The sequence below is a fragment of the Equus asinus genome, chromosome 4 (assembly GCF_041296235.1).
Source record: "Equus asinus isolate D_3611 breed Donkey chromosome 4, EquAss-T2T_v2, whole genome shotgun sequence".
NCBI classification, from domain to species: domain Eukaryota; kingdom Metazoa; phylum Chordata; class Mammalia; order Perissodactyla; family Equidae; genus Equus; species Equus asinus.
In genome coordinates this window covers 97,536,033-97,608,121 of record NC_091793.1, presented here as the reverse complement: position 1 = coordinate 97,608,121, position 72,089 = coordinate 97,536,033, and the positions used below count along the sequence as shown (strand labels likewise).

Below are 72,089 nucleotides of genomic sequence, written 5' to 3'. Positions count from 1 at the left end.
CAGCTAGCTCCTTCTGGTCATTCAAGACCTGGCTCAAATATCAGTTCTTCAGAGAGGCACTCCCACAGCATCCAAATGCAGAATCATCACGAAGCTCTCAGCATCTCACATGTCTCTTCTTTATTTAACCATTATTATTTCTTCCCCCAACTCCCTAGAATGTAAACTCTAAAAGAGCAGAGATTGTATCTGTTTTGTACACCACTATAATCTTAATTTGTAGAAAAATGTCTGGCACATATTAGGTGATTGATAAACTTAACAAATGAATGGATGATATAAGCAGGAGAAAAGATGGTGCTGCCCTTCAAGGAGAGGAGAAACAGCATTGGTGGGGGAGGGGAGATGATGAATCCTATCTTGACTGTGGGACATCCAAGTGGAAATGTCCACTGAGTCTGAACTCAGGGAAGAGGTCTGGTTGGCAATGTTAATTTGGGAATCACTGAAATCAGGGATATGGATGAACGTGGTGGTGCAGAGTATCTACAATGAGAAGACAGTGAACTACAGACAGTTTCTAAGACCTCCAATATCAAGGGGAAGAACTTGCAAAGCGACCCATACAGAGTAGTGCAAAAGCAGAACAAAGCATCATAGTAGCCTAATGAAAGCTCAGTTTCACAAAGGAGGGAATGAGCAGAATCACAGAAATTTCAAGTAATAAGGTCCCATTGATTTGCCAGTCAGAAGGACACCAACAATCACAACAAGAACTGATTCATCTAAGGTGAAACCCAAATTTCCAGCAGTTGTGGAGTGAATAGAAGGTGAAGAAGTAGAAAAACAATGTATAAAATACACTTTCAGGAAGCACGGCTTGAAAGAATGGAGCAAGTGAGCAAGTAGCTAGAGGGGAGTGCAGGGTAAAGGAATAGTTTTGGTTTTCAATCTTGCTTGCTTTTGTGATGGGAGAATCTTGAGCTTTCTTGTAAATATTTAAAACGCAGGTGAACATGGGGAAATTTGATAGAGTAAGATACATGAAAGGAACAGGGATCCAGAGTATTGGGGAAAGCACCAACTTTGGACACCTCTACCTCTAAGATGGTAGTTGATGGAATTGATGGATTCAGACACAGAGAAGATTTGAAGAGGCAAGCAAAATATTAACAGTTGACATGATATCTCTGTTTTCTCAGTATAATAGGATGCCAGAACACTGTGAACCCATATTCTCTTCTTCCTGGGCTCCCAGTCAGACTACATTTGCCCATCTCCCCTTGCTGGTAAGTGTGACTGTGCACCTGATTCCTGGCCAATGGTATGTGAGTGGAACTGCTACATTCATTTTGAGACTAAGCGTTTAGAAAGTGGAGGTACTTCTTCTCTTTCACCTTCCACTAGCTGGATGCCGTTGAAAACAGGTGAAAGCCCTAAGGGATGAGAGAGTCACGAATGAGAGGTTACAGGGTACCTGAATCATCAAGAGGAGGAAAGCCATCCATCAACCAAGAATATGACATGATCAAGAAATAAGCATCTGTTGTGTTTGTGCTTTTATCTATTTCCAGATCCTTCTGTTATAACAGTTTAGTCTGCTCTAACCACTAACAATCATCTTCTGATAAAACAAATGCTCTGGTGGGATACAAGTTTCAAAGAAAAGGTTTGGAAAAACTATGGTAAGAAACGGGAAAAGGTGCTGTCAAGAAACAGGCAAAAGAACTGCCCCACCGCTAGAGCAGAGAACACAGATTTGTATGTACCTCCAATTTGCATGATTGTGTTCATTTTCCCAATAGCATTCTCAAACACAGGTGTACGAGTGGAAAAGCAGACTGATACCAAGTTGCAGGTTGTTTCCACATCCATTAAGCCTAAAAAGGATTTTAACAATGTCATGTGTTCCCAGAAGTCAAATCACAAGGAATATTGCTGTAGCCAGATAGATCGTGCTATGCATTCAATGTTTGAACAAGTTTAGCATCATTGGTGGAACTCTGAGCCGCAGAGTCAAGTGTTAGGAATTGGAAGTGTTAAAAAGCAAATTGACATGAGTCGAGCAGTGGCATCCAAAGCAGCAAAAAGCAGGAAATATATTACAGAAATGCGAGGAGGATTCTCTCTTGATTCTTTCTTTTTTTTTAAAGATTGGCACCTGAGCTAACATCTGTTGCCTATCTTTCTTTTTCCCTTCTTCTTCTCCCCAAAGCCCCCCAGTAAGTAGTTGTATATTCTAATAGGTCCCTCTGGTTGTGTTATGTGAGATGCTGCCTCAGCACAGCCTGATGAGCAGTGCCATGTCCGCGCCCAGGATCCCAGCCGGCAAAACCCTGGGCTGCTGAAGCGGAGCACGCAAATTCAACCACTCAGCCACTGGCTGGCCCCTTGATTCTATTTCTTTACACAGTTTTTAAGAGAGTTTCTTTCATACCAGAAAATAACTATGTGGCTTAGAGTGAGTCACTTAGTTCTCTGGAACTTTGTTTCCTCAATGATATCCCAGGATTCACTGTTGACACATGAGACAATGTCCACAAAGTGCTTAACCCAGTGCCTAGAAAATGGTGATTGCTCATTAAAAGATACTTATCATTACTACTTATTATTAATAATAAAAAGATGGGCTTGGGTTAGATCTCTAACCCCTTTCCTATTTTAAAATTCTGTAAATCTGTATTTTTTTAGACCAATATCCCAGCTACTTAACCGTGGGCTAGGATGGGAGAAAGGAGGTAATACTAGAAAACCTAAGGAAAGAAAGAAGTGGAAACACACTTGTTCTGACAAATCCCTAGAAGCATATGCCAGGAGGGAGATGCGAGGAATGCAGCATCCTCCAGATGTGAATGCTATATGTGGAGAGGGTGAGAAAAAGGAAATCCCAGAGGAAAAGTTAGGCCAGGGTCCACCGTGAACAGAACCCACTGGCCAAGACGGGCTTCCCCTCAGGCAGGACAAGAACAATAAAACGCCGCGTATTTTTTATGGGCTTTAAATTCGTGCATTCCGGCCACATCATTTTACAGACAAAGAAACTGAAAGGTGCAGAGACTGACCAAAGCCACACTTAAGTGGCTACGTGACTTCAGGGATGCGCACAACTAAGCAATGCTCCCCAAAAGCTCCTTCTTCCTAGCCTACGTAAATGGTCCCCAAGATTTTATCCCCTTACAATCCAGAGACCTTTGAAAAGGTGACGAGTTAATTTTATCGATCATCTTGTTATGAATTAATTTTCTGGGTTCTTTCTTAAGAGATTGGATTAGGCGGGCAGGTGGAAGAGAAGGGAGTAATTACCGAAGAGAAGGGGGCCCCAAAAGCCCTGACAAAGGTGGCTGACCCCTGCGTGGATATCCAGTGACGTCCTCATTTGTAGACTCCTACACTGATTTTCTTCAGTGATTGCCTTTATAACCTTGGTTCAACTGCAGTAATTCCCTTCCCTCTTCCTAAATATCCTTTAAATATAAAGACTGACACATGTGTAGGAATATAGCGGAGGCCTGAATAAGATAAAATCCCCAGTTTCACTAATTACCTGAAATGCATCTGCCTGTATGTTATCTGCTATCTTATCACACCCAACGCATTCCTATCTCTTATTTCTTGAGTAATTAAGGGATGAGTGAATTATGAGTCAGCCAGCTATTTACCAGGTGTCCCCCACATGCAAGTCACTTACGTTGGCATGTGAGGTCTATAAAATTGTGTAAGATCCAGCCCTTGCTCTGCATGATCTTCTGCAGGAAAGGAAATGATGCATGTTTTCACATAATTATCATAAACAGAGTAAATGAGAGACTTATGAGTAACAGAAAAAGAGTAGTTGAAGGGTTTAGGAAATGTACAAAACACTTCTGACTGGGGCAATGAGGAAAAGCCCCATGAAACTGGTAGCCAGTGGTCAGGACATTCACGGATAGGAAGGATTTCAAAAAGGTGAAAAAGAAGGAAGAGGGTTAGCATAGGGGCAGCAGTAGGAATAAGATAGTTTTAGGGAATTCCAAGTAGTCCCATTTGGCTGGATCAGGGAAGATAAGGGCAGAAGCTTAACACTGGGGCAAGACTGGAGAAGCCTGGATTCCAAGACAAATATTTGGAATTTGATCCAATAGGACAAGGTACCCAAGGAAGGGTGGAGCAGAGAGCAATACGATCAAAGCCGCTTGACATTACCGCGATGAAGCGAAACATCCTTTCTCTATTCAATTTAAATAAAAGAAAAACGACTTTTGAGAACCTAGTACTCTGAGTTGTATTATTTTCATCACTTTTCAAATGTATTTAGAAGTTTATTGTGTTTTATTGAAATAATAATGGCACATAAAATCTTAACCAAAATTTTCCTAAAATGTTTACCTTGAACATAAATTTTTGTTCCTCTTGTACATAACCAACTGAACTTTAGTGGACACTGATGAATATAAGATATGTAATAAAGCTTTCTAAGCATATGCCACCAAGTCATACTCGGAGGCCACCTCATTTGACAGTAGCAACTTCTAGAAATCGTATTTTCAGAGACAAGCTTCGCTGTTATAGTATGTGGGGTTTGTTTTCCCTTCTATATTAAAACCTTTTATAGTAGGATATAGGTGGGTAATCAAATATGAGATCTCACGGAAGCCATATTACTTTTAAAGAATATGAGGCTTGAAAACTAAATAAAATAGTCATTGTTTGAAACGTACCCACGTTTTAACAGTTTCTCACTATTAAAAAATATTAAAGTACATCAGTAATAATTTCATTTTGCCCGAAAAATTAAAGATGTCCTCCAAAAATGTTTTAAAGTTTTTTTAATACATATACCAGAGTAAATTTTTAGTTAGAAGGGAAACATTTTCTATTAACTAATTTTTTCCTACTAATTTTAATGAACAAATAGAACCAAAGCTTGAGCTAATTAAAATCACGAACCATGTTTGTCTGTTACATAAATCAGAAATCTGATTTTGAAAGAGCCAACAGAAACTTTTCAACTGAAAAATGGGAAACAAGAGCACAGATATGATACAGGAATAAATATTTAACCTAAAGAACCAGTAAGCACCTCCAAAAAAAGATGAAAATCTTGGAAAACAGAAAAAAAAAAAAGAAAAAAACATGGTCACATTCATGCCAGGACACAAAATTAGAGTTCCCCACAAACTCTGACCACAATCATTAACGAAACATCCTCAGGTATTCAAACCATAATCTCCTTGCACTTCCTTTTCCTTAAATATTGCTGAGATCAATCCCTGGTCAGATAATACAGGAAGAGGTCCCATCTAAAGTTGTTAGAGGGCCTGGCTTGCAGCCACCTTAGCCCTGTCTTTCTCACTTGGAGTTGAATCTGCTCATCTTTCCCTCTTACATTTCTTTCCCCTAACATGTCAACAATTCTAAAACAAGGAAATGTACAATATGCCTTCTTAGTTTCTTCTTTCCTGATGACACAACTTCCAAGTTTTCTCCTTATTTCAAAGATGATCAGTTCTTCCAGAATTCAAATTTTCTTCTTATTTCAAAGATGATGAGTCCTGGTGGAATTATCTAAGTATTTTGATGACCATCTAAAATCACTTTAACAATACCTTCTCAGTTTAGTTCCATTCAGTCCTTCTCTATCTCCCAAAATAAGAATCCTGAAATTAGCCAGTTGTGGAGGTCCCAAACCTAATGACTAGTAATTTTCCCCTGAAATTTCAGATGAAAAATATATCCCATTGCACACAACTGGATAGAGTAACAGGCAGACCATTTGACACATTTTATGCAAGTATGTTAAAAGTGGCAAGAATGAAGAGTTGTAATTTTTAACTCTAATCCTGGGCTTTAAAACTTCAGAAACATAGTGAAAAGTGTTATTTAGCACACACACAGAATTTTACCGTAGGTTTTCTAACATACTTTTCCAAAGAAAGTTCACTTTTGAAAGTCATTGGGCTGGCTTTTTAATACACTGAAGTACAAAATGGCAAACATTCTTGAAACAAAGATGATCTTCTCCTGCTGTAATCTTCAGGAAATGTTAAGTCTCTCAGTTGCTGAAGTGACAGTCTCTTCACCACAAAATTGTCTCCACTACTTGAGCCCACATTCACATCTCCCTTCCACAACCACAACAGTGAAAGTCGACATTCTACCACTGGGTATATGACTATGCAAGATCTTATGTTGGTCCCTAATTGTTTTATATCTATATGTTTTACCTTGTTAAACAAACTCTAACCTTCTCAAAAGCAAGATAACCACACTTTTTCTTTTCTTTTTTTTTTTTTTGAGCAAGATTAGCCATGAGCTAACATCTGTTGCCAATCTTCCTCTTTTTGCTGAGGAAGATTGGCCCTGAGCTAACCTCTGTGCCCATCTTCCTCCACTTTATATGTGGGACGCCTGGCACAGCATGGCTTGACAAGTAGTGCATAGGTCCACACCTGGGATCCGAATCCACAAACCCCGGGCGGCCACAGCTGAACACGTGAACTTAACCACACACTTAACCGCTGTGCCACTGGCCTGACCCCAAGATAACCATACTTTTTCTTTACCTAACACTTGTTACTACTTAACGCCACACAAACCTACAGAAAGCTTCATTTAAGTAGACAAGTGTTACATATATTTGATTTCTAAAGCTCTTTCTGAAGTGTTGTTTCTGTGCTTAGGACAACCTAGTGAATCCGGATGTTGACAAGCAGACAGAATCAAATTTTGGAAAACCTAAGCAGAAACATCATCACATGAAAAAAAATAAAGAAGAGAAGTTAGATAATGATCTGGAAATTGCTTCCCTTCTCTAATAACCACAGCTGCCACGAACCACCTTCCCCCTCAATCACACACACCAAATTAAAGGGGAGAAAACCTGGATAATTCACACACAATATGCAAGAGCTAAATTATCTAGCTGACTATATTCTTTGCCCAAATCTTCCCTTTTTGAATACAAAAAGAAAAAATATAAGAAGGAAGAAAGCTAACATTTTGAAGTCTCCTACCTGACAGGTATGTCACTAGTGGTTTTACATGTGCTATATCATATATTATTACCCACATTTTGCCGATCAAACAATTGAGGCTCAGGGAGTTTGAATAGGCTGCCTAAGGCCAAAGTCTCTGTTCTCTTTCCCTCACCACACTCAGCTAGAGTTTATCCCACAGTTCATTCATTGAGAAAAACATTTATTGGGGGTTATTACAAGTTAGTCACCACTCTAGGCACCAGAAATACGAAAGTGTGTAAGGCTGACCAAGCCCTCTTACAGAACTGACATTCTAGTGATAAAAGAAAACAACCAAACTGGGTAATTTCAGAGATATAATAGTTTACTAATGTGATTTATGTACAATAACAGTCAAATCTTGTAAAATCTCTCTAATGAGATTAAATAGTTAGAAAAACTAAACTGGGGGGGGCGTAAAATCCACTGACAATTGGTAACACTGTGGCCCTCTTGTCAAGTACTGAGCCACCGCCATTGCATCTTTTAATAAATCAGAGAGAGGGAAAAAGAAGCAGACCTTTAATCCTGCTCAGAATTTCTTTATAAAATAAAGTGATTATGTGAGATGTAGTCCAATAATGTTGGTTCTCAAACCCCAAATGGACAGCTCCAACAATGCTGGTTTTCAAACCCAAAATTCCATCTTTTATCTATTATTCACTAAGCCACTACTGCATTATTTGAAGAGTTGATTTGTGAAAATCAAGGAAGTGTTGTAACTTGACACATGCCCCTATAAGACACACAGAGGGGTTTCAACATCCACATCACAAGGAGTCCAGGCTGCGCATGGTTTCCACTGGGCAATGGCATCCAGCTCTCAAGTGGATTGCCAGCAAGAACTGTAGGACTCAGAGACCGGAGAAGTCAGTAGCTACCAGGAAGTGCCTGGCCCCAGTGTGGCAGTTGCCATTACTCTGCACACTCAAAAAAGAAACTTCACATCTCAAACTTGGAACATATGCAAAATTCTAACAGTTTTGTTTTAAGCAATAAACACTCCATGTAATTTACTCTTCCTTCCCTCACCTATTTATACGAGTATAAGTTGACCAAATTAGCTGTTAGCTATTTCTATAGCTGCCTCTCATGATATTTATAATTCGTTGTGTAATTTGGGTTGGCCCATGTCACTAAGACTTCGTGAGCATTTGTGTTTGTAAACTACTTGTAACTCCTAAGGAAGGCTCTTCCCGAGTGAATGCTCCTCTGCACAAGGCAGTCTAAAGACCAACGGCGAAGAGCAGCGCTTCATTCACAGGACTACACCGTTCTGCTAAAGCACTCTGCAAATCTATTTTTGCTCGTATAAATCACTATGCGGGGAGTGGAGGCGGTTTTAAGTTAATCAGTGTACATCTTCCATTTCCTCCTAGAACTGTCACACTCCAGCAGCTAAGATCCTCAGAGAAGCCTCAGCCCCCTTCTAGAATCTTTCCCTCCCTCGCTTCAGAGGAAGCAACAATCCTTAGGAGCAACATCCACAAGCCAAAAGTTTGCAGTAAAACTTTCAAATAGACACCAACCCTTGCCCAAAAGTCCTGCCACTTAACTAAGGGGGCAAATGTATTACACCCACCGCCCTCCAAAATGTAAACAGCTAAACCCTAGATAAGAATAAATCCACCTTCTGATGTTGGGGAGAAATTCTTTCCCCCAATTCCCGCCACCGCCCACCCCAACACTGGAGTCCTAGAGGACTCGTCGGAGTCAGAAAGGGACCACTCCCCCTACAATCCCAGGGGCGAGGGAAGAGGGTCTCCCAGGAAGCACACACCTGAGATTGATCCTCCCGCGAGAGGAGAGAGAGCAGAAGCACCTAGTTCCTCCGGCCGGGGCGGAGTCTCTGCCTCCCCCTGAATCAGAGCCTCGGCCCTGGTCCTCACGGCGAGGCGCGCGTAGATGTCACTCCGGGGCAGGCTGAGCCCTTGTAACCCAACCCGCCCGGCGTCGCCGCGCCCCCGCCTCCCTGGCGACTTCCTCCTCCCGCCCCTGCTCCTCCTCCCTCCCCGAAGGCTGGCCCGGTGGCGCCGCTGCCACATCCAGCCCGGATACCCCGGGCCCAGGCTCCTCCGGCCCAGCAGGGAAACGCGGAAGTGCAGGCGGGAGACCCGGGCGGGGGAAAGCGTGGCGAACCAGCGGGCGGCGACGGAGGTCTCTGCCGCCCAATGAACGTGACCAGACGGGGACACGGGGACGCAGGTCCCGCCGGGTGGGGCCGCGGCGCAGCGGATGCCATGGCCCTCGCCCCAGGCTGCCGTTCCCGCCCTGCGCCCTCGCGGTCCCGCGCTTCAGACCCTCCGCCTCGCCTTGCCAGCCCGGTGGCAGGCAGGGAAGCATTGGCCGCGCTAGGCCGGGGGCAGATGGGGGAGGTGTCCGATTTCCTCTGCCTTCCCCCCTGCGGGTGCCCTAGCCACCTGCCCGGGAGAGAGAAGACACTCGCCCGCCTGCACGCTGGCGGCGGTGGCTTACCTGATTTCTCGTCACCCGCCCGCTAATCTGGCTTCCCCTACTCGGCAGGCAGGCTTCCCTAGGCCTAGAAACGCGTCCAGGAGGCGGGCGGACCCCTGGGATCCCGCCGTCAGAACCCAAAGCCCTACGCCCGGGCTCCCCCCGCGTGCGCTGGAGGCGCGCCACCCTCCTGACCCCCGCCTGAATGTCAGCGCGGGGACCCGCAGGGAACACCAAGCCCGGGCACTGGGGGATGGGATGCTGAGCACAGGCTCCTCAGGCCCAGCTTCTTACAGGTGGGGGGAGGCGGAGAGCCCCGGCCGCAGAGCAGCAGGCTCCCAGTTGCCCCATCAAAAACCGACCCTGCCCACTGAGCATGCCCAGCTCACTTGTTGGACCTACGAGTGTTAGGCGAGCCCGAGTGGACCCAAGGAGGACGCAGATGGGATTCAAGTGGACCCCATTTCTTTAAGACCTTTCCTCCAAAGACCTCTGGAAGCTTTACAAATAATGCTTCTACCCTGGTGTTGGAAAATACCCAGGGGAGGGTTAGAAAGGCCTTCCAAAAGGAAGGCAGCCAAGTTAGTTTGAACCAAAATCGCAGTGGTGGGTTTTTTCAGGCAGTTATTTATTGTCACTTACTAATTTCTTTAAACACCCCAGAATTATTATAATTGACCCAGAGGAATGTGTGGAGTTTTTGGGCCCCCAACTCATAGTTACTTCAGGAAACCAGCCTATCCATTGGATAGTCTATCCAATGGAACAGTGGTTATGAGCCTCAGATACACGTTAGAACTGGGGAAGGGGGTGGGTGGATATAAAATGATCAAGGCCAGGTTCTCATCCCCACACCAGTTGAATCAGTCTGTGGATGGAACCTGGAAATGCTTATATTTTAAATCTGTAGCTCTCAAAGGTAGCCAGTAGCCCTCAGCACCACCTGAGAACTTGATAGAAATGCAAATTCTCTGGCTTCACTCTCGACTACCTAATCGCTAATCTCTGGGGCTGGGTCTAGCTATCTGATTTAACAAACCCTTCTCAAGCACGCTAAAGGTTGAGAACTACGGTTTAAAACCTCCCCCAGGTGATTCCAATGACAAATAAAAATGACAAGCAATAGGATATATTGGAGAATATGAGGAAGCCATTTGGTATAAACCTAATTCAGCCTGACCTTGTCTTTCCAAAAGGGCCTGACCGAGGCCGTTGAGCATGCATTGTATATCTGCTTTAGATATTCCCTATGGCAAGAGCAAAGGCCCTTGAGATAAAGGTGCAACTTCCCTCCCCCTCCCAACGTTGGCATTCCCTTAAGGATTAAGCATCTTTCCTTAGGCTAGGAACTGATTGCTGTGCTCACCTGTGACCACCCAGCTCAAGACAATAGGCTTGCCTCCTGCTACACCCTCTGAAATAACAGACCCACTACCTGCTGTGTCCATCAAGCGCTGTGCAGACAGGGCAATCTTGTGACTATTGTGGGAGGGACATTTCAATCATATGTGAAACGGCCTGTATGGGGGTATATAACCGCTCTGTATACCTCACTTCTTTGGTGCCCTTTCTTCCTTCGGGAAGAAAGGCCCTGGGCCATGGTCCTCAGATTTCAGCTCAGAATAAACTCACCCAAATTTTCATTTATAGATTAGTTATGGATTATTTTCGTTGACACTAATAATCAGCCAGGGTTGAGAGCCCCTATAATAGACCAATGCTTTCACACTTTTTCAAATCCCATTTATCTAGAAGAGCAACATGTTACACAGAAAACGAATAATCTGGTTGAATCGAGGTGCCAGTCCTGGATTTCTTTCCCACTAATTCTTCCAGAACAGTTCAGTGCTTGGAAAATGGACACCATCTGTTATTTGCTTTTGCACTCTGGGGCCTAGCACGGTGCCTGTAATATAATAGATGTTTGGTAAGTGTTTATTGATTTGAGATGAATGCTTAGGTGAACGATTTGTTCCAGACCCTAATATGCCTACTATTTATTTTCCCACAAGTCCTGGTCACCTTGCTAGCTAACGAGCCAGCAGGGATTCAGTTCTCATCAATAACTTATTACCATCTGTGATGGTCTAACCCAAGTCAGCCACTGATGGAATAGGACATGGGAGCCGGTAGAGAATTTTGAGGAGGTGAGAACAGTCAGAAGCATTGGACATGATTTTGGTTGCTCAAAGCAACCAAAGAAAAGCAGAGAGAAGCTAGGCATCAGTAGAATTCAGAAAGGGCACCAAAAGAAAAAGGTGTGTATGGGAGGGGTTAAGGGGAAAGAGGCAAGGAAGCTTAACATGATCAACCTCCAGCTTACTCTGGATCTTCTTTTTCTAAACAACCCACCTCCACCCTCCACTTCCCCATCCTCCATTGCTGTTGTTAGGCACCCCTTCAAGTCAGCTCTGACTCCTGATGACCCTATGAATGAGTGATGTCCACAATGTCCTGTCTTCCCATCTCATATTTGGTCTTCGTCTTTTCCTGCTGCCTTCTACTTTTCCCAGCACAATTGTCTTTTCCAAAGAATCCTGCCTTCTCATGATGTGCCCAAATTAGGACAGCTACCCTGCATACACACATCTGATCTCAACTACAGCCTTGAAACAAATTTTAAAAATCGGCAATTGTTGTAAAATAGTTACTTCCATTTACTGGATAAAAACATTGCTGACTTGTAATTATTCTGCATAAAGTAGGCATCTACTTTTGTTCAAGGCAAAAGTGGTAAAGTTACTAGTTTTTAAAGATAAACATTAGATAATTTCAAAATGCAAAGGTTTATGATACTTCTGCTTTTAAGACCCACAGAAACGTACAAAATCAAAAATCAGTCCAATTTACTCCATCAGTATTTTCTAGAAGGAATAAAATATAAAAATAATTTTTTCCTTTCAGCCTTATTCGTAATGCTTTCACACATGGAATACTGTTTATGAGTACCTAAAGTCGCTTTCTGCCTCTCTCTCTCTGCCCCTGTGTCTTGCTTATTATGAAAAGAATTCCAGAGTTCGGTTGCTAATGGAGGTATCTAACAGGAGCATAATTTCCCACAGGCCTCAGCAATGACTTTTCATTATTGAGATAATTCTGTGGGAAGGAGGGGAACTACTCTTCAGAATGAAGTGTTACACTAGATCCACAAACAATGTTCAAAACCTTCCCTACACACAAGTACGCTTGCTACAGCTTCTTTTTGCTCAGGGAATTAAAACAAAACCAAATAAACAGGTGGAGGGCTACAAAGGGGGGAAGATGAGCGAGGGTAGAGGAAGGGAATCACTTACCATAACCAAATCTAGAAACGTGAAGTAATTATTTCGGCAAAAGGCAATCTACTGAAGACCAAGACCTCAGGGTAGTTAGTCTTAAGTGTTTCTCCTTGTCCTCCTAAGCATGACTCAGCATTTGGAATGAAACTATGTTTACTGTCTTTCAGATTGAGAGTGTCAAATAACTTTAGTGCCACTAACTCTCTTCTCATGTGCCTAGGAAAACTTCAGGACAGTTGTGGGTTTTCAGGCTCACAAGGCTACCAGCGTCTGAAAAGCTTTCCCCTTTTCATTCGTTCCTGTCTTACTAAAGCGTCAGCTGGCCACCATTAATTTATCTTGCTTTTGCAGTGTTGTCAGGTGAATTTAGGTTATTTTCTACATTCTAGTATAACAAATGAGCAAGAAGGTCTTCCCTTCCCAAGCCTGGAGAGTAGGCTAAGACTTTTTAAACCCAACTGCTGGGGGTGAAATTTCCCCAACATACAGGAAGCTTCCATTGGGGATTCTACCACACACCTTTTATGACCATCCACCACATGCCTAGAGCCAACTGTTTTAGTCCCTGCCCTTTTCCAGAGAGAAACAAATTTTCCCCAGTTGTTCATTATGAGTCACCAAAGCTCATAGTAAAATTTATGGGATATAAGGATTGAAAGTGTTCATAAATGTTATTAACTCCCACACTTTGTTTTACAAATGATGAAACCAAGGCCTGAAGGGATTAAGTAACTTACCTAAGGTTACACTTAGCTAAACAGAGAGCTAAGAAAGACTAAAATGAGAAACTGTTTGGTATAGAGAACAGTATGTAGGCTTCAGATCCATCCTCTTTAACCAGGTTCTTTAACCTTGACCTGGTTCTCTAGCCTCCCAGAACCTCAGTTTCCTCATCCGTGAGGATGTTAATAGTGAACATTCACACAATGTTTACTCTGTGCCAGGCACAGGCTTAACAAGGTCCATGTAATCTTTAACCTTCAGAATAACTCTATGAGTTTTTGGTTTTGCTTTGCTTTTACAAATGGGAAAATTGCCTTTCAAAATTGTTAAGTGACGTGCCTAAGATAACACAGCTAGCAGACTAGAATTGAATGGATAATATACATAAATGCCTGGCATATAAAAGTTGTCAATAACAGTATCACCGATGTCAGTTCCCTTCCTTAAACCCCAGGCCTTTTGACTCGTGGTCCCATCTTGGCCAGGACACCTTTGTTCTGAGCTCTGATTACTGTGTATGCTCACATGTTTCTTATAGTACATTATTTTAGTAGTTTATATAATTTAGGCAGTACTGTATGCATCTATAATCTTATCCATTGTTAACAACAGTTACAGACACAAGGAAGATAACCAAAAATTAAACAAAGACCACAAGTTGACCACTTACAAAGAAAAAAGCTAATATAGAGTTCCTAAAAGATTAACAATGCTGTCCAGGAAAACCTTAAAACAAATCCCTGAGCAGGACTGGACCAGTGACTTTGGTGCTTTGAGATTAGAACAGCCCATTTAGCTGGCCTCCACCTACTGTCACTTGAATTCTTAAAAGTGGAACTAGAGACAACTGAAAATAGACGACAGAAAATCTTCCCACATCAGTGATTCTCTGAGTTAGGATCAAGAATGAGGTGAAAATATATGATCCTTGAAAAGAGGAAATAAAAATACTAAATATATTTTTAAATGGGTACTTTAAGTTTTATTTCTGCTTTATAAGAATCTGGGAAAGCATTTTTAAAATAAATTTTTAAAGCACCAATATAAAGTGGCACCAGGAAACCTGCTTAGATTTAAAGGTCTTGAGGGTAAAGGAAATGTGAATTCCCTCCTTAAGCAGCATCCACCCTGTTCCTAGGACAAGGCAGCCTGAAAAGAAGCTTTTGCAAATGTTGATGATGTAAATTGAATAATGTCTCTGGAACACAGCCTCCTGTTTAATAGCAGGAGGAAGGTTGTGGGTAAGCAGAAATGTCCCAAGAAACTCATGCAGAGAACGTGAATAAGTATTAGGCTCTGATGTGGAAGCTGAAACCAAATGGAGAATTGGGTTCTTCAGAGTAAATCTGGTCATGATTCAGTGAACGAGGCGCCTGAGCTGAGGGTAAACAACCCAAGAAAATGAAGACTTGTTCATTTCCACATCTGAATACCTGTCGTATAGCCTGGAGATGGCTTAAATTTCAGCAGTAAATGCTTAAAACAAACTTGACTGCTGTGTGCAATGTTATAATGTGATTTTTTTAAATGAACGAATCTGAACAGCAAAAATAGAACAAGAATAGCAATGGACAGGGTTTATGTCTGTGCATGATTAGCTTTAAAATTAGAATATTATGTCTTAATTCAGCAGCCTCGAAACACGTAGGCATTGACCTAGTTTCTGCTGAGCCAAGAGGAAGACAGTTTACACACAGCTCGTATAAGCTAGAGAGTAACAGGTGCTGTTCCCTCAGCAAATACCCTGGCCTCAGAAGCGAATCTCCTTCATTCCTCCTCCGTCAGCAAAAGCATCATGCAAAGCCGAAAAGTGAATGATAGGAAAGTAGAGAATCTTTATTCTGTTATCTTTGGATTATATATTGAAGTTTGTTTGTTTTGTTTGTTTGTCTTGGTGAGGAAGATTAGCCCTGAGGTAACATCTGTGCCTATCTTCCTCCACTTTGTACGTGGGTCACTGCCACAGCATGGCTGGCAAGTAGTGTACGTTCACGCCTGGGATCAGAACCCATGAACCATGAACTGCCAAAGCAGAGTGCACAAACTTAACCATTACACCACCAGGATAACCCCTAAAGTTTGTTTCTGAAATGGCTCCTTCAGGGCGTGAAAAACAGAAGGAGAGAACGGTTCAGTATGACCTCCATCAAGGAGAAATTTGACAATTTAATGGAGAGCCTATTATTTTAAAATTCTCTGGGCCTCACTGTAAACAGATAACCCTTCCCTTCCTACCTAACTCTTAACCCTGGCCAAGTTTCTGAGACCTGAGACAACTTGACATGCAATAAGAAGCTAGAAAGTCATGTCAGGGCACCTAAGAAAATTTTTTTTCCTAATAAGTTTAGAGTATTGTGTGTTCTAAAATATTTCTCAATGGTCAAATGTGGAGGAAGACAATTTTTCCTGAGTATGTGCTCTTCACTATCAACCAGGTCCTCTTGTGGTTTTGAAATAGAGCAAAAGTCCTGTCCTCACAAAGATGGCCTTCCTAAAGAGGGTGGCAGGTGAAATTCTAGCTTTTCCATCATGATGCTCACCCTAGGCACAATTTATGTTCCTGCTCTCGGGTTAGGTGAAAAGAAAATTGACCCCAGGCTTATGGAGCTAAAGCAAAGACTTAAAACCTATCCTGTGCTAGGCTGAATATGGCCTCCATGGAAGCTGAGAATGTTACCTTAGGGAGAGAGGGGGTTAATATTTGCAGAGATGATTTCATGTAGGATCTTGAGATGGAGAGGTTATCCTGAATTATCAGAGTAGACCCCAAATGCAATCACACATCTCTTTATAAGAGAGAAGTAATAGGGAGGTTTCACACAGACAGAAGAGTAGAAGACAATGTGACCATGGATGCAGGGATTGGAAGAATGCAGACAAAAGCCAAGAAATGCCAGCAGCCACCAGAAGCTGGAAGAATCAAGGAATAGATTCTCCCCTCGATCCTCTGGAGGAAGTGAGGTCCTGCCGTCCCATGATTTCGGCCCAGTGATACTGATTTTGGACTCCTGGCCTCCAGAACTGTGGACGAATATATTTCTGTTGTATTTCTATTGTTTTAACCACGAAGTTTGTGGTAATTTGTTACAGCAGCAACAGGAAACTGATGCAGCTTCCTCCATTTATTTCCCTTTGGCACCAATGCTGACCTGTCTTTGTAGAGCTAGCCCTTAGTACATCATTGACATTTGTATGGTACTTTTCATTCAAGATGCCAAAGCAATTTACAATCATGTAAATAGGCTCACTTTTCTACCCTGTGGGATATTCAAGCAATACCAGAGCCTTCTAAAATTTTGAGATGTCTGGACAATTTTATTTTATATTTCTTGCACTTTCTAATAAGTAAAGAAATGCCAAAACATGACTGAAAAAATTATACTATAATTCAAATATTACTATTAGCCAACTAATGCTTAGCAGAAGGAATACTTAGTAACTGTCCATATAGGTTCACTTAGAGATCAGAGAAAAGTTTTAAATTTGGGCCTGTGGTAGACAGATTGCTGCATCACACGGATTGTCCTTCAAGCAGAACTTATTTCACCAGCTCCTGGAAGCATCTTCAGCAGGTGGCATCCAGCTGCCAGCTCTTTCAGAATTTGCCTCTACTGCACAGCTACCTCATTCAAGGTCATTCCTTTCCCAAACTAGTCCTTACCCCGGGATTGACTAAAGCAGGGGTCTAAAGGCTCAGCTGGATAATTGGGAGAGAAAACTGACAGGTTGTGTATGCTCCAGAACTCCCTGTGTGGGTAACTGAGGTTTTGTTGGGCTTGCATCACAATTCTACTTCTCCCTCTGCCCCATCCGGCTTTTAATTTCACAAGAATCCCTAAGAATAACCTGCATGTCATACTCTGTCTTAGTGTCTGCTTCCTGAGACCCAACCTGTGTCAGGACCCCTCACAAATGTGAGGCTCGGGTAACCAACAGTCTTGAGTTCCACAGAATTTTAAATTCATTCTTTTTCCTTGCTCTGATTTCTCCACTGGGAGTGTACATTTCTTATCAGTTCAAATAAGGAACCATTCCTAGGGCCAGGAACCTCTGCAATCTGTTCTACATATCTAGGCATCCATGGCTTCTCTGAAGGACATATGGTTCAGGAACATGAGTTGCTGAATTTTTCCTCATACCCTACTTCCTTGCAGGTTTTCGAACTTAGGTGTTTCTACCTTGGTGGATCAATGGATGCTTGTTGAACACCACCTCTGCACCAGGCACTATTCTGTTGTTCGAGAGATATAGCTGTGTATGCTCCTATCACACAGCCTAGATTGTAGCTTGTGATATGCTTTAGATTGACATTTACCTATGCCTCCCAGGCAAGATAAAATGAGCTAATTAGGCTAGATATAAGATAAATAAGGAGTGGTGGGGTCTGTGGTAAATTGGAGAGAGCATACTACATCCAAAGAGATTAGCTCACTACCTTAACCCAGTGATCAAACTTTGTATTACCAACTAGGACAACATGTGCCTCCTTACGTGATGTAACATGAAGTCCACATCACGGCCTCTGAAGCATTTTTGCCCTGTATGTTTAACCTGAATTAATCAATCCTTTTGATCTGAATTCTAGTCCACGAGACAACTGACCCTTTCAACAAGACAATGTTACAAAAGAAAAGGAAAGGGGAATCATCAGAGAGAGCATGATTTAGTGTGAAAGTGACTTATGTGACATAACCAAATGCGATGCATGTCTTTTAATTGGACCTTGGCTTGAAAAGAAAATGAGTGTAGGAGCCAGCCCCATGGCCATGTGGTTAAGTTCGCGCACTGGACTTCGGCTGCCCAGGGTTTCACCGGTTCGGATCCTGGGCACAGACATGGCTCCACTCACCAGGCCATACTGAGGCGGAATCACACATGCCACAACTAGAAGGACCCACAACTAAAAAATATACAGCTATGTACTGGGAGGATTGGGGGAGAAAAAGCAGGAAAAATTAAAAAAGAAGATTGACAACAGTTGTTAGCTCAGGTGTCCATCTTTAAAAAAATAAAGAGGGGTTGGCCCCATGGCCAAGTGGTTGGGTTCACGTGCTCTGCTTTGGTGGCCCAGGGTTTTGCCGGTTCAGATCCTGGGTGCGGACATGGCACCGCTAATCAGGCCAAGCTGAGGCGGTGTCCCACATGCCACAACTAGAAGGACCCACAACTAAAAAATATACAACTATATAGCAGGGGGCTTTGGGGAGAAAAAGGAAAAAAACAAAAGAAAAAGAAAATGAGTGTAAGTCATTTTGGGGACAATATGCAAATTTGAATATGGACTGAATAAAGATGATATAGGGAATTATAATTAATTTTTATTCAATGGGATAATAAAATTGCAGTTGTGTAGGAAACTGACCTAATTTTTAGAGATGCACGCTACAGTATTTAAAGATAAAGTAATATATCTACTTTAAGATGATTCAGCAAAAATATAAATGTATAGATACAGATATTCAATTTTATAATAAATATGGCAAAATATTAACAGTTGTTGAATGTAGAGGTAAGTGAATAGATATTTTTCTTTCTACTTTTCTGATTCTCGAATCAAAATCTTTAGAAAAAATAGAAAGAGCAGGCTTTACGTAGCTCTTGCCCATTATTGTCCTGTGGGAATTAGGCCCAGAGTTAATAGATACTCTGAATTTTCAAAAAAGGTGAAATCTGAAATTTTTATATAAAATGCTTTTTCCACTTATGAAAATATTAGCAACCAAATCTGAAACCAAACAAAAAGCAACAAAACCTCTGTGTAGGTCTGATACAGTGCGTCTGGATGCTGAAGCTGACCTCTGGGCATCTAATTTACCATCTCTGTCTGATCCTTTGCACCCTAACCGTTTTCCTTACACCTCAGCTCTCTGACCCTCTGTCCCTGGTTTTCTTTTTTCTCCACGTGATATCTGGCTAACTTTGTCCTTTTCTCACTCTTGCTCTTCTTTTTTCCCAACTGGCCTCTGCCACTTTGCAGTTTCATTGAGCAGTTGGTGGATAACTTGAGAATTAATCAGGCTATGGATTTCTCTGGAGTATCAGATGATTTAGCAAACTAAGAATTGTTTAATAATTATCCTGGGGCACTAAACATTATCTTGATGATCTAAAATAGTTATTAAACCTTCCCACTTAAGATTATTAAGTTGCAACATCTGTCTTCAGGAAACATTTCTATTGCATGTAATATTTGCGAAATATTTACAACTGCTTTTAGTTATATCTCAGACCCTATGATAGGTTTATAGTTTTTTCCTTACTTAATGGCTGAAAACACTAGGCATGGAGACCTAAAGGTAACTTGAGTCCTCTGTATGAGGAGGTATTAGACCTAGGCAGGCTTCCTGGATGACAGGCTGCTGCTTATCCAACTGCGCCATGTTCTCTCCAGCCCTTGTTTGCTTTATTAGCTAATTACCAAGCTGCATATTCAACCCAGGTTCCAACTATATTAAGGGCTATTTACTAGCTAAAATCAATACCCTTTTGATTAGACACCTGGCGAGGCTTTTGGTAACTAAGCATTATTTGGGCTTCACTGCTTCTACTCCATCGGGGAGATGGGAAAGTGCTTTGTTTTGATTTTTTACACTTAGTGGCTCCTGCTCTTAGCAGTAGGAGATAAAGGGCAGCGGAGACTCGCTCTGTCACGGCAGAGACTAGGAGCAAACACATAATATTTACTGCTCAAGGAAAGGGGCAAAGGAAAACACAATGGTGAACAGGGATTTTACTATTTTAAGGTTATTTTTTAATTAGATAATGCTCTTTGGATATATTTCTGGTGCCCCAAGCACCATATTAACCCTAAAAATACAAAAATGAATAAAGTATATTCTCTAGCTTGGTCAAGTTGGAAAGACCAACATTGAAAAAATAATCACTACAAAAGAGTGAAAAGAGCAAAAAGTAGATGTGGAACTGGATTTTGACAAAACATAGGAAAGGGAATGATTCCTTCTTTCCAGGTAGAAAAATGCCAGAAAGACCTTTTTGCTGGGGATAGTGGTGAAACCAACCAAAAAGGCCCTTTTTAACGTAGGTATTTTATTACAGAAATAATCCATGTTCATTTTGGAAACATGAAAATATAGAGACAAAAAAGAGAAAACGTCCCTCTCATCTCAGCACTTAGATCACAATTCACTACTGTTACTAGCTTGCTATAAACATTTTAAGAATGTTTTCTATGATATATATGCACAACTTTTTAAAATAATAAAAAACCAAAAAATATGTGAAGTCATGGGCTTTGAACCAGATGGTTCAAAACCAGGTCTTACCATTTATTACCTCCCTGACTTCAAGCAATCTGTCTAATCTCTCTGAGCATCAGTTTTCTCATCTATAATATGTGGGTAATGATACCTACCTTATGAACTGTTGTAAAGATAAATGATTTGATAGAAGTACAATTCTTAGAACAGTCCCTGGGGCATAAAAAGCACTCAACAAGCTCATTTATCCAACAAATGTTTATTAACAGCTCTCTGTTCTAAGCACTTAGACCACATCAGTGAACTAAATATGGTATTTATTTTAAATATTATCATTATTATGAATATAATGTTCTGTAAATTCTCTTTCACTTAACAAAATATCCAGAACATCTTTCTATGACAATAAACATGGGTCTATATCATCATTTTTACTGGCTGCAGAGCATTTCAGGAAGATAGAGTGTAGTTGGTTCAGCCAATCGCCTATTCAAAGGACCTGCAAAGACAGCTTCCAATCTGTATTATAGTAACATTGCTTTGCATATCTTTGTATCCTTGTCCAATTGTCTTTTGACATTCTATCCTTTAAGTGGAATTATTGAGTCAAAGACGATGAACATTTTAAGAACTTTTTAACACCTTTACTAGCTTGCCCAAGGAAAGCTTTCAGTTGGAAGGGATACCAGAGCTGGGTATTGAAGGATAAAGAGAAGCGAGGTTAGAATAAAAGTGAAGGAAGACATCAATAGGAGGGAGTTGATTATTTTCAAATTGTTCCGAGGTCATACTCTTAAGCAAGGCATATTTTGGGCTAAATAGATTATAAGGACCAGTAGCTTTAAAAGAGAACTTTGTGGGTGACCTAAGTTAAAGGATATAAAAGACAAGAGTTGGATTTTTTTCTTTCAACTCTCAAGCATACTCTAAGGAGTTGGAACACCTTCTGCAATGCGAACATGCACATTTTCATGATCCACACCACCAGACAGAATTTTAAAGGAGGGCAAACCCCTGTTACCTCTTAGCCCACTCTTCCAGTGCCTCCTCAGCACTCTCTCTGTTCCCAGGAAAAGTACAGACCTATAGGCTGCTTGATGCAAGGTTGTTGGGTTTTTTTTTAACTTAATGTATGCAAAAATAACCTGGAGCATTTATTTTAAAATGCTTGTTCCTAGGAGTAAAGGGTACCTAGATAGATTTTTGTCTCTGTAAAAACAGGTTGGGGACTAAGGATCTGCATTCTAACGAGCACCCCCAGCTGATGTGGATGTCGGTAGTTCTCAAACTACAGCATGTTGAACAACTCTGCTGCAGACCCTTGCTACTCAAAGGGCGTTTCCTATATAAGCAGCAAAAGCCTTATCTGGATGCTTGTTAGAAATGCAGAGCCTCAGACCTCACCCCATACCTACTATACAGAATCTGCTCTTTAACAAGTTTCCTGGACTATTTGTATGCACATTAAATTTTGATAAACCGTGTTCTATAGGTTAACTGTCAGTAAATAATCTGTGAGTAGACGCAACACAGAAAAAAATTTCCTGTGAAAAGTAGAAGTCCCATCCCTTTGGTTTTCCAGGGCACCTAGAATCTAGATAATACTGGATCCTGGGACTATGCAGCAAGAAGCCCTGTATTTTAAATTCTTTCCAGCATCACCTGAATAATCTGGGGGAAAAAAATTCTCGGAAGGATAAACCTGTGGTATGTAAGATTCCTTCACTAACATTCTAGGAAATGCGATCAGGAAAAATGAGATCTAAATCATCTATTAGTAGTTCTCTAGTTATCCCCTTTTGTTTATGTATCAATTTCTAACTCTTTTCTAGGTATAAGTGAGTTTATGGGAGGTCGCAGCAAGAAAGATTTAAACAGCTCAAAGTATGATTAATCGATGCTGAATGAAATAAAATTGTTTTTGGTTTTATTTTTCTTGTCAGTTTCTATTGACCAACCTTTTAAGTTGTAAAATTATGCATCTGAAACTAAAAGCAAATAGGGGAAATGATGGAGCTTTTATTTAGTGTTACTAGTTGATATTTTAAGAGGTGCAAAATTGGTAGAAATACATCTTATTGAGTTACAAATTTCATTGTGTTGGTCTCTTAAGGAAATCTAGTTGGAAGTAATCATCTTGTAATCAAATCTGAACATTTGTTAGGACGTCAAAAGTTTTATTAAATAGTTCCATAATTATTTCAGATATGTATGGTGGGATTTGGAATAAGCACGAAGGGAAAAATATATATTGGATCAAGGAACAATTTTGTATCTTACAATTTCTTGTTTCGACTACACATATGGAAAAGTTTCAAAGTTTGTTAGACCTTAAAAATGCAATGTAACTTTACTTGTTTTCATCCTCTAAGTTTTATTTTAAATAAGGCAATGGTTGGTTTTGATTAACCAAAAAGAAAAGACACAGAATTAACCATAGAGCACTTATAAGTTTTTGATTATTACTCAAAATTACATGTCTTGATGCTCATTTCACTATAAACATACTTATGTAAAATTTAAGGAGATGGTAGGAGACCAATCTCCCTTTCTCGTAATGCAAATTTAACCACCATCTGTCTCTTCAAACTTGTTCTTGTTGATGATAGGGAGGATAATGATGATTTAAAAAGACAAAAGAGGTCAAGAAAAAAAGAAAAGTGGGAAAATATGGGGAGTGGAAGAGATCCAGATGAGACTGATCAGTAACGAGGCCTTATGTCACTCAGATGTATAAATTTAAAGCCAACTCTAACAAAAAGAAAAAGAGCTGGAATGCTGATCCTTTTCTCCTTAACACTGGAAAGAAATGCTATTTCTTCCTGTATCTAAGCTTCATTATCAGCTATGATACTTCATGGTCCATTTGGCTGGTCAGAGAGGATGAGTCTCTGTGGAAATCTCATGATTGCCACTTTATGATTCATGGTATATTTCTCAAACTTAGTATTTCTATGTGTCCCTCACTATTTTTGCTTTCTTTGTTAACGTTTCTCTTCAAATTCATAGAAATGAATTTCTATGAATTACACATTAATATAAACAAATTAAAATAAATAAAAAATTTTAAACGTGTCCAGATGCACCTAAAAGCATCTCATCGTCAATGCAAAATAACCAATAACCATTCTATAAATAAGAGAGATAAGGGGAGTTTTAGTTGAGCCAGAGAGAGGACTACACCCTGGGAAGGCAGTTTCCACAAAGGAAGAAAGCGTTCTAGAGAAGCATGGTTTTCAGTACAGTCTTATATACCTTTTTAGAACAAAGAATATACATTAAACGTGCCCAGGATACATATTTAAAAAGGCTTAAAAGAGGTATGCAGTTGCAAATTAGCACGTCAACATAACCCTGGTGTCCTGGAAAGGGAAGCTATCTTCAAGAGTACTAATGCTGGTGTTACCAAGAGGGCATTATGGATACTGGCATTGTAGGAGGGGGATTATGTGTTCTTATCCTAAGACAGTGCATTCTTTACTTCAATGGTTGAAGCAGATGGACAATGTATGTTTGATAGGCTATAAGTTAAGCTGCTTTAGTTCAAGCTGAATCTGTTTTGAATCAGAATAGCCACCCCATATACCCCAATATGTGAAAATCTCTTGTCGTTGTGAACCAACAGCATTTAGAAAATCCTAACATAATACGTGCTCAATAAATACTTGGTAAATTAAAGAATAAATCTTAACATTTTTAGTAGCTTGCTTAGGAACTTGATTACACAAGAGGCAAATGGAAAGTCATCGCCTATTTGTTGAGACTTTGCCTCAAATCATCAGATCAGCCATAATTTTCATATTCTGGCATATGTTTTACACAACCAAAGTCTCAGAGTTCGGTTAATTACTGGTATTAATCAATACCAGTAATTGGCTAATTACCAGTATTAATCAGTAATATTTTGTAACTTTTCAGTGATCTTTTTATTGATGATTCACCTTGCAAAGAATGAGATCAAGCAGAAAACAGAAAGTGGTCCAAAACCAGATTTTTCCAACTAAAATTAATTCATCCTTCAATGAACACCTACTATGTGTGAGGCATTGTGCTAGTTTCTGAAAATGCAAAGATAAATAAGACTTAATCTTGAACTCAAGTTGCTTAATATTTTGTGAGGAAAGCAGGCAGGTGAGCAGATAAATGAAATTCAGTGGGACAAACGTTACCAGAGAGGTTTGTGTCAGGGCTACAGGAGTACAAAGGAATGTGACCAACAGTATCTGAGGACAGCCAAGGTGAAGTTTCAGTGGAGTCAGGTAGTAGCTGAGCTCCAGGATCTGGCACCCTAGTAGGCACTCAAGAATCATTTATAAAACACATGAATAAGTGAAAGAATAGAGTTAGATGTTAACCACTTGGGTAAACAAGGAAAAATCAACCCAGATCTAAACTGTCCAGTATGCTAGGCAAATGAGTTTGAATTTTAGGATAAAGTGATATAAAACGTGGAGACTTTGAAGTATTCTCATTTAGTTTTAAACCATGAGTCCTGACATATTCGTTTAAGCAATATTTTTCATTTTCCAATGTGATTTCAAAGGATGAGTTATTTCAGCTCTTACACAACTCTTATTATTGGGAAAAGTATAAAGTGGGGGAAAGGAAGACCTGTGAGCTGATGCCAGCACTACCAGTGACAGCCTACCTGTTCTTAGCCTCTCTGGGCCTGAATTTTTCTCGGCTTTGGAAGCATCTGACTTTGGGTTTCTTCTAGCTGCAAAACATATTCAGAGTCTAATTACTTCTTACCGTTGTCACTGCCTCGGTCATCTTTTGCATGGATTATTGAAATATCCTCTTAACTTCACTCACTGCTTCCTTTCTTGCCCCCTCTTTACTCTGTTCTCAACTCAGCACCCAGACAACTCCTGTTAAGTAAAATCAGGCCATTCCTCTGCTTAAAATCTTCCAGTGGCTTCCCATATTGTTTAGAGCAAAAGCCAAATTCCATAAGGTGGCCACCACTTACCCAGCTAACTCTCCAATCTCATCTCCCATCACTTTCACTCTCCTTCATTCCATTCCAACCACAGGAGCTCCTTGCCATTTTGTTAAATCAAGCTCCTTCCGCCTCAGGGACTTTGGACTTGGACTTTGCATTTGATATTCTCCCTGCAAGACTGCTCTGCCCCTTCATAGGTCTTGGCTCCACGTCACTTCCTCAGTGAGGCCTTCCCTCACCACACTATTTCCAATTTCAGTCCCTCACCAACATTTTCCAACCCCTTTCCTTAGTTTATTTTTCTCCACAGCACTTATCACCATTTAGAGAACTACACTTTTATCTCATTTATCGTGACTTTTGTTGATCTCCCCTTATTAGAATGTTAGTGGCGCAAGGGCGGGGATTTTTGTGTCTTATTCATGGAGGTATCCTCAGTGACCTGAAAAGCCTCTGGCACATAAAAGCCTCAAAAAAGTATTTAATGACTGACTAAAATAATTAATGAAAAATAAAGACTTTAGATTAGACTTCCTTCTTGTTCCATTCTTGCGCAGCTGAATAATAGCACATGTGGTCATCATACCGTCTAAAAGAAAGACGAAATAGGAGCACATCAACTCATCATCATCATAATCTAATTTCTGAATCTAGTTAGATATTATGAAATGCCTTTATGTTCTTATTTAACAACAGAAATTAAGGACTATTGATCCCTTCTGGGACTATCATTGTTATTTAGAACATATACAGAATAATTGATGACATTCCCCATTTTTTAAAATATAAACGGCATTGAAATCATAATTACTTAAGAAGTAAGTACTCATTAAAGTAATGCTAGTACTAAATAACCTTTGAAAAAGTTTTTAGATCTCATACACTTTGATGCAAAACGTTGATTTCTTTATTAATAAAGTTTGCCAACAATAAGATGCTGCTAAAGTCATTGAAATGTCACAGAGCTACAGAGCTAGAACATAACTTGAAATCATTTAGTTGACACCTTTTCTGTAAAGCATGTGAATATCTAAGCTGTTCAAGGCCCACATATTTCTTAGGATAGAAACACATTCAGATATACCTATAAGAAGCATTATGAATACTTTCAGATAATAAACCTATTCTTTACATTTGAATGTGAATTTCTTTTTTAAACTTTTCTTTTTTTTGGCCCTGAGCTAACATTTATTGCCAATCTTTTTTTTCCTTCTTCTTCTTCTCCCCAAAGCCCCTCAGTACATAGTTGTATATTCTAGTTGTAGATCCTTCTAGTTCTGCTGTGTGGGACGCTGCCTCAGCATGGCTTGATGAGCAACGCTAGGTCTGCGCCCAGGATCTGAACCAGCGAAACACTGGGCCACTGAAGTGGAGTGCATGAACTTAACCACTCAGCCATGGGGCTGGCCTCTAATGTGAATGTTTGACCCCACATTGATTCTCTCTTCTTGTGCTTCAGCCTCAATTATACAGAACTATTGGGTTTAAATTTCAGTTTATATAAAATTTGAAGAATAAGAAAGATAGGCAAGTAGTAAGTTGTATGTCATGTATGTTCAACAACTATTCGTCTGCTTTAAAATTTCAATTGTGAAAGCAGTTTCACTTAGAACACTAAAACAATAGATTCATGTTATATGTTCTCTGTATTTGTATAACAATTTTTAAATTTAAGTAACAGCAAGAAAGATATTAAGACTCTATCCTTCAGTCATAAGGAAAATCAAGCTTTGTCTCCAAATGATTTGTGCTTTTGCCTCAAAACTTTTAAATGTAGTATTGCAAATTATTTAAGCAGAAAGTGACTGAATTTTTGAGGCAAACTAAATCTAACTGAATACTTTTGGCTGATTCAATAATTGTGTTAAGTATATAAATCACTTTATCTACATTCTCCACACTCCCAAGGAAGAAAATTCAGAAATTTAGAATGAATGAAACTCTGTATTTGAGCACCAATTCTGCCTCTCTAAAATAGTAGCTTTATTTTTCTAACCCTCAGTTTTTTGCACTAGTAAACAAGGAACTGTGACCTATCATACAGAGTTGTTGCAAACCAAAATGCCTGTGAAAGCACTTCATGACCATAAGTACACTACAAATATAAAGGGCCATTATGATTATTAATTTTGGCATCACCTCTACCAAGAAAGCCCCAAAAAGTATAAGCAAAGATTATGAAATATGTCACTTTTGCTAAGTCAGCAAAAAGAAATTTTGGCTACTTCGTAGTTTCTTCTCTCAGTTTTATATTTAATTGTCCTTATAATGATATTGCTTATCTTTATACTGATTATGAGCAGGTTTTACAATAGTGGTTTTCACTTATGATATTAATAGCTAACATTTATTGATCTAAGTTTATTACATGCCAGACCCTGTGGAAGAACTTTATGTGCATTAGTCCATTTAGTTCTCATGACAACCTTATGAGATGAGTATAGTTGTATGCCCTGTTTACCGAGGAAGACATTGAGACAGAGCGGGAAATGCCTTGCCTAGGTTCACAGAGCTAGAGATGGAGATGGATTTAAGCCTGGTAGCCTGACCAAATCTTGTACTTTTAACTATTATACTCTGCCTCAAGCGTTTCCTACAGTTGTCTGCACGTACTTTCTAAGGCTGACTGATAAAGCCTACCTCTTTATTACTCAACACTGCTTCTAGAAGCTTTGGATGGTTACCAGTGTTCTCAACTGACTTGGGCAAGCACTTTCATCCAGGAGGGTAAATGGAGCCAAGGAAGCTACTTAGTATCTTAGTGGGCCTGGCTCTTCTGGCGAGGCATAGCATTCCATAAGCCCATGAAAGATTCTATAGGAAGAATTTTTATCAATGATTCAAACATTTTAAGTCCTATTTTTATACTATGTATTGGTTCTATAATGTAGGATTATGGAGTCAGAATATAACAATTATATTTGGAATTCCTTTTCCTTCTGAGGAACAACTTCAGGTTTAATGACCCTTAAGGTCATAGTAGAAGACATCTTATTAGTTTGATGTCTTCCAGCTACTTGATGCTAAAGGAAAAACTGCTAGATGTGTCCGTTGCTGTGTTGTTTACTATACAGAATGTAGCATAGTTGAAAGCTGTACAAATCAAATAGAGTAAACCTGTTATGGGTGTGTTATAGACCAGTTGTCAAGAACATAAACCTTGGCGTCAGAATCCCAATTCTCCGCTTACTTGTTGAAGGATCTTAAGCAAGTTACATAAGCCCCAGTTTTCTCATATGTTAACCAGAAGTGGTCTAGTTTACAGTAATTATTTTGCTGTTAGTTCAAACTAAACAAAGACTGGTTTCTTTAAAATACTATATGTAGTTTTACTTATCTTCACCAATCCTATTATTTCTCTTCCACTATATAGAATTAGTCTTGGAAGTGGAAAAAAAAATCACATTAAGTTGGAAATAATTTATCTGTGTTAGACGCACAGTTAATTTACCAAATGGAATATTCTTTCCACAAGTGCAATATCCTTTTTGGGTAAATATTGTACATATATAATAGAGGAAAGGGGAAGAATGCAGAGGTCTCCAAGTAACTAATAGCAGTATTAACCTTTTAAGCATAAACTCAAGATAAGATGACCATGAATGCTAAGAAGCAAAACAAAGTCAAATGGTATATGACTTTGCAATACAGCCCCTTGCAGTAAATGAGTGCAAATAAAAAAGAAAGACAAATGTGTTAATGATTCTTAGTGCTCGACCAAAGTTAAATCAGTAAGTTTCTATTAAGACGTCTTACTCGCTTCCACATTTTCACTGCTAGGATGACTCAGTCCTGGATGGAATAAGCTCAAGGCATTTACAAACAACTCAAAAACTGGATTTGTCCATTATAATAGCACATACTTACGGAAAACTAAATCTGTGCAAAATGCTGAAGGGGCACAAAGTTGTTTAAAACCTTATATTGGCCCTATTCTCTAGGCCCGTGGCATCCTGTCTGGGGCCAAAGGAACTGAGCCAAACTCAGCCTAGGGAGCACTGGGTTACAGGAGATAAATGCCCAAAAGAGGGAGTACCAGGAAGCAAGGAAGTTGAGAATCATTTCCAAGAGCAAGTCTGGGGGCACAGGGAAGAGGAAAAAACGAATACACACCAGAAAAATCAGAACTTGGGAGCAGAGACTCTGTTGAATGCCAGCACTAGCAGGGTTGGCACAGGGTGGGCTGGTTTGAACAGAGGGAAATTAGATCTTTCTATGACTAATATCATACCATAGCGTACTATAATTTATCGTGAATACTCTCTAGCTGTAAATAAACAGAGAGGTTTGGAAGAGAATTCACCCCTGGTCAGAGAGGTTTGGCTTGCCCCTTTGTATATTCTAGATGCAACCTAGAAACAACAGTCTGACCATCCAATGAATTTTAATAATAAAGGAAGATGTGTTATAGTCAGCGAAAACAATCTCCTAAGCAAGAAGCAGGAGAGCTAGAATCAGCTGTAACTTTGTCAATGCTATTAAGGTATCAAAAGAAAAAACTGTGATTCTGGGAATGAGTTGGGGATACTTGGCTTGGAATAGAGAGGCACTCTTGAGCTAGGTGCAACTCATCAAAAGATGAGAAGGGCCCATGGACCCTATTCAATTTCTGTGACAGGGTTATACACCCATTGTGAAGATGGAAACATTCAGTATTTCATAAACTGATGCCATTAAACATTCAAATTTTCAATGAATTCCCCCTGCTCTAACTCCATGTTTACCAATGTCCATCAAATTACAGCCTAACTTCTCTTAAACTTTGACCATAAGAAGAAAAATGTTCCGGTCATGTATTAATAATGCTGATCGAGGAGAACAGGGTAGTTTGAATTGTCCGCTTTGTTTAATGTGCATCTGACTCAGAGGGATGATTTTATTCTGATATACCAACAGATGAAGTTGTTGATGTTGCAAAATTGAGAACTAGATCTTAAGCTGTGAAAAAGTAACCCAGGAAAATGCTACAGGGTGAACATTCTTGGAAAATATCTTTGACGTTGACTTTGATCTTAAGACCTGCTTCCATCAAACTTCAAACTAATGACTGATAATCACACACTGAATTAAAGATATTCAGAAAAAAAATTAAAAAGGTATTCAGATAATTGTTTTAAAAAATAATTTGTATTGTTTTTATTTATTACAAAAGTAATGTGTAGAATTTTTTTAAATATGGATAAGCAAAAACTCAAAATTAAAAATTGCCTGTAGTAATAATTAAGAATTACTGGGTCTTTACTATATTCCAAGAACTGTTCTAAGTGCTTGAATATATTAACTCATTTATTTCTCAAAACAACCCAGTGAGGTGGGAACTACTGTTATCCCTATTTAAGTGATTTTAACACTAAGGCAGAATGGTTAAGTAACCCGCTTAAGTTCACACAAGTGGTACATGGTAGTGTGAATTCATCCTCACACTATAGTGGTCCATAATCCCTTCTATCATATGGTCCTCTCTCTACGATTAGATATATTATTTTCCTTGCAAAAATGTGATTAGACTACACATACTTTTTCATAGTGAGCCTTTCTCCCCACCTCTACAACACCACGCTACATCACGAAGCTCTTTAGAGACCAAACCACACAGTGTGCTCATGGATCCTAGGGTACCATTACTTTCATGCCCTTTCAGTTGACAAAGCTAAGGAAAAGCATTTCTTTTAATGATGATTTTTTTAAAGGGATCATCTCCAGATTGAATTTGGCAGCACAGAGTTCTTCCACATATTTCTCCAATCTGTATTTTTATCTCCCTCTCCAAAGTGAGAAACTTAGTACCACAAAACATCTTTATATTACTCATTTGTGCTATCCTACAATATACATAAAATAGTTTCAGAATCAATACATCAATACCACTATTAATGGCACATCTACCGTGTAAAGTTCAAGATTTCTTTGTAATTTTTTCCCGAGAATATGTTACTAAGTATGTATAGTCAAAGTACTGTGTTCAATGTTACTTGAGTTAATTCTTTCATATATGTGCGGTTATGTTTTATACACAGCTAGGCTCCTTGGTTTCACTTGCATTCAAATTTTAGGGTTTGCTTTCTCCATCATTTTTTATTAAATATTATTATTTAAATATGTTTAAATGGTTTAAAATACAAAGCTATATAAAAACGTGTACTCCAAGGATGTCTTACTTTCATTTGTCTTATTCTTACACATTTCCCATAGGTTTCTCCCATATATATTTCCTTTTGGGAAAAAAAGGTAAATGCATGTGTGTGTGTGTGCGCGTACATGTGTATGTGTGAGTGTGTGTGTGCACAGCTGATGAGGAATGTGGAAACTTGGTTCAGTCATAAAGGAACACAGTACATTTAAGGGCAAATGAGAAAATTCAAACAGCTAGGATGATTAATATGCGAAGCATTTGACAAAGCAAATATATAGATTCTGCAATGACATTTACATGATCAAAAGTGAAAATAAAAATATTTTATTCCCTCTCTAAAATTTTGTGCTCTCCTTATTTAGTGTTATGCCTATCTCTGCCACCCTTCATGACCATGAATTATACTTAAATCTTCTAACCCTTAAAATAATCATGGAAATAGAATTATAAATATTTAGATTAGGGATTATTCTAAAAACTTGTCCAAAGCAAAAAGCTCTTTTAAAAAAAGTAATCATCAATCATTTTATCATCTGTGAGCCTTCCTAAAGAAGCTAAACTATAATTTATTTAGGGAATTAGTATGTTCTTAAATTATTTAAATATTTTTGCTAAGCTTTTTTAAATTAAATCTCTGGTCACTAGGATGTTACTTTTGGAGCAGAGTTTATTTGTGGAGTTCAATCCTCTCTCCTTACTATTCATGTTGAATAGTTTCTCGAATTTCTGGTATCAGATTACTATTCGGTGTAGCTTTGTGTTGCTTTTTTTTTTTCAGGAAGATTAGCCCTGAGCTAACTACTGCCAATCCTCCTCTTTTTTGCCGAGGAAGACTGGCCCTGAGCTAACATCCGTGCCCGTCTTCCTCTACTTTATACATGAGATGCCTACCACAGCATGGCTTTTGCCAAGCGGTGCCACGTCCGCACCCGGGATCCAGACCAGTGAACCCCGGGCTGCCAAGAAGTGGAATGTGCGAACTTAACCACTGTGCCACCGGGCTGGCCCCTTTGTGTTGCTTTAATTGCAGGAACTTATTAAGGCAAAAAATACATGTTAAGAATGAAGTTAATGTTGATGTCCACTCAGACAGGGGAAACAAAAGAAAAAATAAACAAGTGGGACTTCATCATACTAAAGAGCTTCTGCAAGGCAAAAGAAACCAAGATCAAAATGAAAAAACAACCCAACAACTGGGAGAAAATATTTGCTAATCATAAATCCAATAAAGGGTTAATCTCCACTATACATAAACAACTAACACAATTGAACTACAAAAGAATAAACAACCCAATCAAAAAGTGGGCAGAGGATATGAACAGACATTTTTCCAAAGAAGATATACAAATGGCTATAGGCACATGAAAAGATCACTAATCATCAGGGGATGCAAATCAAAACTACACTTAGATATCACCATACACCCATTTAGAATGGCTATAATCATCAAGACAAAAAACAATAAATGTTGGAGAGGTTGTGAAGAAAAGAGAACCCTCATCCACTGCTGGTGAGAATGCAAACTGGTGCAGCCACTGTGGAAAACAGTATGGAGATTTCTCAAAAAATTAAAAGCAGAATTACCATATGACCCAGCTATCCCACTACTGGGTATTTATCCAAAGAACTTGAAATCACTAATACAAAGAGACTTATGTACCCCTATGTTCATTGCAGCATTATTCACAATAGCCAAGATGTGGCAGCAACCCAAGTGCCCAGTGGGTAAAGAAGATGTGGTGTGTGTATATATATACAATGGAATACTACTCAGCCATAAGAAAAGACATAATTGTCCCATTCACAGCCACATGGATGGACCTTGAGGGCATCATGTCAAGCAAAATAAGCCAGATAGAGAAAGACAAACACCGTATGATTTCACTCACATGTGGGATATAAACAACCTTCAGACAAAGAGAACAATTTAGTGGTTACCAGAGGAAAGGAGGGGGAAGGTGGGCACAAGGAGTGCAGGGGCACACTTATATGGTGTTTGACAAATATTAATGTATTGCTGAAATTTCACAATGTTATAAACTATTTAGACCACAATAAAAAATTTTTTTGAAAAAAGACTGAAATTAATGTTATTAATAAACAAACATAATGGGTTCTCCCAAGTCAAAAATTTAAGACTGCTGAGTTATTTATTCTATCTGCTGAGTTTCTACTTCTTGACTACCTGGTATTTTAGTCTGTAGGACTGCGACAAGAAAGTACCACAAACTGTGTGGCTTAAACAACAGCTATTTGTTGTATCACAGCTCTGGGGTTAGAAGTCCAAGATCAGGGTGTTGGCAGCCTGGTTCTCTTGACAGCTGTGAGGGAGCCTTTGTTCCACGCCTCTCTCCTAGCTCCTGGTGGTTTGCTGGCAGTCTTTGGCGTTCCTTGGTTTGTAGAAGCATCAGTCCAATCTCTGCCTTCATCTTCACATGGCGTTCTCCCAGTGTGTGTGTGTGTGTGTTTCTGTGTCCAAATCTCCCCATTTTATAAACACACAGTCCTATTGGATTAGGGCCCACCCGATGACTTCATCTTAATCATCTCTGAAGACCCTGTTTCAAAAAGAAAAGTCACGTTCACAGGTGCTAGGGGTTAGGACTACAACACATGAATTTTGGGGGACACAAGTCAACCCATAACACCTCATAAATAAATTAGACCAAAAGTCACAGGGTTTCTATTACAATTTTGGGTTAATTTTGCAATGTTTGTGTATGGTATGCGGAGTGCTATCATTCCAGGGTATGAGAAGGAAAGACCGAGAGAGAGAGGAAAGGTGAGAGAGAGAAAGAGATTGTTTTTAAATATTTCCAAACTTCAGTTGGAGTTTTCCTCCTAAAAAAAATATTGATTATTATTAATATATATAGATGAGTATTGATAGGTTGCTTTGCATATGCAATTCCCAATATCAATCAGAATATCTGAATACTGACATTGTATCCATATTGTGTTAGGGACTGCTGCAAAGCAATCACCCAAACAGAACAATTACATAAAGGTTTATCTGACCATATGTACAATGTATTAGGGAGATATGAGTAACAGTAAAAAATACAAATATCTCAGAGCTAGATTTTGACAGGGACCAGAAATATTGCAGGAGTCCAGAAAAGGAAAATACAAATGAGTTTTGTTAATAAACAAATACTCTGAAAAATCGGTAAGAAAATGAGCAACAGTCTAGTAAACAGGGTCCATCAATGAGGAATTGATTAGATTATGTGATGTCTCCACCACAGTGGACTCTGTCCTTATTACAGCGAGGGCAGATCTGCCTGCGCTGACGTGGATATACACAGAGAGAGGCTAAACAAGAAGTCATTAAAGGCTAAAAACTTTAAGAACTGAGTCCAGGAAATGCAGAAGGATGCTTGAATGGGGAAGAAATTTCGTTTTGATTCTGTACCTTTCTGTGCCGTTTGCATTTTTATAATGCGGATGCTTTACTTTCGACTTTTCATCACTTTTTGAGTTGGGGAGCTCATTTGTCTAGAGTTGAATTGATCATACGTCTCTGTTCAAGACACATTATTATCATTAGGTCACACCTCTTGGTTGCTTTGTTCTTAAATTTATTCACTTTTATCCCCATATCCTATTCCATTTCCTTTGCCTCCCCATAAGCCATAATTATACTGTGCTTAACATACATCTTTCTGTTTATATGTGACCTTATAAAACATATATTATTTTGAGTGCATAATTTTAAACTTAGGTAAATTATATTGTCATATCTCATTTTCTACCTTACATTATTCACCAGGTACCATTTTTTGAGACCATCCCTATTGCTCTGTGATACATCTAACCCACTCTTTCTACATGCTGTGTACAAGTCATGGTGTGCATCATTGCCACTCACCTGCCCACACTCCCAGAGGACACTTGGGTTGCTTCCACAAATAACACTGCAATGAACATTGTGGTACAAGTCCTTCCACTGACCTACATAGGAACTTATTTGCAGTAAACACCCAAGTGAAAATACTACTTTATGGTTGACATGTAAACCTAATTTGCCCAGGTAGTGCCAGTTGCTGTCCCAAATGGCTGCACCCATCCACATGCCTACCAGGGTCACATGTCCCTGTGTGCCTGCCCACACTCAGCATTCTGCAGCTTTATAATATTGTCTAGTCTAGTAGTTATAAACAATATCTCCTTTTTGAACTTGAATTTCTTTGATAACTTTAAAAAAATGTAATGAGAAAATTTCTTCTCTGTTCAAACCCACTGCTCTGTCGTCTCTTACCCTTTCACCCTGCTATGACGTCTCTGAGAGTCCAACTGTGTTTTCACTTAGTGAAATGCATGTTTTCTCTACAACCTCAAACTCATCATCTTTCAAAGCAATATAAAAAGTTCACAGATTATTAGTGCTGAGAAGAATCTTGGTGATCTAGAACAATATCCTCATTTTGCACCTAGGGAAAATAAGGCCTAGAGAAAAGAAATGACTCATCTAGTGGTAACTGGATTTGAGGGGCAGAACCAGAACTCATAAGCAGAAATGGGCAGGTGGAAAGGGCAGAACTTTGGAGTCAGACAGGAAAAGGAAAACACACAATGGTCGAAATAACTGAATAAGGCTTCCCAGGTGGAGATAAAGCTGAAAACTACCCTTTGAAAGATGCACAGAGAAGAAGGGGAAATGTTCTGGATGGAGAAAGCAACCTGGACAAAGCCATCATCATGAGGGATGCGTATGCTGTGTTTTGTGCATGACAGAGAGCAGCAAGAATGTAGACTGCAAAAGGTAAACGGGCCCAGGATTTGGGGAGTCTAAAGAATGTAGCTAGGACAGGCTACATCATTTTTACGGTCCAGTGCCAGATGAAAACGCAGGGCTCCTTGTTCAAAAATTAACAATTACAACATGGTCACAGCAGAGCATTAAACCAAATGTGAGGCTCTGTACAACTGCACAGGTTGCACATCCGTGAAGCTTACCCAGAATCTAGCAGGGTTTTGAAAATGTGGTTGGAACTAGGATCCCCTGAGGTTTGTGAGCAAAGGAATACTATAACTAGAACAAGGTTTAAAAAAATAAAGACCTCTCCAGAGAGTATTTCCACAATATGTATCAAAATTTAAAATGCACTCACCAACTTGCTTAGCAGTTGGACTTCTAGGAAGTTACCCTGCAGATATTTTCATACAGGAGCAAAATGGCATTTGTTCCAGGATAGTCACTGCATTGTTGTTCCTACCAGCAAAGGTCAGAAACAGCCTAAATATTCTCTGCTAAGGAACTGGTTCAGGTGATTATGGTACCTTCACGCAATGGACACTCTCATCACCTTCATGCATCTTAGTATTACAGCTAGGTTCTTCATTTCCATGCCTTGAGTCTAAATCCTTAGGAAACTTAGGGCACTATCTGTGATTATGAGATGGAATAAATAATGTTTTAATTCCTAGCCGGTAAAGGACAGTTAAAAAATCAACATAAGACCATTAAAAAGAAAGCAGTAGCTCTCATATACTTACAAAAACATTTTCTGAGATCTATTTTTCTGAAAAAGAAGAAAGAAATGACAATGAGCACAGCAGTGTGTGTAGGGTATGTACCCTTTGAGCATAAACATAAAATGCAATATTTGTATCTACACAGAATATCTGCAGAGGGAAACACAAAAAACTGATAATGGTGGTTGCCTCTAGGAAGGGAAACCCAGGAACTGGGATAGGTGGGATGAAGTCATACTTTTTAACATGTACTCTCATATCTTTCGAATTTTGTGTATATGCATGGGTTACTTATAAAAATATATATATTTTAAAAGACCAAATGACTTGGGAGGAAGACAAGAGTGCCCTTGGGAAGGGAAGATGAAGCCATTTCTGCCATTAGGTGGTGGGAGGCCATGAGCTACAGCTCAAGAGTATCTGAATAAATGCCGCACCCATACATGGACATCAAGAGAAGAATAAAGAATTCACATTTCCTCCACCCTGAAGACTCTGTAGGGATCTGAAATTAATTCAGTTTTTGAACAAGCAATAAAGGAATAATAGAGTTCTCGAAACTTAAGGAAATAAGAAAAGGAAGGAGGAAAGAGGGGAGGGAAGTAGTAAGAGAGGGAGGGAGAAAATTCAACTGGTAGCACCATGCAGGGTGGCAAAGGAAACCAGGGCTTTCCCGATCACTCAGGGAGTGAGCTGATTAGGGTCTGCACTAGGTGGACGCGATGGGCATGAGGAGGAAAAGCAAGATTCAATGCCATTTTAAAAGGGGAAAATCAGACTTGTTGACTAATTGGACATGCTGGAGGACTAGGAATGAGCATATCATGAACGACATGATTTTGCAGTGACAGCTTTCCAGGAAAAATCGCTGCATTCTCAACATCTGCATGCATCTGAGAGTTACACCTGGATTCTTCATTTCCATGCTTTGATTTTAATCCTTAAGAAAGTAGGCCTTGGGGTACTACTTGTGATTCTAAAATGGAATAAGTAATGACTTAATTCCCAGCCAGTAAAGGGCAATCCAAATGACTGGCTCCACCATTTCCCCAGGGCTAGTTTGTAACCTGGGACAGAAATAAGCTGTGTGTATTAAATCAATACAATCACTCACAAGTTAAAAAAAAAAAAAAGTCATCGCTTTGGTGGCTATGTATTATATGAACTATTTCTGTTTCTTAATGGTTTGCTTTCCTCAGACCATATAAGCCTGGTCACATTTCCATGATGAGCCAAAACCAGTGAGGGACTAGGTGCCTTGGGCAAGTGTTTGAAGGTGCTTTCATGCAAATTGCAAGCCCCTGCCTGCCCCATGGGGCTGTCTCAATGAAGAGGTATCCCAAGGGAGATGACTGTGTAACATTTCAGGGTATTGGCTGCTTTATTCCTCTCTCCCAACCTCAGTGGGGGCTGCTCATCAGAGTATGGGAGCACAGCAGACCAGGGAAAGTGTCAGTGTGTGCCACCTTGAAGGCACCATTGACCATCTTGTGATCTTCCCATGCTGGATCACACCAATATTGAAATCACTGCCTGCCACGGCATCTCTGATGTAAAACAGGATTAATACAGAGTATATCTATGAAACGCAATACATAATACATGTGTTTGCCATGATGTGTTGCCCAGAAATAGCAAAAGGGCGGATTCTGCCTGCCTGAGTATGCTGTATCTCCACAGATTCCATGACACCCCAGTCCCCTGCTTCTCTCCCTTTGGCTCCCCCACTCCTGCCACTCCCTAAAATAGACTTTCCCAAGGCTCTGCTCTCAGCTCTCTTCTCTCTCTGGGATTTCCTCCACTTCTACATTCTTACCTTTCACTTCTGTGCAGTTGACTCCCGACTCCACTTTCTAGCCTTGGTTTCTCCCGATCTAGATGTCAGCTGCCCAGTAGGCATCTCCCCCTACTTACCTCAAATAGAATTGCCAAAAGTGAACATTTTGCTCCGCACTTTTCCTTCCAGTCCTTTCTCCTCCTAACTTCCTGACATTATACCACTATTCTCCCAGTTATTTAAGCTAGATTCCTAGATTCATTTTCCTTCCTCCTTCTGTCTTGCCATGAACCTCATGCTAGAGCCTTCACTCTAGTTCAGGACCTCATTGCCTCTCCGCTCCCATTATAACCACCTCCTGGGTGACCTTCCCTACTTTTGGTTTCTCTTACTTTGACTTCTCTGACACACCATTGCCAGATCTTCCCTTCAAATGCTCTGATCCTTCCCCCGCTCAAAAAGTCTTCAGCAGCTTCTCCTGCTACAGAGTTAACATAATTCCGGCGAACTAGGGAGGTGTCCTTCAAACTTTTCTCTTTGTAATTCTACCACTGATGAATTTCTTTAAACTTTTGTATTTTCAGCCTATATCACATTCTGGGTAAGGAGTTCTCTAAATTTACTGTTTTGGGTAAAATAGTTTCTCAGTCTGTGTTGTTCAGGTGTGAGCAATATAAATACTACTCAAAGTAACCAAAAAGAAAATAACTTACTGTTGAATGACAATTTACTGACTCACATAAAGACAAAACATAGAATTTGTTCTAGTCAGGCATGGCTGTTTCTAGGAGCTCAATATCATACTAGAGACATGTTTGTCTCTTTCTCCTTTGGACAAGCAAGATGGCACCAGCAACCCCAGCTATGCGATTAACCTGTTTGCCCACCCCAGCTGAAAGATAGTTTTTACTTATAGCTCTGTCAAGAAAGTTCTGGTCAGGACTCTGATTGTCCCTGGTATGGTGACATATCCATGCCTAAATTAAACACAGTGGTCAGGGAAAATATTTGGCTAGACTTGTTTCACATACCTGCCCTTGCAACAGAGAAACAGAGACAAAGTGGCGAGTTAGCCTCACCCAAATATCAAGGTATGGATTCTCCACAAAACAGAAGACTTGCCCCAGCCTTGTATCAAAGTGTGTGAACTGCTGGACACACACACTCACACTGCATACTTTTGGATGCATGTAACAAAATGCCTAACTCAATGGGACTTAATAAAAATTTTTAATGTCTTACTAACCGACAGTCTGCATGAAGACAATCCCGGCATGGTGCAGTGTCTCTTTCTTTCTTTCTGCTCAGTCATCCTCAGTCTCCCTTCAAATCACCAGATGGCTGAGGCAGCTCCAACATTGTACCTCATACAGCAGTGTTACAGGCAGGAAAGAAAGGGCAAAAGAGATCTTCCATACCATCTTTCCCAGAAGCCCCTGGCTGACTATACTTCCCTCTCATTGGCAGGAACTGTCAAAAAGCCCATCTCAGATCAATCCCTGAAAAGGAAAATGGAATAAGTGACTTAGTGTACCACATTTGTCCCCAGAGCTAGGGAGACTCATCTTGACTTTTAGTAAGAAAGAAAGTAAAATGGCCTTTGGTAGGCCATAATAATGTCTGCCATTGGACTGTAACTCTTATTTGATTTCTTCCACCCGTTTTACATTTCTGGTGGCATTTCTCATGCTGAGGGGTTTTTTAGATTTTTTTTTTTTATTTTGAATCATAACATTTCGTAGTTCAAAGGAACTTAGGTCATTTAGTTCAGGGCTTTTCAAAGTTTTTTATTTCAGACTTGTAACCCACCAAACAAATGCAAATAAATAGGAGAGTTTAAAAATGAGCCAGGGAAAGTGAGAAGGCTGGGCAAAGAAGGTGAGGCGTCACTAGCCAACGGGCTTGGGGCCCTTCTGGAAAGCTAGAGCCCTTCAGAATGCCCCTCATCCACTGCTGGTGGGAATGCAAACTGGTGCAGCCCCTATGGAAAACAGTATGGAGATTCCTCAAAAAATTGACTAGAACTACCATTTGATCCAGGTATTCCACTCTTGGGTATTTATCCAAAGAACACAAAACTGCTAAATCAAAAAGATATTTGCACCCCTATGTTCATTGCAGTATTATTCACAATAGCCAAGACTTGGAAACAACCTAAGTACCCATCAATGGATGAATGGATAAAGAAGATGTGGTATATATACACAACGGAATACTGCTCAGCCATAAAAAGATGAAATCTTGCCATTTGTGACAACATGGATGGAACTTTAGTGTATTATGCTAGGTGAAATAAGTCAGATAGAGAAAGTCAAATACTGTACAATCTCACTCATAAGTAGAAGATAAAAACAACAACAACGAACAAACACATAGATACAGAGATTAGGTTGGTGGTTACCAGAGGGGAAGTGGGAAAGGGGTAATAGGGCACATGTGTATGATGACGGATGGTAATTAGTCTTTAAGTAGTGAACATGATGCAGTCCACGCGGAAATCTAAATAAAATGATGTACACCTGAATTTATATAATGTTATAAACCAATGTGACCTCATAAACAAATAAACAACAACAACAACAAAAACCCCATGTCTCTCCTCCAGTCCTCTCATTTTAAAGGACTGAAGTTTGGAAAGGTAAAATGATTTGACCTTGTTCTGCCACAGGTTACCTAGGACTATAGTCAATGTTCCTGTTTGCAGATTATTTAGGATTATAGTCTAGAGTTCCTGTTTCCTCATCTCTTCATGTCTTTTATGTCTTTATAATTCTGTAATGTATTTTGTCCTCAAACTTTGTTCTACATCCACACAATAAGAAGTCCTTAAAAATAAATCTTAACGCAGAATTCTTTACATTATTTCAGTAGCCGTTATGATTTTTCTCTGACTCCACTCTACGGTTCTTGATACACACTGTCCTGAGCTACATGCAGTATTTCTGGTGCAAGTACACAGAGATTTATTCTGTTGTAGGCAGAACAGGGTGGTGGCTAGGCATCCAAGGCATTAAACATGGCACTACGTGCTTTCCAATCTTGCCTCTAGGAGCCTCAGTTACCTTATTTGTTAAGTTGGGGAAATTATAATACCCAACTCACTGAGTTGAAGTCCATGTGTAGCATACTTACATAGCCCAGCATATAGTAACTGCTATCTGTTTAACGTTACTTTTTCTCCAAAATCCTCCTTGGCCATCAAAGATCCTGCAGATTGTTGGGAATTTCCCTCCCAGAGGTAAAGGGCCAATGATGCCTAAATCCAGAGCCTTCTCTTATATTTAGATTCATTTCCATAAGTGCATCTCCTTCACTTCACTTTCTCCTCATATATCTTTTTGTATGGTTTGCAATTTACTGTCCATGGAAACTAAGGGCCAATGACCAGACTCATACTATTAGAGTTGAAAGACACCTTTCAAAGGCATCTCAGGATCAAGTCATTCGCTGTGAAGGAAGGGGCACGTTCCAGAATGTAGTTCACTTGGCTGGAATCACCAATGCTTCGAAGTTCTGTATTCAGATCACGCAGTTCCAACTAACCTTTATAATTTGGATCAAGGTCCCATTTCCCCTTTGCTGCTCCCTCACCCCTACTCCCAATCCCTGACAAATATTATCGTGTGTTTGTCTGAAGAGCTAAGATAATAAAAGAAAAAAGGAAAGGGTTGTTATAAATTATCTAAATGTCTGAAGACACAGCCGGGCAATTTCGTAATCCTGTACCGACATAAAATTTTCATTTGCCTCTGTCACCAAGGACAGCTTCAGAAGAAAGCATCTCTTCATGAAGTTCAACCGAAGTTAATAAGATTTTTTGGTAAATATTAACGTTTTCCCAATATTTTATGATAATTATTTAATTAAAAATTCCACCGTTTTCTCTAATAGTGAATACATAAATACACAATTACTAACAGAAAAGAATTATTGCTCACATGGAACTATATCTTCTAGTAAGGTACGGGAAAAGTGCTCTCCCGTAAGCATTGGTGGTTCAGTGGTAGAATTCTCGCCTGCCACGCGGGAGGCCCGGGTTCGATTCCCGGCCAATGCAGCGCTCGGTTTTACTTTCCCTTTTAAAAACCTCCGTATCTCAGGTCCCCAAAACAAATTCAATAAAAACATCGAATCATTGGCTTTCTGCAAACGAAGAAGGAAGAATCAAAGCTAGTTTGCAGTTTCAATTTTATTTTCAGCAATCGAAACGGCTGTTTCCCTAAACTTCGCTGTTACATTCGGCCTCTCTTTTCTATTAGTTATGGGAGCCCAAGAGTGTGTGAGCAAAACGTATATACAGGCAATAGAATATACAGTTTCTAGGATGTGGCTGAGAAAAAGCGACGGCAGCTGGATGGAGATGCCGGGGATTGAACCCGGGACCTCACACATGCGAAGCGCGCGCTCTACCACTGAGCTACATCCCCCAGCCAGCGATCCTATTTCTGGTATAGGTATTCATTCAGCTTATTTAGCAAAAGTCAACTTACTATAGCAAAATTTCAAGAGTTTATGTTGGTTGATGTGTCTGGAGCATGTTTCTGCCCTTCCCACTCCCGTCTTAAGCTGCTTCCATGATACATCGGGACGCCGTGCAGCCGCATCGAGGAACAGCTCCCGAGCACTTCTGCCGGGTGCCTGGAGCTAGGGGAAGGAGGGATCGGGCGCCCAGCCCCTCCGGGAGGGCGGGACGTCAGCGCTCGGCCTGCCGGCGGGTGCCGAACTCCTCTGCATGTTTACCGCGCAGGCGCGGAGAGCGGGAACTCGCGGTGCGTCCAGCCGGCGGCTGAGCGGTGGAATCGAACCCCGCCTCCGACTCCGACCGAGGGCTTGGCCCGCGGGACGCGCCGGCCCAGGAGACCTGCTCCCGGAGCAGAGCGGTGGCGACCTTCTGTGCACGCCCGAAAACCTGATAGATTTAGCTGTACAACGCCCCCTCCCCATGAAATAAACCCACATCCTAGGAAAATGACGTGTTCACACCAAATTCCTATAAACTGGGTTTTGTAGGAGTTACAGTCAACTGGGAGACGAAAATGATTTTGCAACATGCTCTTCTTTTGAGGGGCCCAAACTGAAAGAAAGAAAATGACATCGCTGCCCTCTTTGTAGCTGAATCATATAAATTATGATAAAGTCAGGACAGGGGACCTGCTCAAGATGGATTTTTCTCTCTGATATTTACACCATGAACCCATCTGACTGATACGTTATGATAGTAATGTAAGTCACTGAACACCTCCTTTAATGTCCTCTGAACCCTCCCTAACCACTAATCGCACTCCCAGCCCCAAATGGAGAAATGTACTGAGTCCTGTTTTCTCGGAAATTGCCTCTCTCCAGGTGCTTGAGTGCTAGGTAATAGATGAGTTAACGTGTATTATAGTGCAATGATGTGTGTTTGACCCTTCCCGGTGCAGTTTAAACTGATAACCCCTCCAGGCAAGCGAAGACCGGGTGGTAGAGGCCTTTCACACCCTGATGGGAGGGAGCAGGGGAGAGATTTGGTGTCGGGGAGCTGGGTTACCATCACTTCCAGCCGACCTGTAAGGCTGACCTCAGCAGGTACCCTCGATAGTGAGGGCCTAGAATTTCCACCGCCTTCTGTTGCAGCAGAGCATCCCTCATAAATGAAACAGTCAGCAGGCCAAAAGCCAGAGCAGAAAGCAGACGTTTCAAAATAACTCTGGGTAAACCACAAGCTTCACAATCAACTCCTAGATTAAAAATATAAATAAATCCAGCGTTTGCTTAGGGCAATTTAGACAAATAATGGCTCATAATCTGATTTTGTTTTTAACTAGAACAAGCCACATACTGATCTAATACAACTACAATACAGAATGTCCAAAAAAACACAGCTGCGTCAGTGGACAGTCAGTAAGCGGCTCTGCTCCAAGCCAGAACATTTCCAAGCCAACCCCTGCATCCCGGCCTGCGGTGCTAGAACAAGAACGTCTTCAGTTGACGCTGAAACGGGAAACAGGTCCAGCGCCCTTCCTCCATCCCAAGGTTTACACCAGGGCAAATACAGCAGTAGTATTTAGTTAACGGAAAGGAAGCACATTTGCCTCTGGTGACTTCACCTTAACCTCCTCTTTAGGATCCCTTCCTCGTGTTATGGCTTATTTCTCCACCACCTGAGGCACTCCCTTTCTGGGACTTCTTTCTCAGACAATTCTTAAATTTCAGAGCTAAGTGCAGAGAAGCCTCCTTTTAAATGCTCAGTCCTCCTATTTCACCAGTCCAAGGCCTAACTTGGTGCGTTGGATAAGGAAAATAAAGCCAAGCTCTAAAGCCGACAGAGCATGCGAAGTTGATTTATTGGCCTGGGTTAACCCAAAGGAAAGGCCCTAACACCGTGGGCTTTTTCAGCCACTATCGTTGGTGGGAAAGGTGAACCAGGAGGCACACTTTTGGATTAGGGAGTCTTTTCAGGAAAACTTCTTGGATCTCCTCTATTCTGTATGTAAGCGAACTGCCCCAGCTCTGTGCGCAGATGAAGAAAGATTGGCCAAATGTCCAAATTTATGGAGCATAAGATAATTCAGTTCTGTCTTCAATCCTCCCCACATGTCTCATGCTTGGGGACAAAAATCTCCTATTCTCAGTCTCTTTCAATGTCACTCACATCAAACACGCACACCCCATTCATAAGGATTGACCCTAGGCCCCCACTTTGAGGCAGATGACGTTTACCTCTGGCACTGTTTCCACTGTCCTTTTCACACTCTTGCTTCAGCTCTTGGCGCTCCGTCCAGCAGGTATAGAGTGTCTTTCCCTCAGAGCTGGCTATGAGCTGAAAGATGTTTATTCCCAGTCCAGGCAGCTCTTACTCCTGACTGCACGTTAGAGCTACTGGCAGAATCTTTGAAAAATGCTGGTGCTTGCTTGAGCCCAACTCCAAACCAATTAAATCTGAATATCCATGAGTAGGTCCAGGCATCAGTAGCTTTTTTTCTTCTGGTGAGGAAGATTGGCCCTGAGCTAACATCTGTGCCACTCTTCCTCTATTTTGTACATAGGATGCCACCACTGCATGGCTTAATGAGTGGTGTGTAGGTCTGCCCCAGGAAGAGCACAAACTTAACCATTATGCCGCCACCAGCTGGCCCCATCATCAGTAGCTTTTTAAACTCTCAGGTGGTTCCAATGTGCAGCTAAGCCTGAGGACAGCTGCTAGAGTGCTATTTGCAAGTCAACAAGGGATGTCTAGTGAAGGTTTTTAACTAAACTTATTGTCTTAATTATTTTGCAATATGTATGTGTATCAAATCATTATATTGAACACCTTAAACTAATACAATGTTATATGTCAATTATATCTCAATAACATTGGGGAAAAAACTGCAACAAACGATATCTATTATTAGCCCAGTGTTTCTCAACCTTGGCTGCATATTGGAAATAACTGGCAAGCTTTAAAAAAAATTCTGGGGGCTGACCCATGGTTGAGTTGTTAAAGTGCCATGCACTCTGCTTTGGTGGCCTGGGGTTTGCAGGTTTGGATCCTGAGTGTGGACCAACTCCATTCATCAGCCATGCTGTGGAGGTGTCCCACATACGAAAAATAGAGGAAGATTGGCACAGATGTTAGCTCAGGGCAAATCTTCCTCACCAAAAAAAGAAAAATTCTGATGCTTGAATCCCATCCCCAAATATACTGATTTAATCAGTCTGAGGATGGTCTAGACATGCAATTTTTAAAATGCTTCCCAGGTGACTCTAATATGCAGCCAAGGTAGAGAACCACAGATTCGAGTGCATACTTTCTGAAGTTCTTCCCCTAGTTGTATGAGAAGCCAAACCTGCCATCATTCTGAGAGCGGACGACTCCTTGCCCAGAGCCCCCCTCCACCCGCCCGCCTTGGGAATTGGCATTGCTAGAGGATGAAAGAAGCTGATTCAGTCCAATTTCTCATCCCTATTTTCCTTCATATAAAATAAAACTGGTGGAGGCAGGTGTTCAAGTGCTAAAAACAAGCATTTCTGAACTTCACATATTCTGTCTCCTCTACCCTACCCCCATGTTACGTGAATGCATCCCTCAAGTGAAATGTCCCTGTTGATTGACTGGCCATTAGAATGGCTCAAGAAGGGGCGGGAGGAGAGTGGCCTGCACTTGGCATCTGGGAATGCCCAATGCTGTGGTTTCCTGCGTAGAAAAAGACTAGATTGCTTTACTCAACACCTAAAGGAACAGGCGGCTCTTTGAAGTACAATATTTTGCTCCTCAGGGTCATGACTATTAGTAATTCTTTATCACCACAGTTAATTATCATTAATAACAACCCGAGGACCAAAAAAGCTACTAGTTACTTTTAACTCAGAGAAAGTTAATAAACATTACTCTTTTCAATACGTAGCCCAAAGTGAAAAATTACAATGATGATGATAATTTGCATTTAGAATTAGAAGTATTTATTGAACGGTAAGTTAGATCCTGCTTGGAAAGATGTAAATTCTATAATTTAGATTCTGGTTACAAATAGATGGAAACAGAAGGAGGTACATATTTAAGATGACATTTAAGAGAGATGTTACAGAAAGCCTATACTTCTGGAAACTAACAATGGTCAGTCAGTTTAAGAAAGGGATTTTTAAGACTAAAAGGAGAAAAAATATCTGTCTATATGGGGAATGAAACATTTTTTCAAATTTAAATGATCTACTCAAGGATAGAAGTTTCTATAGTCTTACAGTCCTGCCCATTCACAAAAGCTGGACATAGAAGACACATTTTCTTATGGTGGTCTCAAACCGAGGTCTTATTTAGCGAACTACCTAGCCCCTTCAAATTAGTATTTTGTTTTATTCTCTATGAATTCTCCGTAGCACCAAGCACTTACTGAGTTCTCGGTAGACATATAATACATGTTGGCTTACAATTTCAAGTGGGAAATTGGTAAAAAAAAAAAAAAAAGTAGTACAACCAGAGGCACTCACAACTAGGGGGTTAAAAGAAAAAAAAAGAGAATGTGTTTAAGGGTAAATGGGCATAAAGGATTCTATTGGGGTGATGAAGACATTCTAAATGATATTATAAAACTGGATTATGGTGATAGTGGCACAACTCAATCAAATTACCCCAAATTACTTAATTGTGCAGTAAAAATGGGTGAATTTTATGACATGTAAAGTATACCTTAACAAAATTTTAAAAAGTGAGGGTATGTAAGAGAATTGAATGTGTTAACAATGGAATGGGACTAATGTGACAGTGAAAAGTTACACATCCAAGAAGATGAAAGACAATGATTTCCTGTGACTATAGAAGGAAAGGAGCAAATAGTTGTTACCCAGATAGGGAAACTACTGTTTCTAAGAACTGTTACAAGGACAGAGAGTGCAAACTGTGTTCGGTGCTAAACTAAGCACGGGGGACAGAAAGACAAATTGCAAAACAACCTGAAGAATTCTATAGTGGAGTTTTGCGTCGAGTATTAAAGGAAGAAACGAACAAGACTGTTTTAACTTGCCCAAGTTCACCTAGGCAGAAATGTTGAAAGCAGAAGTCAAACCAAGTTTATCGCACCCTTAGAGCTGTACCCCTAGGCTGTATGATTAGTGTAAGTCTAAAGAAATGCTTTCTAAGCCTGTGCCAAAGACTGCTGCTTGTCCCCAACAATATACAATATCTGTCCTCCCTTCTATGATAATAGTTCTTCTGACTATTAGCTGGATGCGTGGGCACCAAGAACAATGACATTTCCTGCCCTCCCAAGCAGCACTGTGGAGGAAGAGGCACATCTTCCTTTAAGGACACATGCCAGAAATTGTCAACATCATTTCCCCTCACATCCCATCAGCCAGAACCTACTCTCATGGCGAAATCTAGCTACCAAGTGAGGGTTGGAGAAAAGTGAAGTTTGAAACTGAAAGAGGAAGTCCGCACGTGGGTAGATGGGAGCAGCTTGGGTCCCAAACAGCTGTGGAGGACCATGTCAGCCCTGAGCTCTCTGCATCTCCACTTTTATGGGAGAGAAACAAAGTTTCTGCGTGTTTAAGCCACTTTACTTAGAATCTCTCTTTCCCACAGTAGAACCTAAATTCTAATTAACAAGAAGAATTATTCTTTCTAGGACATAGGTAGGCATATAGACATATGTTGTCCATGTGACCCAAATAGGCACACTTTGATGAGAAGCAATATTGTCAATTTTATAACACTAGGCTAGGGCTCTCTCAACACTGCCAATGAGGTTTGGCTCAAATAATCTGAATGGCAGCCAGCAATTTTTCTTTTTCACTAATTCTAGGTAAAGAAAGGATATAGATCTTTCTGGCTTATTTATCACTAAAAGGGAATGGGAGGCAAAGACAATTGAACCCTAATGAAATACTCTTTCTCAATAGTTCCTCTGTATTTTAACTATGCTTAACTGATCAGAAGAAAACTAAGATGAAAAAGACAGCCATAGCTTTTCCCTTGGATTCAGAGGTTTAGCTCCCAAAGATCGTATTTCTCTCTGCTCCTCTCCATTTCTAAGCTTTGTTATTATGTTACAAACTCCTTAAAAAGTGAGAAACAGGATATAAATGTTAACTGGTATCTGAAATGCTTATATTTCTTGGCCCTCTTGACTAACAAAGAAGATGCCAACTATGACATTGCTCTTATCCTCACTCAGGAAACTAGAAGAGTTTTCTAATGATGTACAAAAAGGCAGACAGGATAATAAAAATGCCTCCACACTTAATAGCATTTAGATCCATGCTGTGTGGAACCTCAGAAAAAATTCTATAGCTCTGCAAATATAAAGATATATTTGTGTGTATATATATATAATGATAATATATAATACATAATAATACATATATGCTTTAAGAACTCTGTATATCTTTATTAATGTAAAATATTTCTGATATTAATTCACTAAATATTGATTGACATAGGGATATATTGGAAATAGGGATTATGAAAGAAGGAGCAGTCTAAAACGATTCCCAGGATTCTGGCTTGAACTATTATATGTATGGTAGTGTCATTCAATGAAAGAGAAAATATTGGAGGGGAAGTCAGCTTTATAGGTGGTCATTAATTCTATTTTTATTTTGTTCAATTTGGGGCTCATTTATCTCTCCAAAGAGAGATCTTAAGTAGATACTTAGATGATGGATTTGGAGACAAGAAGAGAGGTTTGGCACTGAAATTTGTATTTGAGAAACATTGGTATAGAGATAATAAAGTCAGGGACTGGATGGGACTGTTGAGGGAGAGAGCAGAGAATGAGACAAAAAGGGACTGAAGGTCTAGCTTTGAGAAACTCTAACATTTAAAGATTGAGAAAGGAGAATGAAACGGAATATTCACGGAGACAGGAGGAAAACCAGAAGAGTAAGGTTTCAGGGATCCCAATGGGAAAATAATGTTTCAAAGGGAAGGTAAGTTTTAAAGTAATGGCACCTGAGAAATCAGGTAGGATACACAAGATTTAAAATGCCCATTGGGGGCCCGGCCCAGTGGCACAGTGGTTAAGTTTGCACGTTCTGCTTCTTGGCGGCTCAGGGTTTGCCAGTTTGGATCCTGGCTGTGGACATGGCACCACTTGTAAAGTAGAGGAAGATAGGCGTGGATGGTAACTCAGGGCCAGTCTTCCTCAGCAAAAAGAGGAAGATTGGCTGTAGTTAGCTCAGGGCTGATCTTCCTCAAAAAAAAAAAAATGTCCATTAGGTTTAGCGACATGGAGGTCATTGGTTAACTTTAATAACAGTTATTTCTCTACAAAATCAAATGTTAATTCTTCTAATGTATGCTGTACAATACACACTTATTCTCCCTGGGAAGTTTTGTTGTCTTTCTTCTAGTGAAAGAGCGATTTCATGTGCTTAAGCTTTTAATACTTATCTTAAAGAAACTCTTTCTTTGGAAGAAAATTCATCTGGAAATTAGTGTGATCCAAGGAATCATGAAAGGACAAGAGACACACATACTTTTAAATTGCAGGAGAATTTGCAAATAGGGAAGGTTCTCTTTCTTTTCTTTTACTAAAAAAGGCTACATTTATTCATTTCCTCATTTACTCAGTGAACGTATGTCGATCACCTACGGTATGCAAGGCACTATGCTTGGAGCTGGGGATAAAAAAGTGACAAAGTTAGTGCTGTCCCAGCTCTGACTGTACTTAGGGTCAAGGGGAAGGCAGCCAAATATAAAGCAAGCATCAATAGTGTGATAAAGGATATGGTAGAAGAAACTAAGAGTTCCATGTGAGCACTCAGAAAGAAGACATAATCAGACCTAGGGCCTCAGGGAAGGTCCCTGCAGAGACTTGAAGTATGAGTAGCAGTTAGCCTATTGATGAATGGGGATAAAGAGGATGAAGAAGAGAATTCCAAGCAGAAGGAAGAGAGTAGGCAATGACCTAGAAGCCGAGAAGATCATAATGGCTTTAGGGAAAAAAATAAATTTAGAAGGGTATGTGTGCTGTATTGTGAAATATGAAAAAGAACAGAGAAAGCTGGAAAGTAGATAAGGTCCCGTTTATGCAAGCCCTTGTAAATATCATAAGAGCTCATAGATCTGTGAGAAACCATGCAGAGTTCTACAGAGGAAAACAACATGAGATTTTATTTTTAGAAAACTCATTCTGGCTGTAGTATATAGAACATATGGGCAAGGGCCCCAACAGGAAGCAAGGAGACCATTGAAAGCTTCCTCCTGGCATCCAGCAAAGAAATGATGGACTCAGGCAAGAGATGATGATGTAGAGCTGCACTGTCCAATGCAGTAGCCACTAGCAGCATATGTCTACTGAAATGTGGCTGATCCAAATTGAGAAGGTAAAATATCTCATTAATAAATTTATACCATGACTACCTGTTGCAATGATAACATATTTTGATATATTGAATTAAATAAAATATGTTAAAATTAATTTCATTCTTGCTTTTTTGTGGTTACTAGAAAATTTAAAATTTTATGCATGTGGCTCACATCCTATTTCTGTTGGACAACACTGATTTAGAGACTTTACACTGGAAAGGGAGAAAACTGAGTGAACAAAAAGATATTGAGGAAATGGATTTGGCAGAACTTGCATATCAATTGGATGCAGGGGATAAGGAAAAGGAAGAAATAAATGATGATTTCAAAGGTTGACGAGCAACTAAACGAAAGAATAGTAGACTGAAGACAGCCTAGGAATGAAAGAGGATTTTGTGTTTTGTTTTTATTTTAAAATAGAAGATTCACTGTGTTTGAAGGAGTCAGGAGAGAAGGGCCCCAACAAAGATATGTGAAATGTAGCTTAAGCATCTCCCTTGAGTCCAAGGGGACACATCTACCTTTTTGTAGCATAAGAAAAGCAGGAACAGATGGGTTCTGGGATACAGTCAATTTTATACATTTGGCGATGGTAAATTGAAGATGTTCCTATGAAAAAGCTTCTATTTTCTCTGCAAAGAAGAGAGTTCATCTGCTTGGCCTCACGGACAAGTTATTGTGTTTAAAGATTTGATGAAAATGGAAAAATTCTAAAGGAGCTAGAAGGATTTCCAGGCAGCACTGAGACCCAGATGAGACTGGAGAGAGGCACCTAGAGGGCTGCTGGTCCAGCAGTAGGCACAGAGAAAGGAGAATGCCAGATTGCCTGGGTAGAGATTCTCTTAAGTGCCTGCAGCAAAAGGACCATGGGGCCAGGAAGTTTGGGAATTGACAAGGTCTGACTGAATCTAGGGTTTTCCTGAAGGGAAATAAAGAGAAGAATGTGTTGACCAGATGCTTGAAGAATTCCTTGAGGTCAAATGAGAGAGCTGAGGTCAGTGTGCTCTTTGGAAAAAATATTTCAAAGATGGGGAAACTCAGGGTGATGACATCGCCCCGGGATGTGGTATATCCAAAGTAGAGTGGAGGTGAAGGTTCATAAGCATGAGATGATAAAGGAATTGAAAGGCTTGCAGTATTCACAGGGACATTAATTCACCTCAGGAAGATGGTGGGGTCTGGGTGGAGCAAGCAGTGAGCCAAACACATGTCTTTAAGGAATGGGGGTGCTAGACAGTTGTTCCAAGAGGGAAGTAGATTTATAGCGTAGTAATTATCTCATAAATGTTAGTTTCTTTTGACAGTTCACATACAAATTAATCAATGATTCTATTTTGTAATTTCACATTAGAATAATGTTCCATCCTTCTCTCTCTCTCAGCCTGTGTGCGCACACACATACACACACTCACGTGTGCTCCCCACTTCTGATATACATTAATCCAGTTTTTTAGACAAAAACTGTTACAGAGAATTGGGGCAAAATGTGTTAAATTTTGCATTTTCTTTTTGTGGTGCAGATAGAAAAAATGTGTACAGTTTCTTAGCATCATTAACAATAGGAACTTCATAAATATGCTCAAACAATAGCTTCTAAAGGTTAGGTGCAGGCCATGCTGGTACACTTTCAAGAGGCGTATTTAAGGGCTGATTTTTATAGTGAAAAGAGTGCTGAACTAGGAGTCAGAAGGCCTGGTATCCCAGCAGAACTGTCAGTTACCAGTTGGGTGTTTGGGGCTGGACACTCATCCTCGCTAAATCTCCATCGTCCCACCTGTAGAAGACTGATGGCTTTTCAGCTCCCACCACTCAACGGGGTCTTTGTGAGGGTTCACCAAGAAGACGTACGGAAATTCCTTTGTGGCCTGTTAAATGCTCATACAGGTTATCTGAAGGGATTCCTGACTTAGCTCCAATAAAAATTTATCACAATTCTTACAATACTGATAATATTCACATTCATAACGGGGAATTGAGAATTTTGTTCAAACGTATGATTTCTTAAGGATACTACTTGCTTATTGATTATTCCGAAATTTTGTGGGATTTCTTTTCCTGTTTAAGGGAAGTACCAAAATACAACGTCTCTTTCAGATTTCCTTAAAAGTGTGGACCTTGTGTCATCTCATCAGAGTTACCTGAGATGTTTGTATGAAACACGGTTTCCCGGACTCAGAATCTAGATTCTGCCCTTTGGCTGAGACTCAAGAACTTGTATCCTAGTTAACCCTACACACACTAAAATTTTATTTAACAACTTTGTTGAGATATAATTCACTCATTTAAAATGTGCAATTCGTTGGTTTTTGGTATATTCACAAAGTTGTTGTGCAATCATCACTTTAAAGTTTGAGATCTATGGGTTAGGTAAAAGTTTTACAGAGGTTGAGCCTGCTCTATGGTTAATGTATAAAGAACTCCGCCCACCACCACCCTCAACCCCCAGTATAAAGATAGATAAAGGCAAAATCATTACTTGCCACCAGGCTAGTTTGGTTTCTGAGCACCAACAGCCTTCTGCTAAACAAGTTTCCTTCATTTTACAAAAGCGTTAGGAGATACTATGGAGAGAATACGATTCCTACATGGCCAAAGGAGTCTTTGGAATCTTTCTCCTCCTCGAAAATCTGGCAAGACTTAGCCTTCTCTTTCCAGCCCATAGATCAGAAAGATTTGAAAGGGGAAAGAATCATGACTGGGTTAAGGTTCTTCAGCCCCTCTTAAGGTCTGCTTTCGATCTAAGGTCTTTTTTCCTTCTTTAGAATTCAGAATCAATGCAACTTCCTAATATCTTTGGACAGAGCACATCTTTAATAGCTTATTGACATTTTCAGTTTGTCAGCTTCCAGAACTCCATTGTTGACTCAGTTCCATGTCTGTTTAATTAGAGGGGAAAGACTTTTAAACAAAAACACTTCATTGTTCCCGTAAATGGTAACATAAACGGTAAGGTGACAGCCAGAAACACCCAAGGCTCTAGAAGGAGTCACAGCTCTATTTAGGCTGATGTTTCAGATATTGTGCAAAGTGCTTTTCTTATTCTGGGAGGAAAAAATGTTCTGGAGAAGCATATTGGGGAAGCTAGGTAAGTTTCTTTCCTGGTTTTCACAGAAAGGGTTTCCTATTTCATTTACAATGTGGAAAATTTCTTGAGCATCATATTCACTTATGAGTATTATATATATATACTATGTATGTATTATAGCTACATGTACATGTATGTATGTGTGGGTGTCTCGGATACACACACCCCCCTAGGCCTCTCTTCTCTTCTATTGCAACAGATAGTCACTTTAGGGAGGTCATATTAACAACATCTGAGTTTGATTATGAGGATAAAAACAAAAACCCCACAAACTGTTATGGAGGGTTTAGACCAATCCATCCTCTTTTTACAGATGAGAGAACTAGGGCTCAGAGAGGTTTGGTAACTTGGAACTAGAGCACGCTTTCCTGTTTTCCTTAGAGTAGGTGTTCACACCTTTAGAGAAGTTATCTTGAATTAAAGTTAAGAATTCAATTATATATGATTTTCAAGGTGAAACGCTAAAAGCTGTAATGAAGTAAGTCTTAGTCTCTGTTAATAGCAAGTATTCTATTTTCAGATCATAGCATTAAAATGAAAGCAGAGTGCAAGTTATGTTTTAAAATTGGTTATTTTCAGTGACATCAAAATAAAGGCAGAAAGCAAGTTATGTCTTAAAGTAGGTTATTTTCCTCTGCTGTATACAAAGATTATCAATTCAGCATATAGCTCAGCTCAAACTATCTATGAACGGTTTCCAAATTCCAGAGACCTCTGTCTGGGAACATTGTTCAAACCACTGGTAACATTCCCACATATAGATCCCATCTTGGCTTAAAGCGCAGGCCCCCACAACATTACCCTTGTTTATATGCCTTGAAGCAGCCCCTAGTTCCAGGAAATACTTTGTCATCATGCACTTGACAATTTTTGGTTGCCATCAACCGCGTCACAAACTTAACACTCATCTTTCCCAGTCAGCCTTTCCAGGGACCCAACTCACCTCTTTCTGTTTGGGTTTCCATGCTGACATTTAGAAAAACAACAGTCACTCGACTCATAAAGCCCTTTCTCTATGTTCGTACTAATTTTAATATTGACTTTCTCCTAAAAGCTCCAAAATATTTTAAGGAGCTTTTTTTCCTTTTTTTTTTTGCAAGATTGAGCTTCCAACTTGTATTTTTTAAGTGCTTCCAAATTTTTTCTTAACATATGTTGCATGAAGTCTGTCCTATTAACAGAACCCACTCCTCTTCCAAATAGTATAAAAATCCAAAGATTTAGCCTTTCAGAGCATTTCTAGGTTGCACCATTAATTTGAGCTTTGTGTTTAGCTCAAATGAATTTGTTTAGATTAGGTTCTCCCATGTCTTTTATCTATAATCATCAAAGATTCCGAGTTCAAATCCATTTCTGGAACACCCACTTTGGTTTTGGATCTGGATGGGGACACATTTCTTTGTACTCAGAAGGGCAGGGAGAGATTTTTTTTAAATGAGCAGTATAACATTTGATTCTAACTTTTGTTTTTTGAGGAAGATTAGCCTTGAGCTAACATCTGCTGCCAATCCTCCTTTTTGCTGAGGAAGACTGGCCCTGAGCTATCATCTGTGCCCACCTTCCTCTACTTTATACGTGGGACGCCTCCCACAGCATGGCGTGCCAAGCGGTGCCATGTCCGCACCCAGGATTCCAACTGGCGAACCCCAAGCCGCTGAAGCAGAACCTACGAATTTAACCGCTGCGCCACCCGGCCAGCCCCGATTCTAGCATTTTTAAACAGCTCTCCTTTGCTTCCTCTTTCCACTGAGGAAACCGCTTAAAATCATAGGATCTGATAAGCATGTGTAGCAAATTAAGAATTTTCGAGAGACATGATTGTGCGTGATTAAGTACTTTGATGCTGGAATCAGATTTCCTGGGATTGGATCTGCTGCTACTTCCAACCCGTGCAAACTTGAGAAAGTTCCTATCTTTTCTGTGCCTTAGTTTCCAGACAGGAGTAACAAAAATTGAGTGAAGACTCAGTAGTAAATATATGCAAAGCACTTAGAACTGCGCCTGCCACATAAAAGTACTAAATGTTAGCTATTTCTATATAACGGCATTAAATAGAATAAAATTTATAGATCAGTTACCAGGAACATAGGTACCACAGAGTTTGGAGGCTATACACATGAGATTCCCAGCATGCCTAAGTAGGATAATTCTGGGAGGAATTTGAGAGAATTTCCTTATTTTTTTACTTACTGCTTTGAATTTTTACTCTATTTTACTGTTTTATTTATTTATTGCTTTGAAGATTATTACTTACTGACTTGAATTTCAACTTGCATCATAAAGAAATAATCCATTAGTAGGAGGTATTTAAGGACTCTTCTGTGGCTATTTGTGATTTTACTCAGTTTCAATATCTGTTTCACAAGGGGGTTAAGATCTGAATGAAACCTTTGCCCAACCTGCAACTAAGGTATACAACTATGTACTGGGGTGGGGGATTTAGGGAGGTGAAGCAGGAAAAAAAAAAAAAGATTGGCAACAGCTGTTAGCTCAGGTGCCAATCTTTAAAAAAAAAAAGAAAGCTTTGCCCAATTATTTTGACTAATCTGAGCCGTCATGATCCTGGAATTCCTCCATGACAAAGGTACCAGGAAGGACTGGAGAAGTCTGCAGGGGAGCAATTTGACAGAGGACAGGGGAGTTGCTTGCTCCCACCCATCGGGAAGGCTGTTTGTAAACACTACCCTGATCTCTCACAGACTTGTGGCAAGGCCAGAAGCTGAAACAAACATTTAGAGTGTAATTTAGAACGGTTAATTCTTGCTTTATCTCATTTTGCTTAGGTAAAGGCAATGGCCAAGCAATTACATAGAAGCTCCTGCTTCCAAGTTTACTTGACGGTTGTTGAAACACAAGCTATTCACAGGACTTCACTTGTTCGTTAAAGCAATGGACAGAGACTGTGATTAAAAGAATCTCCAATGGAGATTAAATAGATTTAACTCTTCAATGGGCATCAAATATAGTGCAATTTACTATACAGATATATATGTCCTGTGGATGTGAAGAGAATAGTGAGGTCCCTCTATTCAGCGCCTAAATAACGAGGGAGACTCTCTTAGGATATATAAATCCAAATTCTCATGTTTTGTGCCAAGGAATTTGGCAATTCATTGTTTGCTGTCCTATGCTGTTCTCTAGCCCTGCCATCTAGGTAAAGCTCACCTTCCTGGGGAGGTTTCAGGACGTGCAGTTCTTTCTCATCTCCTTCAGCAATTACATGTATCGGGCTGTTGGTTCCATGGTACCATAGCTTCACAACAGGGATCCCAACCCTCACCTGAAGCTCTGGAGATGTTGTCAAATATGCCATTGGTAGTACCATAGGTGCCATGGGGAATGGACCTCCCAAAGGAAAATATCCTGCGTATGTTCAGTTACAACACATGCCTCCAGATAGGAAGTTCACCACTAAAGCCAGAGGTCAGACTATCTGCTCTGGGAGGCCCAGAGGAGTATGCAGTGATAGGAGGAAGGCCATTGTGACTCCTAGCTTAAATGTACGCTCTGGCAGAAATGCATACAACTCACAGTTCACCCCCACTCAGTATCTTTCAAGCTGATTGTTGGGCTTGGCCCTGCAGATATAGAGATGGATGACACCTGACCCTGCCTTTAAGGACTGTATAGCCCATACAAATGACACTCCGAGGCAACAGGGTTTGGAAGAAACAAAATAGCACTTGTAGTTTGAATAAAGAATTTCTCCGAAGTGAAAAAATAAGGGGAAAAATTGAAATGATAATTAAATAATCTGAAATAGTTTTTTTGCCTATAAAATGCCCACGTAGAATTATAACAATGTCCACTCTCTGTAATAAAAGCTAAACCGCCACATACATGTCAGCTCCTACAAAAAAGTAAACACCAGCCTTTATGGCTTTGACATTCTGAAATAAAGAGGTTGAATGTAGTGATATAGATTTACACAGATTTTAATGTAAGGAATTTCCAGGTAATTAAGTGATTCAGCTTTTTACAGGCCTTTAATTTATAATCCCACTTGTGAATCCATAGAAAATCTGATTTAAAAATTAAGACAGCTTTTAATTAGGACAGATCATTAAGCAGGACCATCTGTATTTAATTGAAAGAACCCTTGATTATAACATTATTCCATATTTTACCCTAATCTCAGAAATGTGTCAATATGTATGTTAAAGTAACTTTCACTGTTTATTTTTTAGACTGTCAATAGCACATAATCCAAATTTGTCTACATTTAATGAATTCAAGAACTAAACAAAAAGAGTCTCAGATCATCGAGGCAGGCTGTACGGAAAGGAGCAAAAAGCCATCCTCACACACCTGCACAACAAGACATTCTCAATACAATGCAGAGACATCTAAAGAGATTTAAAGAAAAAAATGACTAAAAACATTTATACTTGGATGAGCTGTCTTTCAGGCATGAGAGCAAAGGAAGAGATTCTTAGGTGTGCATTGTCTGAGAAAATATCCTGTGTCCTCGAGTTATAATCTGGATAATTCAGAGTTGATTCAAAATTAAGAATTCAAAAATGCAGAAGTAGTGATATGAAAGAACTTGCATAGTTTTTCTTACTTAGTCTGGACTCCTCTCATTTTGTTGTTAGTGCCATAGAGTGGATTCTAACTTCTAGTGACCCTGTGTACAGCAGAGCAGAACCCTGCCTGGGTTTTTTTGCACCATCCTCTCACTTTCCAGCACTATATCAGACAATGCTCCACTGCTATCCATAGGGTTTTCGTGGCTAACTTTTTCGGAAGTGGGTGGCCGGGTCCTTCTTCCTAGTCTGTCTTAGTCTGGAAGCTCCACTGAAACCTATCCACCATGGGTGACCCTGCTTGTATTTGAAACATTGGTGGCATAGCTTTCAGCATCACAGCAACATGCAGCCACCATAATATGACAACTGACAGATGAGTGGTGTGGTTCCCTGACCAGGAAACAAATCTGGACCACAGTGGTGTTTGTGCTGAATCTTAACCACTAGACCATCAGGGCTGACTACTCCTCTCATTAATCCAGTTGAAAAGGTGATATCAGATGAATTCTGCAGTTTTGGAACAATCTTAATCTGCAGTGCTTTCCTAATCTTTTCCCTCTTTTTCTTTTTTACTTCTTTTCCAATTAGCTGAAGAGGAATGTTTATTTGCGAATCTGTACCTCTCAATTTATATAGAACTTCTCTCCATGTTTAGAGACAATCTAAAATAATATCTGTTGTTCTCTAGTTTTATCACTTGTTTAAAAATGATAAACAACTTCTGGTTAATGATTATATTTGTTTATCTTTGATCCTTCCAAAAATCTCACTGAAATAAAAATAAAGGAATAAAATAAGGTATAAACCCACAGGAGGAAAAATAATGTGAGAAGAAATTATGGAAGGGAGGAGGCAGCAAATTTGGAAGAAGTAAAGAAGATGATTGAATTCTGGGAAAGCTCAGTAATACACCAGGTATCTAAAAAGGTGGGAGAAGGGGCTGGAATTGAAAATGTAAAGATTATTCAAAAGGCTGAAAAACAGCCTTTAGCCTCCCACATCCCCTCAATCCACGCTACCCCGCCACACAGCACGCCCACCACCAGCCTCTTCCCATCCAGGGATCTGTCACCTTCACAGGCAGGTTTCAGGCTTCTGGAAGGATTTCTTTCTATCTTTGGCAAGAGCCAGATATTCATTTTCTGGGTAAATTAAACCACAGAGAATCCACACTGGGGGAAACAATGCACACCAGAGAATGGGAAGTGAGCCTCTGCAGAAAACAGGGGGAACGTGTGAAATTCCTATAAAATATCAAGACATCTCAGCCCTGTTCCCTCCTCTGCTCCTAGAAGAAATCATCAGACAGGAAATTGAATAGTTACCAACATTACAATGCTACCAATGTGGCTGGTTCCCTTTAGGGGGGCAGAATGGTGACCCCTTAAAGATGTCCCTATTCCCCCAAACCTGTGAGTATGTTATGTTACATGGCAAGGGGGAATTAAGTTTGCTTTTCTGCTGACCTTAAAGTAAGGAGATTATCCTGGATTATCTGAGGGGCCCAAAGCAGTCACAGGGTCTTTTAAATGTGGAAGAGAGAGGCAGAAAAGTCAGGATCAGAGTGAAGAGACGTGAGAAAGATTCGACCCATCACTGCTGGTTTTGGAAATGGAAGGGGACCAGGAGCAAAGGAATGTGGTGAGCCATTGGAAAGTGGAAAAGGCAAGAAAACAATTCTCCTGTAGAGCCTGTAGAAAGAAACGCAGCCCTGCCCACACCCCGATTTTAGCCCGGTGAGACATTTTTTAGGCTTCTGAGCTACAGAACTAAAAGATAAATTAGTGTTGGTTTAAGTTGCTACGTTTGTGGCAATTTGTTACAGCAATCATAGACAACTAATACAAAGGGTCTGGCCAAAATAAAAGGCCAGAAAATACTAAGATTGGGACAGCCAGGTGCCTTGCCTTTCACCCTGCGGTAGTAAAGCCTCAAGTCAACAACCATCCCCCTCACTTCAAACAACTCCCCCCCCCCCCCCCCCCCGCCAACATACATGTGCACAGTCTCCAATTAGCACAGAGAGCTGCTGTCTTTTTTTTTTTTTTTTAAGATTGGCACCTGGGCTAACAACTGTTGCCAATCTTTTTTTTTTTTTCCTGCTTTATCTCCCCAAACCCCCCCTGTACATAGTTGCATATCATTAGTTGCAGGTCCTTCTAGTTGTGGGATGTGGGACGCTGCCTCAACGTGGCCTGACAAGCGGTACCATGTCCCCACCCAGGGTTGGAACCCTGGGCCGCCCCAGCAGAGCACGAGAACTTAACCACTCGGCCATGGAGCCAGCCCCCAGAGCTGCTGTCCTGAGTCTGAACAGACAACTATCTCTAGCAACCTCCAAAATATAAAATATAAATAAATATTTTTTAAAAAGATAGCATTGAATGCAGAAGAAATAGAAATGTGAAGGACAGAAAAAAATGTGTTTAAAAATCTATAATTAATATAACCAGGAAGCTAAGAGAGACACTGTCTCCATAAATCAAGAAGTAGATGTCTTTGAAGAAAAAGAAGTGGAGAGGAAGAAAGAAATGAATAAAAATTCATAGATGTTTAAAAACATGTCAGCAGAAATTTTTTAAATTAATAGAATGTTTAGAACATAAAGTTGGGGACATCAAGCAAGAAGAGGAAGATTGACAACAGATATTAGCTCGAGGCTAGTCTTCCTCACCAAAGAAAAAGAAAAAAAGAATTCCAGAGAGAGAGAGAGAGAGAGAGGGCAAATTGATCAGAAGAAATGATCAAAGACATAATATAAGAAAATATCCTGTTACTGAAGAACACGTTCCCATTGAGTTCTTGGTACGATGAATGAAAAGAGGCAGACATCTAAGCACACAATGCTAAGATTACAGAACACCTGTGGTAGAGGTTAGGGCTTCCAGAGAGAAAGCAGAGATCTCATTCAAGGAAAGGTTAACTGCAAACCCAGGATGCCAGAAGAGTGGAGAAACACCTTTAATGCTCCAAGAGTAAATGTTTAGCCTTGAATTATTTACCCGCCCCAAACTATCAATCGAATGTGAGTGAATAAAAATTTATCAGACAAGCAAGTTCTCAAAGAATGTTCCTCCAGTGTATGATCCACTCTACAAAAACGAGGGAGTAGGCTGAAGCAGGGGAAGACTTTGGTTCAAAAAAGAGTCAACACAGGGGAGTGGTGAGGAGAATTCTGAGAACAGCAGCTGTGCAGAGGACTTAGAAAGCAGACTGTGTCATTGCAACAGGGCGGCAGATGTGAGGGGCGAGGGGATGGCAGAAAAAATGCAAGCAAACAAGCAAGAAAGAGGAATTTGATATGTTTGACTCTACTGATGTTTTTCACTTCAGTGAGATAGTTTAGTTAAAAGATTAAGATTTTTGGTGGTAGATAATTTTAGATGTACAGAAGGTTAAGCAAACTTATAGCAACAACAAATTCAGACAATAATTAAGCCAGGAAAGCAAAGTTATAGAAGAAAGAAAATGTAATCATAATAAATTACATATTCATCTATAAATGGTAGTTATATGAATACAGCAATATAAACAATCTGTGTTGATTTAACCCAATATTGTGGCATAATAATATTTGGAGGATGGGAGAGGGGAGTGGAAGTGTGCTGAATCCCTCTCTTCTAGAGTTAGGAGGTAATAAGTAATGCCTAAAATCGATAACTATAAATGGCACTAAAAGCATTAAGAAACATGATGGTAGAGTCTAGAAGGCACAGCTAAAAGAATTAAAAGTGGTTATTGCTGGGGAGTTGGACCAGGAGGAGAGCTGGAGTAGAGGACTGCTGTGATTGCTTTGTCTTTTAAAATTATATGCATATACCACTTTGATAAAAAAAATTAAAATAAAAAATGGCTAAACTATTTACTAAGCTGTGAGCCACACTGAGAGAATTATTGTACATGAGCCCCTTTCCTCCCACCGTGAACTAGAGCTACATATGGCAATAGTGGTCATTTTTATTGCTAGCAGTCTTGAGTTATGGGTTTCCACATCTTTAAAACTCATATTGATTACCTGAGTCATTTTTTTTTAATTGGGAAAGACTAATAAACCATCCAGTGGTAAATATTATCCGTCATCTAAGACAAATGAGCATTTCTTTGTTAATTATGCTTAAAACACAAGTATAAATAGCTTTGCCTCTACCACATAAAACAAATATTTGATGCATACTGAAAAATAGAGGTGAGATCTCAATGAGATTTTTTTCCCTTCTTTCCTTATTTTTCTTTTTTTTTACACTTCTGTACTTTTCTATTTTAAAAACTTGACTAGATACTTCTCTTATAACCAAGAAATATGTATATTAGTTTAAAACTCAATTTAAAATAAAATATAAACATTCAAAATTTTGTATATAACATTTAATATACACACACTTAAGAGAACGACAATGATAATATACTAAAATTTTAATGATAGTTATCTTTCTGGTGGGCTAAGAGTCTTTTTTCTCCCTTCTAGTTTTCTATACTTTTAAAGCTTCAGTAACATTTTAGTGCTTCTAAGTATTAAGTAAAGTAAGTAACATTTTCCTTAAAGACAATCCTGGCAACTTTCATTTTAAGCCAAACTCCTTTAAGGCAGGCAGCAGGTGTGTGTGAAGGGTGCTGCTGTATGCAGGTAGCCAGTTGTAAGTATATTCTGGGGTAAGGCTATGAGGGGAATTGTGGTAATTCCTCCAATTTTAATTCTCCTCCTGCCCATTGCGTGGCAGCCTTTTGGGCGTGATGGGATTTACAGCATCTTCCAGCTTCAGGGACTGGTCTTGCTGTGTTAAATTGATGAGGGTAACCCCATTTCCCTTAGCACCAGCATTGGTTCAGGAACAGTCTAACTCAGGGCTGAGCCAGTCAGTGTGCGGCATTCCCTGGCCGTAATCATTGGCTCAGGGTTGGTCTCATCTCCTTAGGACAGGAGTTTTGTTCCTGGTTTCAGGAACAGCCTTCTCTCTCACTGTGTGTGTCCTGGCAGCTACCTTAAGAAGCTAGCCCAGAGGCAAAACCATGACACAGAGGAGGGTAGAACAGAAAGAATCACAGAAAAATGGAGCCAGAGTCTTGTTTAAACAATGCCTGTGTGGTGACGTCCAACACGAGATCTAGACTTTCTACTTACCTGAAACAATAAATCACCTTTATTGTTTAAGCAGAAGGAGTCAAACTTTGCAAACCAGCTATCTTATGGATAAAGGAAGAGAAAATTTTAAGTGTTTCTTATGTGCCAGCTATATTATACAGGTTATGTTATTTAATCCGCATGAAACCATGCTGTTACATTTTATTACTCTCATGTCAAAATCAGGAAACTAGTGATAGTGATATTGGTAAATTACCCAAGGTCAAAACGTAGCAATAATTTTGATAATTTTTATTTTTCTAGAACATTTTTTAAAAGTACCATGTTTTATCATAACAGTTTTATAAAAGGAAGAACATTCTAGTGGATAATTAAGATGGCCATGGTCTGGGGCTGGCCCCGCGGCGGAGAGGTTAAATTGGCGCACTCTGCTTTGGCGGCCCGGGGTCTGTGGGTTTGGATCCTGGGATCAGCCCTGTGTGGCACTCATCAGGCCACCCTGTGGCGGTGTCCCACATAGAAGAACTAGAACGACTTGCAACCAGGATATACAACTATGTACGGGGGCTTTGGGGAGAGAAAAAAAAGAGGAAGATTGGTGACAGATGTTAGCTGAGGACCAATCTTCCTCGAAAAGAAAAAAGATGGCCATGGTCTGAGAACAAAAGAAAGTCCTCAAGAAAGGACTGTTGTCATCATTACAGAGCTATTTTCATTGTAGACAGGTGAAAGCTCCATCGTGGGGGGTGCTAGGCTACCTGCATAAAAAGTCATATTCTGATTCAGCAGGACTTGAGTAAGGTCTGGAAATGGGGTTTTTCAAAAGTACTCCAGGTAATTCTGATGAGCAGTCACGATGGAGAACTATTCTTCTGGGAGACGTAAGGAGTGCTTCAACTGGAACAGGTCCCTGTTGCCTGCTTTCCCCAGACGTTTCTTTCCTGTTCTCCAGTCTGCCTTCATTTGCATTTCAGGCTAAACTTCTCAGCCTGGCAGATCCATGAGTCAGGTCTCTTCTGGCCCTCAGTTCCTAATAATTAAAAATTATTTCTCTTTCTCTTGTGGCCTCAATGATTACCTGGTTCCATTTTGACTATTGTTTTCTTATTCAGAACTACCCAGCAAGGAAAGGAAGGCTGCTCTGTGAGCCATTAACCACAAGCTCACAGAAAACAGTGGCATCACTATTCCTAAAGACCTGACACCTCAGATACTTACCCTGGAGGGTGGGCATTAATTCAATCTTATCCAAAATAAGTTATGACTGCACTCTTCATCAATCACTTTATCTGAATATATTCTATTCTTCAGGAGAATAGGATTAGATCGCATTTTGAAAATAGATTCAATGATTCCTATGGTCTGATGATAATGATAATGATAATACAATCCAGGTCACTAGAGAATTGTTCAAGAATTGACACTTTCTATGTTCTTTTCTCCCCCTAGTTTCCAGATCAAAGACTTATTGTGTTAATTGCTAGAGCTCAGGTATTGTGCACGGCTTTCCCTCTTTCTCTTATTCTCTCTCTCTCTCCTCTTCCACCTCCCTCCTCCACACCTTGCCTCTGCTACTGACATTTCTGCATCTGTCCCTCACTCTACTAACCTTCCCAAGGTGAAAAGAGCTGATTATGTTGGTTTCTTGTTACCCAGTAAGGTACACTTCTGTCAGGCAGTTTTTGGCTCAGGTACTGATCCTTTGGCCTGATAAATAACAGTCAAGGAAGCAGGACTGGTTTCACTCCAAGCACTCAGCTTCTTTTCTCCAAAGGTTTTAGTAGAGGAAGCATAGTTGGCAAGTCCTCTGAGGCTCCATAACCCATTGAATACAATGTGGTTTAACAAACAGCTGAAAGATCTCCAAGCAAGATCTAGCTGGGGAGAGAGAGAGCAACAAGATATCATAAGCAATGACTATTCTCACCTTTCTTCTTTAAAATAGAGAGATGACAGCATTGTCCTTGAAATGTCTAGATTTTCTCAACCATGTATGGAGAGAAAGCCCAGGCAGGTGTTTACTGGCAAAGTTGGAAACCACAGAATGAGCACCTGAAGGAGTGAGAACTTGACTCCCGGCTTCCACACTGCCTTCGCGACAGGACTCCCGCCACGCACTGCGGTCTCTTCTCGCACTACACACACAGAATCCCCAGCTGTAGCTGATTATTTGCAGTTCTCTGATGGCTCCACACACTTGCAGAAGCAGCTCTCTCTGCCTTTACAAACTTTACTCACCTGGCTAACTTCTACTTGAATTCAAGATTCAATATAAGCATGATCTCCTCCTTGAAACCTCATGGGTGTACTTGGCGGCTTTCTGTGGGAGACGCCATTCCTTGCCGACCCAAAAGCCGTTGCACTTTTATTCTGTCAAATGGAGCCCTACATTTGTTCAGAAATCAGGGAACCATCCCTAGTTCTCCGGAAAGGTGGCTCCAGTAACTGGTCGAAGCACTCTCATGGGACTAATTTGTAACCAATAAGATGTAAAGAGACGTCTGTTGAGGGTTTCAAGGAAGGGTTTTATCTCCTTAAGGAGAGGGCAACATATAAGGAGAAACTGACTTGCCCGTCCTACCTCCTTCCTGCTGCATTTACACACTTTTTTGCCATGACAGGTGTGCCGGAACATTCGTGTGTTGCAGCCATCATTTGACTGTGACGGGAAGGCTAGTAGAATTGCAGACATGGCAGCCTTAATGTCATTGAGCCACTGAACCTAAATTTGTTGAAGCCACTGCTAGTTGATTCTTTTGTGGCTTGCAGCTGAAAACATTCCTAGCTCTTACCTCCTCTGAATCCATAAATACAATCACTGAAGGGTCCCTGTCATCTCTTCAGAATCAGCTCTGCCTGAGAGTGAAAACGTCTTCACTCCTAAGCAGTACTATATTACTGACAACAGGAAAGCCTCTGTAATCGCGTATATTTGGACACATCCTGACTATGCCAATAAAAATAAGGCAGCTATACTGGCAAAAAGATCACATGCTATCCTTGAGTGGTTGAGTTTAGTATAAACCCATATTGACCAGGCAAATTGTCTTTGCAGTATGCCTGCACACAGAAATACAAGAAGGAAGATTTTCAGCTGAGTAGAAATAAAAATACTTTCTAGTCTAATGATTTTCAAAGTCTCCCAGTAAGATCAAACCTCACATTATGGGAGCCAAAAATCATCCATCATCAGCTATATATGTTTCTTGGTCTATATTATTTCTGTCCCAGACACTGGAAGTCTGGACTTCTCCCAGAGAAGAGAACTGTCATCCCGTCACATGATTGCAATTGGCAAATCTTACCAAGAAAGTTTGGCAGATTCTAAGAACAGGACTAACATATGTTTTATATATGTGTGGGTAGGTGTATATATAGCCACCCATCTACATACATATATGTATACTTATTTATTTATAAGCCTTGGTTAAAGTTAGAAAAATTAATTTAGATGCATATGGATAAGTCACACAAATTAGCACTAGTTTAAAAGGAATTAGAATAATGCTTAAAAAAATCATTCATATTTTTTTAAAGTAAAAATGCCAATGCAAATTTTAAAAGTAGAACATCATGTTAATAACTTTTATCTTTAGGTTATTGCTCATTTATATCAATGATTCATTCACTTGTTCAACAAGTGTTTATGAAACTAACTAAAAATACAGATAAGACAAAAAGACAAAGTCCTTGCCCTGGAGAATCCTCTGGTCTAGTAGTGGAGAGAAAAAAGAGGAAATAGTTCATTCGTTCAATCATTCAAACAATGTTGAGGATCCTCTATGTCTGTCATGTGTGCTAACACAGAGGTGAAAAGACAGTGAAGATACCTGCTTTCACAGAGCTTATGTAATATTGGGGGGAGGAAAACAGTAAACAAACAGCATCGATGCATATACGCAGAAGAGAGTGACAGGCGCAATGTGGAGACTTCAAGTGGAATGATGATAAAATGTACCTGTGTGACGGCTTTTCAATGGGTCGACAGGGAAGACTCCTCCAAGAAAACATTTTAGTGGAGGCCCAAGAGACCATTGGAGGAAGATGTAAGGTGAAGTGAGGGACTTTGTGCTGCTGCTGTTGCTGCTATTGTTATTGTCGTTGGAGTTGTTGTTGTGTGCATGTTTAAGAAAGGAGTTACTAGAGGTGGTTTATGACGACGGGAGTAGTTGAGCAAAGAAGTGATGATTCAAGAGAGGATGAAGAGATCATTGAGAAACCAAGCCCCTGAGAAGGAGAGGGGAATGGGAGCCAGAGCCAAACTGGAGGGGTGTTTCAGTGACACCAGCAGACACACTTGCTCTATAATAGAACAAGAACAGGTATAGAGTTAGGTGGATAGACAATTTTAGGTTGGAAAAATGAGGGAATTTTTATAGGATTACTTCCATTTTCTCAGTGATTTATGAAGCAATGCTATAAACTGAGGGTACAAAGAGTAAAAGGGGTTAGGAGATTTAAGGAGTAAAGGTAAGATGTGAAATTATCATTTTATAGATTGCTCTTGACTACGGCAATGGTTAATTTTATATGTCAACTTGACTGAGCCATGAGGTGCCCAGATATCCAGTTAAACATTATTCTGGGTGGGTTTGTGAGGATGATTCTGCATGAGATTAACATTTGAATCAGTGCACTGAGCAAAGCAGATTGTTCTCCCCAGTGGGCTTCATCCTGAAGGCCTGAATAGAACCGAAAGGCTGAGGAAGGGAGAATTTGCTCTCTTTGTCTGACTGTCTTGGAGCTGGGACATTGGTCTTTCCCCTCAGACTCAGACTGGAACTTAATACCATTGGCTTTTCTGGTTCTCAGGCCTCCAGATACGGACTGAAACTATACCTTGCATTCTCCTAGGTCTCCAGCTTGCAGGCTACAGGTCCTGGGACTTAGATTCCATGATCACAAGGGCCAGTTCCTTATAATCTCTCTCTCTCTCTCTATCTATCCATCTATCTCCTATTGATCTGTTTCTCTAGAAAATCCTGACTAATACAACTATCCATTTGAAGTTTATAGCCAGAATTTAAAGTGATACTGTCCAGCATAGGTATTGTGTCTTCATCAGTGTTCAGTTGTTTTGGTGCATGGGTGACTACTGGGTGTAACCAGGGTTGCCGCTCAGTCAGGTGAGAGAGGGAGGCAGAAAGAAGGGAGTGAAGGGTGTTGTCAAAAAGTGGCCTAATAATGTATCTTAGAATCTAAGCAGGTATAGAGAGAAGGGAGGACCTGAGGAGGACAGATTGATAGTGATACAGTCATAAACTCAACAGATCAGAAAGTCTTAATGAAGTCAAAAAATTGCTTGCATACATGCACTTGATTTAATGAGCCATCAGTTTAGGAGGCTTGAACTTGAGATTTTGGAGATGATGGATTCACTGATGGCAACAAGGTCAAAAGTATGACCACAGAAGAAAGCAGCTGAGGGTGGGTGAAAAATAATATCATTCTATTACAAGGTGGAGAGGTCCAGAAACTGAGAGTCTAAGGTATTAGACGTATCTTCCACATGGGTATTGAGTAAGAAGGAAGTCTATGAGAATGATGGCAAATAATAAAAAGACAATAAACCAGGTGCTAGAGTTATCAAATAAGAAGGCAACTGAGCTCTTTAGACGACAATGACAAGGAGGGGTAGTAGGTGACAAAGTCTGATGGCACAAACTTCAAAGAGCTAAGGAGTTTGGAAGGATGAGGGAAGAGAATAGATTTGGAAGTGGCGCTGAAGAGCATGGAGAACACCCACTCCAGGGTCAGGCCTGTAGTTAGGGAGGATGTAAATGAAAAACAGCCTACTGACTACAGTGCATCAGAAGTCATTTCAAGAGAACACATCCAGGTTTTACTTAGAGTAAGAAAGCAAATGGAACACTCAGAGATGAAGTTAAGGATGCAGACAATTTTGCTGATGATGAACTGTTAGCTCCAGCTGGCAGAGCGGAAGGGCTTGCAATGTCAGCAGAAGTGAAAGAGCAGGTCAGATGAGTGGAAATACAGACCAGTATGAGAATGAATGTCTAGGCTGGGGTCGGCAAACCTTTCCTATAAAGGGCCATATAGTAAATATTTTAAGCTTTGAAGGCCAGATGGCTTCTGTCACAGCTACTCAACTCTGTCCTTTTAATGTGAAAGCAGCCATAGACAATATGTAAAGAAATGGATGTGGTTGTGTTCCAATACAACTTTATTTACAAAAAACAGGCAGTGGACTGGGTTTGCTCTGTGAGCGATAAAAAGAGCAGGTAACAAAGTGAACTTGGGCTTCTGATGTTGAGTGAGGCAAGAAGTAGAAATGTGGATCAAAATAGATGTTTGATACTTTCCTGGAGAAAGATGATAGTCAGTTTAAGACTGAAGATGTCAAGCTACCAAGTATGTGTTCACGTCTGCAGCTGTCACATGTGGCAGCTAGGGATGAGAGAAGATCTTGACATGGAACTGCTGTGATCGGGACAAAGAGCATTAGTTTTGGTGAGGACATCTGCTTTCAAGTGAGCCCAGTTTAGTACAGGATAGTATATGGCTCTCCTCTAGAGCTAGACACTTGGGACTACTTCTTCTCCAGGACACTCTGTGTTCTTGCCTCCAGGAAGTTGACTCCAGTTTAAGGGGAAAGGGCAAGGCAAGGCTTCACATAGGCAGAAGCGCATTGACTGAGTTTCTAAAGAAAGAAGATGCAAATGCTAGTAAGTATGGGAATGGGCAAGGTTTTCTTATCTTACTCCGCTCATGTCCATATCCAAAAACTCAGTCACTCTGTAGGGTGAGTCAAGTTTTTGCAATGTTTAAAAATGAGTCAACAGCTTCCAATCAAGCAGTCTTTTAGATTTTGTCAGACATTGAATTGTCTATTTGAGGGCCTGGTGTTTTGCATCAGACTCATTTAAAGTCACTCACCACTTGTTCATTATGACAGCATCTTGAACTCAGTCTATAGAAATAATTTAAAAAGATCTCTGAACCCAGCCCCCATGGCAAGTAGTTAAGTTCGCGTGCTCTGCTCTGGTGGCCCAGGGTTTCGCTGGTTCGGATCCTGGGTGTGGACCTAGCACCGCTCATCAGGCCACGCTGAGGAGGCATCCCACATAGCAGAACTAGAAAGACCCACAACTAGGATATACAACTATGAACTGGGAGGTTATGGGGAGAAGAAGGCAAAAAATAAAATTAAATTAAAAGATCCCTGAGTTCAGTTCACTGCAAGGACTAAGTAAACTCTGTACCTGGGGATGGTCTCTTGGATGCTCATTTTTAACGGTGATTGAACAACAGGTTTTCACTCACATTTCTAAAAGATTTTTAACTTCCAGCCCTAATCATACCCTTCAGAATTGGCCAAACATCATTGATGCTATTGTTGTTTTGTTGCTATTATTAAAATCGATTCTCCAAATGTTTAAATTATTCCTTGATAACAAACCAGGTAGCAGTTTATAGGGAGATATTAACTCTTTAAGACCCCCGGAGTATAATTTAGTGTACTTTGCTAGTAATCCAAAGGTATCTAATGTGTTTCTTGATAGGAAATTAGACCCTAGGATACTGGTTTATTGCTTACAACGTGTGAGATTTCTGTTATACTGATGACAAAATAGACAGGCCCTCTTTTAAAAGTATGCTTCATTTGATCTTACTGAAGAAAAACACAAAAGACAGTTTAATTCAATTAAAGTACGTTAGTGTGAAAAC

General features: G+C 40.1%; 1 protein-coding gene and 2 non-coding genes across 7 annotated transcripts in view; 1 reads left to right on the top strand and 2 right to left on the bottom strand.

Moving 5' to 3' along the window:
* The window catches only part of GPD2 (glycerol-3-phosphate dehydrogenase 2), a 139,096-nt gene extending 126,303 nt beyond the window's left edge, over nt 1-12,793 (bottom strand). The window contains exon 1 of one of the 5 annotated variants that reach the window (XM_070507796.1): nt 12,683-12,793. The gene's annotated coding sequence lies outside the window, so the exon portion shown is untranslated. Of the gene's footprint in view, nt 1-8,715; nt 9,019-9,410; nt 9,563-12,682 lie in introns of those variants that run through there. The other 4 variants (XM_044768891.2, XM_014858273.3, XM_014858272.3 and 1 more) reach the window with 4 other exon arrangements.
* Nucleotides 12,794-42,926: 30,133 nt separating this feature from the next.
* Nucleotides 42,927-42,997, top strand: TRNAG-GCC (transfer RNA glycine (anticodon GCC)). The gene has a single exon. It is a non-coding gene; the product is annotated as a tRNA-Gly (tRNA).
* A 298-nt stretch (nt 42,998-43,295) lies between these two features.
* Nucleotides 43,296-43,367, bottom strand: TRNAA-CGC (transfer RNA alanine (anticodon CGC)). Its single transcript has one exon. It is a non-coding gene; the product is annotated as a tRNA-Ala (tRNA).
* Between the last annotated feature and the right edge of the window lie 28,722 nt (nt 43,368-72,089).